The sequence below is a fragment of the Pseudophryne corroboree genome, chromosome 3, assembly GCF_028390025.1.
Source record: "Pseudophryne corroboree isolate aPseCor3 chromosome 3, aPseCor3.hap2, whole genome shotgun sequence".
Classification (NCBI taxonomy): domain Eukaryota; kingdom Metazoa; phylum Chordata; class Amphibia; order Anura; family Myobatrachidae; genus Pseudophryne; species Pseudophryne corroboree.
Genome location: NC_086446.1, coordinates 63,725,390 through 63,797,478, shown reverse-complemented (window position 1 = coordinate 63,797,478; position 72,089 = coordinate 63,725,390). Strand labels below are relative to the sequence as shown.

The following is a 72,089-nucleotide window of genomic DNA, read 5'->3' as shown; positions in this document are numbered from 1 at the left end:
ACAAACAAACCCAGCCCCTCCCCTCATCAAGGAGGTCAGTCAGAGAAAAGCCAGAGTGGGTGGGGCTTACCTTAGGCGGGAAGCCCTGACAGAAACAGCTGTGAGGAGAATAGTGAGGCACTGACAGGGGCTGCTGTGTGGTAAACGCAGCGCCATCTCTCACTAGTGAAAGGACAGATTTGGAGGATGAGACATTATCTGAGGAGGCTGTAGTGACATCTGGTTGACAGGGAAGCAGTGAGGTGCATCCAGCTGAGGAGAAGGTCCCGATCCACACCCTTTATCTGCCTGATTGTAGCAGCTGTTCAGTCCTAAAGTCATTACCAGAGCCAGTATACAGTGACTGAGTTTGTGAGGCCGAGTATGGAGGAGAGACTGTGAGTGTGGCTGCCCGCAGAGAGATATTCCTGAGGTGACAAGAGGATCTTAAAGGTCACCCTCACAACACAGCACACTGGCTAGGGTTTTATCAGCAGTCTCTTCTACCAACAAGACTGTTAGCCATCCCTCTGTCTATGTAGACTGTTCATTCACATATAGAGCTTTTCCCAGTGAATGGATCCTAAGTTAAATTGAACCCCCCTCATTAACTGAGATACTAAAAGGCTTCCTCTAGCACAAAGAGCCATACACAGCTTATATGCATGCTGCATAGTGTATTCTGTGAAGAAGTATAGCATATAAGGGATGATATAATGTACTGCTGATTCTACAATTCGTCCTGACTGAGGCAAACTCTTCAGCTGTGTAAAACTAGTAATTATACAAGACTGCTACCTGCCAGGGAAAGTCTCCCTTTTCTGCAGCCCTAAACCATTTGGTTAATACTATTGGATATTATTTCTATATGAAAACCCTGGCATAGCCTTAGTACCCCTGACAGTTCTTGATCAGAGAGCACTGGGACAGGAGGAAACTCATATACATATTCTTACAGCCATCAGCTTTATATCACTTGAATCTGCCCGTTAAGTGTTAGAGACTGAGAACTACAGGAGTTATACAGGTTATTGTCACTAAAAGCACTGGATGGCCTATTCCTTCTCCACAAGGCAATAAAATACCTCACCAGCTGTTTAAGTTATCTAACCAGCAACCAGCATTAAGAAATGTATTGTACTAATTTCAGATGATAACTTTCTATGAGCCGAGATAAACTTCTAGCATCTATAAAATACAGCTAATTAGCAGGATTCTAGACATATAACCATCGTTTGCCTTGAATTTAACTGATAACCATCATCCATTGAATTAACTCCTTCAGGACATCCTCAGCCCGGGCTTGAGTTAACATTTAAAGTGCACTCTTACAAAAATAAAAGGGGTAATTTGAGATCTCAAATATGTTGAAATATAATTACTCTGTTGTTAAATTATATTCTCAGAAAACTAATATTGGGTGTGTGTGAGTGTGAGAGTGGAGAGTTGGGGGAGGTGATATAGGTATAGAGAAGCTACAAAATGGAAGCCATGTAGCTAGATAGCCCTGCAAGTGACCGTAAGAGAAATACCTTCAAGAAAGGAACAAGGTGGTTACTAGATGGTTCAGTGTCAGAAAGGGGACAAAGATCGGGAAGGTTTGTCTGCAGCAGAATAATTACTACAAGTAACACTTGTGTGTATAAAAGTCAGTTCTTTGACAAATGCTGTTATTGTCCATTTACTGTTTTTTTCTGCTTAACCTTGATTTCATTTAAAGGAGTCAAGAACTAACAAGGGTTCCTGAGATAATAAAACTTAATTTTTTTCTTCAATATGTGATTAATTCTTTTACAATAGTAATTGATGTTACATGAGTCTTGCTAGACCGATTGTTATTGCATATTATCTGACTTCAGGGGATTTTTCCCAAGCCTACTCCTGGGGAACATAACCTTTGAGGCTTGGGTGGAGGCACTAGCATAATAGCACAATACAGTTATTCAAAATCTAGCGTGGATTAACCCCGTTACACTTGCATGGTTTTCCACTGCTTTCCTCCCACAAAGATCAAAAGCAGACTGGTAGATTAAGCGGTTTCTGACAAGAATGAAACCTGGGGTGCGATACGGAATTAGACTAAAAGCTTCATGGGAGCACGAAAGGATGTGAGTTATTACTCAGGACAGCAATTGTGCACAACCAAGATGGCTGTCTCACCTTATACAAATATGTAAAATGCTTTAAATCCTTCTGGGAGAAAGGGGCTAAACACAAATGTTATTGGTTTTCTAATATGCAAAACATTAATGCAACCATTTCCAGTCTGCCAATTAGAGGAAATTCAAATGGGTATTTCTGACGTCTTACACAGGTTCTTACCTGTGCTGAGCTCTCTGATGTCTAGCTAGGCGTGTATTCGTGGCATAACGGCCCTCATTCCGAGTTGTTCGCTCGGTAAATTTCATCGCATCGCAGCGATTTTCCGCTTAGTGCGCATGCACAATGTCCGCACTGCGACTGCGCCAAGTAAATTTGCTATGAAGGTAGTATTTTTACTCACGGCTTTTTCTTCGCTCCGGCGATCGTAGTGTGATTGACAGGAAATGGGTGTTTCTGGGCGGAAACAGGCCGTTTTATGGGCGTGTGGGAAAAAACGCTACCGTTTCCGGAAAAAACACGGGAGTGGCTGGAGAAACGGGGGAGTGTCTGGGTGAACGCTGGGTGTGTTTGTGACGTCAAACCAGGAACAACAAGCACTGAACTGATCGCAGATGCCGAGTAAGTCTGAAGCTACTCTGAAACTGCTAAGAAGTTTGTAATCGCAATATTGCGAATCTTTCGTTCGCAATTTTAAGAAACTAAGATTCACTCCCAGTAGGCGGCGGCTTAGCGTGAGCAACTCTGCTAAAATCGCCTTGCGAGCGAACAACTCGGAATGACCTCCAACATTTCTCACACTCAGAACAAGAAAATGGCCTCTCATCTGTGTGAGTTCTCTGATGTGTAACCAGACCTGATTTCCATGTAAAACATTTCCCACACTCAGAGCACGGAAATGGTTTCTCACCTGTGTGAGTTCTGATGTCTATTAAGAAGTGATTTTCGTGTAAACAATTCCCCACACTCATAACATGGAAATATATTCTCACTTGTGTGACTTTCACTCATGTGCAACAAGATCTGATTTCTGTGTAAAAAAATCTCCACGCTCGTAACACAGAGATGGTTTCTCAGCTGTGTGATATCCCCGATGTCTAACAAGAAGTGTTTTCCGTGGAAACCATTCCCCACACTCATAACACGAAAATGGATTCACCCCTGTGTGACTTCTCTTATGTTTAACTTGATGTGATTTCTGTGTAAAACATTTCCCACGCTCAGAATGTGGAAATGGTTTCTCACCTGTGTGATATCCCTGATGTATAACAAGAAGTGATTTCCATGTAAACAATTCCTTACACTCAGAACACTTTAATAGTTTCTTTCCTGTGTGACTTCGATCATATTTGTTTATTCTATCACTGTTACGATCTGTACTATGTGCAGCGATATTTGAGTTACTAGGAGAACATTCCTCAGGAATATAGGGATCAGAAGATATATCTGCACTGTGAAATGCTGGATGTATATTTAGGTTTCTGTCTGGAGAGCCTCGTGTGATGTTCTCATCTTTGAATTTAAATTCTGGAAATGAAACGACATGTCCCTCCGAGGTATTCCTTGTATTGTTTCCACCTGGTAGAAATAAAGAAGATAACTAAGTATCCCCATAGCAAAGGCATAATTCATCTTTATATAATCTCACTCCTATTCCCATAGGTTTGTACTTAGTACACCATAAATACTTTGAGTGTGCCACATAATACTGGGGAAGACCATATATAATGACTGTTATACATGTCCCGCACATGCTCTGCTATCACATGGAGGAAAATGAATGCCTTAGTTTTATGTTCCAATCCCCCATGCAGGAGTGTATAATAGGGGCTGATGGCTCCTGATGTACGATATACACCAGAGAGTGTGGTGGGGAGACTGGTCAGATCTCTGGGCTGGTAACACACACAGTGACATGATGTGAGGGGGAGAGCAGGAGTATAATAGGGGCTGATGAATTCTGATGTACGAGATACACCAGAGAGTGTGGAGAGGAGACTGGTCAGATCTCTGGGCTGGTAACACACAGTGACATGATGTGAGGGGGAGAGCAGGAGTATAATAGGGGCTGATGGCTCCTGATGTATGAGATACACCAGAGAGTGTGGGGAGGAGACTGGTCAGAACTCTGGGCTGGTAACACAGTGACATGATGTGAGGGGTAGAGCCGGAGTATAATAGGGGCTGATGGCTCTTAACTCCCTCATTAGTTTAGACTGACAGAGAAAACAGGATTTTGGTACTTACCGGTAAATCTATTTCTCTGATTCCACAGGGGACAGTGGAGGCTAATGACCGTGGGGTATAGATGGGTGAATAAGTGGAGCCGGCCCTTTAAATTTATACGTGTGACTAGCTCCTACGCCTCTATGCCCCCCTCCAGACCAGTTAAGAGAAACTGAGCCAGAGGAGAGACAGAGAGAACACAACTCTAGGGGAGGTTAAACATAATATGAAACAGAATCTGATAATTCATAGAACAATATGCATAAACAGATGCAGTCACAACATAACACCACACATGCAATGACAGGAAAAGCAGCGCAGGACAGGCATCCAGTGTCCTCTGTGGAATCAGAGAAATGGATTTACCGGTAAGAACCAAAATCCAATTTTCTCCTTCATCCACTAGGGGACACTGGAGGCCAATGACATTGGGGACACCCCAGAGCACTCTACACAGGTAGGTGAGCGCTGTGAAACCTGCAACATAGAGCTGCAAAGATCTCAAACCAGTAGAATCTGACCAAAGTCGTTTGGCCAGACCAGGTAGCCGCACGACACAGGTTGCATAGTTGAAACCCCTCAGGCAGCTGCTCCTGAAGGTCCCAAACCTGTGGAGTGTGCAGAATTAGATGAAGGTGGAGTTTGAGAGGAAGCCAAATAGGCCTGCTGAATAGGCAGGCAAATACAGCGAGATGTCAGCGTTGACGCAGGCCAACACGGCGTATCAACAACATAGAGGACAAAGTGTCTCTGATTTCCTCAGCTGAGCCGTCTGGTCTACAGAGATGTGCAGGGCCTGTAGCACCTCCAAGGATTGTGAGGATGTAGAATCCTCCAAAAGATCAGGTAACACTATGGTCTGGTTAATTGGAAAGAAAACACCTGAGGCAGAAATTCCTGCATTGTGCAGAGTTTCACGCTAACCCTCTGGAAGATTAGATAAGCAGAGCGACGCAAGAGAGCTCTCAGTTCCAAGACCCGTCTGGCTGAAGCCAAAGCGAGAAGAATCACAGTCTTCCAGGAGAGAAATTTGAAGTCAGCCGTCTTCAACAGCTCGAAGAAGGAGGACTGGAGGAAAAACAACCAGGTTTAGGTCCCAAGGTGCAGTGGGAGGAACAAAGGGAGGCTGAAGACAAATCACCGCCTTGAGAAAAAAATTCTGCAGTTCCTGTATTAAGACCAGAATGCTCTGGAAAAAACATTAAGAAAGCAGATATCTGCACTTACAACCAGAGGTGAAGAAACGATGAACGGTTTGGAAAAGGAAACCTATTATGTACTCCTGGGAGACCAGGCTTCCCCAGGTGAGAGGGTAGCCAGTCATGCTGCTGGTCTGCTGGTAGTCTTAAGATCCTGGTTCAAGAGACTGCTGCAGTTCAACCTCTACCTCAGGTACATGAAAGGACCACAAAGATGGGTCAGAATATGTTCTGTGTGGAGTCACCTGAAAATGAGTTTCTACTGATTCTGCATCTGTCTGCCAATGGCGAAGCCATAGGGCTCTATGGGCTGAGATTGCCAATGTAGAACAGGAGAGAGCACATCTCTAAAAGCATCCTCTAAACCATGCATGTCCAAACTGCGGCCCTCCAGCTGTTGTGAAACTACATATCCCAGCATGCCCTGACACAGTTTTGTTGTCAGAGAATGCAAAAGCTGTGTCAGGGCATGCTGGGATGTGTAGTTTCTCAACAGCTGGAGGGCCGCAGTTTGGACATGCCTGCTCTAAACCAAGAGCAGATTAACAAATAAGTACTGCAAGTGACAAGATCAGCTCCTGGGAGACCAGCTTGCAACCCTGTTGACAGCCCCTTGGCCCAGGCATCAATAGCCATGTAAATCCAGGAACCAACAAGAGCAGGGCGAAAGATTACCCCTCCCACAGTGAAATTAGACTCAAGCGAAGTCTCCAACTTACAATTTGATGGTTCCTTTAGGGAAGTAGCACCAAACTGGTAGTACAGTTGTCTTTGACAGACGTGACACGTAAAGTTCCCCTGTTGGAGGAGTCTCCTACTGTACTCTGCTTTCTGTTGGAGAAAAAAAAAAAAGAAAGAGGCAAGCAGAGGCCATGAAACTTTTTATATTTCCAAGGTAATGTTATCTGGTCATCTAATTCCTGTTGGGAAATGACCAAAGATCCTTGTTTCTTCCCAAAAAGGGAAGGTTGCGAAGGTCCGTGGTTGGTGACCTCAGGTGCCTGAACCACTGCCAGGATCATTGGCTCTATGTCCTTGTAATTGACCTCCGAGTGCTTCTAGGGAGTGACTTTCGTCTGAGATTTCCTGTCTCAAGTGTGGAAGACTGTTCCTCCATCAAAGAGTCATCTGATAAGACAACAGACGGTAAAAGGGCCTCTCCTGTAGGACCCAATATCTTGGTTATACCCGCCACTGACAGAGCCTGCGCCCAAGCCGGTCCTGATGTAGGCATCTACGCTGCCCTCTGTGATCTGGAGGCCTCTCTATCCTTCAAGAGGATAAAGCTGACACGATTTCTGTGGCATGAACACTGCTGGAGCTTGTGAAACTGAATACCAGCCTTACTTGAGTAACAGAACAGAGATACCTCCTGGGTACCTAAGTCTGCACTGAGCTAAGCTTCGCACCTTCAATGTCCAAGTTGGCACATTTAACAAATGTTTTACATATCAGCGCTGTCGCTGTGTAGGAATCTGTATATGCGCCCAGCAGTGCCATGGTGTAGAGCGTGCAACGGGCTGTTTACTGACCCTTAGACTCTCCGCTAGTCAGGGAGCCTGGGTATACTCACGGCTGCCGTGCTGGTCGGTGGCCTGGGGGTGATCCGAATGCAAGCGGCCATATTGGGACTGACACAGAGACTGATGTCTCTGCAGCCGGGAACCTGGGCACCAACCTCAAGAGGTGGGAACGGGTTCCCCTGACAGCTCCCACATCGCAGGCAGACAGGAGCAGTGCTGTCTGCCCATCCCCTGCTTGAGATTGCAGCTTTGATAAAAAAAAAATCTAGAGAAAGCCAAGAGAGTAATCAGCTCCCTCTGGCACATTTTATAACTGGAGTACTGACTCTACTTATGCCCCCGTCTACACCCCACTGTCATTAGCCTCCAGTGTCCCCCTGTGGATGAAGGAGGAAAGATTGTTGTAATAATAAGATTTTAAACCTACCGGTAAATCTTTTTCTCGTAGACCGTAGAGGATGCTGGGGACTCCGTAAGGATCATGGGGATAGACGGGCTCCGCAGGAGACATGGGCACTTTAAGAAAGACTTTAGGTATCGGTGTGCACTGGCTCCTCTCTCTATGCCCCTCCTCCAGACCTCAGTTAGAGAAACTGTGCCCAGAGGAGACGGACAGTACGAGGAAAGGATTTTTGTTAATCCAAGGGCAAGATTCATACCAGCCACACCAATCACACCGTATAACTTGTGATATACTAACCAGTTTACAGTATGAAAACAACATAGCATCAGTCCAAGACCGATGAAAACTATAACATAACCCTTATGTAAGCAAAACTATATACAAGTCTTGCAGAAGTAGTCCGCACTTGGGACAGGCGCCCAGCATCCTCTACGGACTACGAGAAAAAGATTTACCGGCAGGTTTAAAATCTTATTTTCTCTGACGTCCTAAGTGGATGCTGGGTACTCCGTAAGGACCATGGGGAATAGCGGCTCCGCAGGAGTCTGGGCACATCTAAAAGAAAGCTTTAGGACTATCTGGTGTGCACTGGCTCCTCCCCCTATGACCCTCCTCCAAGCCTCAGTTAGATCTCTGTGCCCGAACGAGAAGGGTGCACACTAGGGGTTCTCCTGAGCTTCTTAGTGAAAGTTTTAGTTTAGGTTTATTATTTTCAGTGAGACCTGCTGGCAACCGGCTCACTGCATCGAGGGACTAAGGGGAGAAGAAGCGAACTCACCTGCGTGCAGAGTGGATTGGGCTTCTTGGCTACTGGACATTAGCTCCAGAGGGACGATCACAGGCCCAGCCTGGATGGGTCCCGGAGCCGCGCCGCCGGCCCCCTTACAGAGCCAGAAGAGCGAAGAGGTCCGGAAAAATCGGCGGCAGAAGACGTTCCTGTCTTCAATAAGGTAGTGCACAGCACTGCAGCTGTGCGCCATTGCTCTCAGCACACTTCACACTCCGGTCACTGAGGGTGCAGGGCGCTGGGGGGGGGGCGCCCTGAGACGCAATAAAAATACCTTACATGGCAAAAAATACATCACATATAGCTCCTGGGCTATATGGATGCATTTATCCCCTGCCAGAATATACAGAAAAACGGGAGATAAGGGCGCCGGAAAGGGGGCGGAGCCTATCTCCTCAGCACACTGGCGCCATTTTCCCTCACAGCTCAGTTGGAGGGAAGCTCCCTGGCTCTTCCCTGCAGTCACTACACTACAGAAAAAAGAGAGGGGGGCACTAATTAGGCGCAGTATTAAAACATACAGCAGCTATAATGGGAAAAACACTTATATAAGGTTATCCCTGTATATATATATAGCGCTCTGGTGTGTGCTGGCAAACTCTCCCTCTGTCTCCCCAAAGGGCTAGTGGGGTCCTGTCCTCTATCAGAGCATTCCCTGTGTGTGTGCTGTGTGTCGGTACGTTTGTGTCGACATGTATGAGGAGAAAAATGATGTGGAGACGGAGCAGAGTGTCTGTAATGGTGATGTCACCCCCTAGGGGGTCGACACCTGAGTGGATGTACTGTTGAAAATTACGTGACAGTGTCAGCTCTGTATAAACAGTGGTTGACATGAGACAGCCGGCTACTCAGCTTGTGCCTGTCCAGACATCTCATAGGCCGTCAGGGGCTCTAAAGCGCCCGTTACCTCAGATGGCAGATACAGACGCCGACACGGATACTGACTCCTGTGTCGACGGTGAAGAGACAACCGTGATTTCCAGAAGGGCCACACGTTACATGATTGAGGCAATGGAAAATGTTTTACACATTTCTGATAATACGAGTACCACCAAAAAGGGGTATTATGTTCGGTGAGGGAAAAACTACCTGTAGTTTTCCTGAATCTGAGAAACAAAATGAGGTGTGTGATGATGCGTGGGTTTCCCCCCGATAACAATTGATAATTTCTAAAAAGTTATTGGCAGTATACCCTTTCCCGACAGAGGTTAGGATGCGTTGGGAACACCCCCTAGGGGGGATAAGGCGCTCACACGCTTGTAAGAACAAGGGCTCTACCCTCTCCTGAGATGGCCGCCCTTAAGGATCCTGCTGATAGAAAGCAGGAGGGTATCCTAAAATGTATTTACACACATACTGGTGTTATACTGCGACCAGCAATCGCCTCAGCCTGGATGTGCAGTGCTGGGTTGGCGTGGTCGGATTCCCTGACAGGAAATATTGATATCCTAGATAAGGACAGTATATTATGGCCTATAGAGCATTTAAAAGATGCTTTTCTATATATGCATGATGCACAGCGGAATATTTGCCAACTGGCATCAAGTATAAGTGTGTTGTCCAATTCTACCATTAAAGTGGTCAGGTGATGCGGATTCCAAAAGGCATTTGGAAGTATTGCTTTTGAAAGGGGACTTTTGGGGTCGGTCTTTCAAACCTGGTGGCCACGGTAACAGCTGGGAAATCCACGTTTGTACCTCAGGTCGCCTCTCAAAATAAGACGCCGTATTATCAGGCGCAGTCCTTTGTTGGCAAGCGGACAAAAGGTTCCTCTTTTCTGCTCGTGACAGAGGGAGAGGAAAAAGGCTGCAGAGATCAGCCAGTTCCCAGGAACAGAAACCTTTTCCCGCCTCTGCCAAGCCCTCAGTAGGACGCTAGGGCTTTACAAGCTCAGGCACGGTGGGGGCCCGTTCTCAATGAATTTCAGTGCGCAGTGGGCTCACTCGCAAGTAGACCCCTGGATCCTTCAGGTAATATCTCAGGGGTACAAATTGGAATTCGAGACGTCTCCCCCTCGCCGTTTCCAAAAGTCGGCTTTACCGACGTCTCCCTCTGACAGGGAGGCAGTTTTGGAAGCCATTCACAAGCTGTATTCCCAGCAGGTGATAATCAAGGTACCCCTCCTGCAACAGGGAACGGGGTATTATTCCACACTATTGTGGTACCGAAGCCAGACGGCTCGGTGAGACCGATTCTAAATCTAAAATCTAAAATCTTTGAACACTTACATACAGAGGTTCAAATTCAAGATTGAGTCACTCAGAGCAGTGATTGCGAACTTGGAAGAAGGGGACTACATGATGTCTCGGGACATCAAGGATGCTTACCTTCATGTCAAAATTTACCCTTCTCACCAAGGGTACCTCAGGTTATAGTACAGAACTGTCACTATCAGTTCAGACGCTGCCGTAGGGATGATCCACGGCACCCCGGGTCTTTACCAAGGTAATGGCCGAAATAATGATATTCTTTCGAAGGAAAGGAATTTTAGTTATCCCTTACTTGGACGATTCCCTGATAAGGGTAAGATCCAGGGAACAGTTGGAGGTCGGTGTAGCACTATCTCAGGTAGTGTTGCGGCAGCACGATTGGATTCTCAATATTCCAAAATCGCAGCTGGTTCCGACGACTTGTCTTCTGTTCCTAGGGATGATCCTGGACACAGTCCAGAAAAAAGGTGTTTCTCCCGGAAGAGAAAGCCAGGGAGTTATCCGAGCTAGTCAGGAACCTCCTAAAACCGAGCCAAGTCTCAGTGCATCAATGCACAAGGGTTCTGGGTAAAAATGGTAGCTTCCTACAGAAGCAGTCCCATTCGGTAGATTCCACGCAAGAACTTTCCAGTGGGACCTACTGGACAAATGGTCCGGGTCGCATCTTCGGATGCATCAGCGGATAACCCTGTCACCAAGGACAAGGGTATCCATCCTGTGGTGGTTGCAGAGTGCTCATCTTCTAGAGGGCCGCAGATTCGGCATTCAGGACTGGGTCCTGGTGACCACGGATGCCAGCCTGCGAGGCTGGGAAGCAGTCACACAGGGAAGGAATATCCAGGGCTTATGGTCAAGCCTGGAGACATCACTTCACATAAATATCCTGAAGCTAAGGGTCATTTACAATGCTCTAAGCTTAGCAAGACATCTGCTTCAAGGTCAGCCGGTGTTGATCCAGTCGGACAACATCACGGCAGTCACCCACGTAAACAGACAGGGTGGCACAAGAAGCAGGAGGGCAATGGCAGAAGCTGCAAGGATTCTTCGCTGGGCGGAAAATCATGTGATAGCACTGTCAGCAGTATTCATTCCGGGAGTGGACAACTGGGAAGCAGATTTCCTCAGCACGACCTCCACCCGGGAGAGTGGGGACTTCACACGGAAGTCTTCCACATGATTGTGAACCATTGGGAAAAACCAAAAGGTGGACATGATGGCGTCCCGCCTCAACAAAAAACTGGACAGGTATTGCGCCAGGTCAAGGGACCCTCAGGCAATAGCTGTGGACGCTCTGGTAACACCGTGGGTGTACCAGTCAGTGTATGTGTTCCCTCCTCTTCCTCTCATACCCAAGGTACTGAGAATTATAAGACGGAGAGGAGTAAGAACTATACTCGTGGCTCCGGATTGGCCAAGGAGGACTTGGTACCCGGAACTTCAAGAGATGCTCACAGAGGACCCATGGCCTCTGCCGCTAAGAAAGGACTTGCTTCAGCAAGGACCCTGTCTGTTCCGAGACTTACCGCGGCTGCGTTTGACGGCATGGCGGTTGAACGCCGGATCCTAAGGGAAAAGGCATTCCGGAAGAAGTCATACCTACCCTGGTCAAAGCCAGGAAGGAGGTGACCGCACAACATTATCACCGCATTTGGCGAAAATATGTTGCGTGGTGTGAGGCCAGGAAGGCCCCCACGGAGGAATTTCAACTCGGTCGATTCCTGCATTTCCTGCAAACAGGAGTGTTTATGGGCCTCAAATTGGGGCCCATTAAGGTTCAAATTTCGTCCCTGTCGATTTTCTTCCAGAAAGAATTGGCTTCAGTTCCTGAAGTCCAGACATTCGTCAAGGGAGTACTGCATATACAACCCCTTTTTTGTGCCTCCAGTGGCACCGTGGGATCTCAACGTAGTTCTGGGATTCCTCAAATCACATTGGTTTGAACCGCTCAAATCTGTGGATTTAAAATATCTCACATGGAAAGTGACCATGCTGTTGGCCCTGGCCTCGGCCAGGCGAGTGTCAGAATTGGCGGCTTTGTCTCACAAAAGCCCATATCTGATTTTCCATTCGGACAGGGCAGAACGGCGGACTCGTCCCCAGTTTCTCCCTAAGGTGGTGTCAGCGTTTCACCTGAACCAACCTATTGTGGTGCCTGCGGCTACTAGGGACTTGGAGGACTCCAAGTTGCTAGACGTTGTCAGGGCCCTGAAAATATATGTTTCCAGGACGGCTGGAGTCAGGAAAACTGACTCGCTGTTTATCCTGTATGCACCCAACAAGCTGGGTGCTCCTGCTTCTAAGCAGACTATTGCTCGTTGGATTTGTAGTACAATTCAGCTTGCACATTCGGTGGCAGGACTGCCACAGCAAAAAATCTGTAAATGCCCATTCCACAAGGAAGGTGGGCTCATCTTGGGCGGCTGGCCGAGGGGTCTCGGCTTTACAACTTTGCCGAGCTGCTACTTGGTCAGGGGCAAACACGTTTGCAAAATTCTACAAATTTGATACCCTGGCTGAGGAGGACCTGGAGTTCTCTCATTTGGTGCTGCAGAGTCATCCGCACTCTCCCGCCCGTTTGGGAGCTTTGGTATAATCCCCATGGTCCTTACGGAGTACCCAGCATCCACTTAGGACGTCAGAGAAAATAAGAATTTACTTACCGATAATTCTATTTCTCGTAGTCCGTAGTGGATGCTGGGCGCCCATCCCAAGTGCGGATTGTCTGCAATACTGGTACATAGTTATTGTTACCAAAAAATTCGGGTTATTGCTGTAGTGAGCCATCTTCTCTAGAGGCTCCTCTGTTATCATGCTGTTAACTGGGTTCAGATCACAAGTTGTACAGTGTGATTGGTGTGGCTGGTATGAGTCTTACCCGGGATTCAAAATCCTTCCTTATTGTGTACGCTCGTCCGGGCACAGTATCCTAACTGAGGCTTGGAGGAGGGTCATAGGGGGAGGAGCCAGTGCACACCAGATAGTCCTAAAGCTTTCTTTTAGATGTGCCCAGACTCCTGCGGAGCCGCTATTCGCCATGGTCCTTACGGAGTACCCAGCATCCACTACGGACTACGAGAAATAGAATTATCGGTAAGTAAATTCTTATTTTCTCTTACGTCCTAGAGGATGCTGGGGACTCCGTAAGGACCATGGGGATTATACCAAAACTCCCAAACGGGCGGGAGAGTGCGGATGACTCTGCAGCACCGATTGAGCAAACAGGAGGTCCTCCTCAGCCAGGGTATCAAACTTATAGAATTTTGCAAAGGTGTTTGAACCCGACCAAGATGCAGCTCGGCACAGCTGTAGTGCCGAGACCCCTCGGGCAGCCGCCCAAGAAGAGCCCACCTTCCTAGTGAAATGGGCCTTGACCGATTTTGGTAACTGCAATCCAACCGAAGAATGAGCCTGCTGAATCGTGTTACAGATCCAGCGAGCAATAGTCTTCTTTGAAGCAGGGGCGCCAACCTTGTTGGCCGCATATAGGAAAAACCGTGCTTCTGTTTATCTGACTCTAGCCGTTCTGGCAACGTAAATTTGCAAAGCCCTGACTACATCAAGGGACTCGGAATCCTCCAAGTCGTGCGTAGCCACAGGCACCACAATAGCTTGGTTCATATGAAAAGATGACACCACCTTAGGCAAGAATTGAGGGCGGGTCCGCAATTCCGCTCTATCCATATGGAAAACTAGATAGGGGCTTTTATGAGACAAAGCCGCCAATTCCGACACTCGCCTAGCCGAAGCCAAGGCTAACAACATGACCATTTTCCAAGTGAAATATTTTAGTTCACTGTTTTTTTTTTAAATTCAATATTTTTTATTGAGTTTTTCAATTTTGCTTTAACATTTCACACAAACAACACACATACATTATCCACATCCAACATGTGTGGAGATAGCAGTACATGTATGCAGTCCATGATACATTTAGTAAACATTATTACTCATAGAACATATAGTCACAAAGCAACGGTGTCTTAGCTCAACGCATCCAAAACATAACAGTTCCCCTAAACTCATAAGCACAGCAGAACTGGTACATTATGTTACATATATCATAGCAAGGCAAGACAAGACCGGCCGTGGGGGTGCCCCCCTCGCACAACATCCTATACCGATACACGAGGAAGAGTACGGATTTAGCTATATCTCTCTTTATAATATTTAGAATCCATCCATCTACCCCATATTGTGGACCATTTCCTCTCCACCTTCCTAGCCAGAAATACAAATTTTTCATGTGCAATTGTTTCGTTGACCTGGGATATCCACGCCCTAGATGTCGGGGCCTCACTGGCCAGCCATAGCCGGGCAATACAGACCCTAGCTAGAGCGCATAAGCTAATAACATATCGCCTACTAGGTGGGTCCAAGGCTTCCTCGTCCACAATCAGCAGTGTACAAAGCGCAGGAGTACATACGAAGGAGTGAATACCTGTGTCACCCAGGATCCGTATAACCGCCGTCCAAAACACAGACACGCCAGGACCAGGGGCGGATTGGGAACAAAAAGCGGCCCTGGAAAAATTTGTACTAGTGGCCCCACATGGACAGCACTAGAGGTGTAACGTCTAGCCATGGGCCATAGCAGCAGCACCCTTCCCCCAAGACTTTCCAGATAGTGGGCACGTCCAGCATCAAAGGGGAAGTTCAAAAGAAATAAAATTAAATATTATGAGCATATTATATGATACACCTTCAGAATTTAGGAAACTATATCATTCTTTAGAAAGATAAATTTTCTTGCTTATTACACCAACCGTATCCCAATCACTATTCACTCAATCTTATATGTCAGCCAAGCAGGCAGACAGAGCATACACTAGATCATCTGCAATCACAGGCTAAGTGGCAGTAATTTTCATATATGCAAATTATTTTGCATCTTATTCATTATGTCTATAAAAAGGACCACATGTCCTCAAACAAAACAGGCCCCACGGCTGCGTCGGCCCACCGGGAATCTTCCCTGTAAACCCTATGGCCAATCCGCCTCTGGCCAGGACACAACCACAGTAAATGCCAGAAATCTGCATCCACGACTCCACATCTAGGGCATTGCGAATTGTGAGCCCCCCCGATATGTGCTAATCTCACCGGGGTCATATACACCCTGTGTAGAATGTATAGTTGTATTTGCTGGTATCTGACAGAGGAAGTGGAGATCCGATGGGCTCCCATAACAGAGTTCCATGCATCATCCGATAGCGTACCCACATCTGATTCCCATCTACCCCGAAGAGCCGTAAGAGGGTCACCGTGGTGCATTTGTAGGATACGACCATATATCCTAGAGACTAGGTGTCCCGAGTCTAGCGTTTGCAACATTGTTTTAACCGGGGAGTCAGCTAAGACTGGAGGGCCATTTGGGAACTGGGCTGCCAGTGCATGTCTCAACCATAGGAATTGAAAAAAGAACCTAGAGGGAATGTTGTGTGCGTGTTGAAGTTGTTGGAAAGAGTTAAGAATCCCATCACTATATACATGGCCCAAAGATGATACTCCCCATCTTCCCCAAACTTCTCGGACCTGAAGATGACACAGTTCCGGTAAGCCATATATGTTATCCAGAGGGGTGTCAGGGTCAACGCCATGGCCGCGCATCACCGAGTGCACCATTTTCCACACCAGGAGGGCTTGCTTAATAAGCGGTATTGTGGACATTTGAACGCTGCCACAGAGAAGTAGCTGTAATGGGGAGCCCCTTGAATAGTCGTGATGCAGCATCAGTGAATGCAGAGCCAGGGGATCGAGATCATTAACCCACTCCCAGACATTTATCAGTCGCGTAGTAGTAGAAACGGAAATTGGGGAGGGCCAGACCCCCAATTCACGTGTTCTGGTCATGGTATCTAGTTTTAAGCGTGCTCGTTTACTGGCCCACACCAAGGAGGAAAGCAACCCGTCTATTTGTTTAAAAATCTTCTGTGGAATATAGACAGGTGATTGCTGTAGGACATAGAGAAGCTTGGGGTGGAAGACCATTTTAACCATATTAACCCTCCCCGTGACTGTCAAGGGCAACTTACGCCTGCACCCGGCCGCGGAGATACTCTATTTGAGGAGTAATGTTAAGAGAAGAGAATTTTTGAGGGTTATTAGACACCCAAATACCCAAATATTTGAATGATTCCATCCACTTCAATGGAAGAACCACCAACGGGGAGGCAGGGACTTCGCCCTTAAGTGGGATAATAGAGGATTTCTCCCAGTTTATCAGTAAACCAGAGCATCGCCCGAACCTATCAATAATTTCCAAGATCCTAGGCACAAACATCAGGATGTCATCAGCATATAGGGCCACTCTGTCTTCCCGTGCACCCACTTTAAGTCCATAAATACCCGCATCTGTTCTCAGAAGACATGCAAGGGGTTCAATGGCCATAGCAAATAGGGTAGGGGACAAGGGGCAACCCTGTCTCGTGCCTCTAGATAAGGGAAAGGAGTGAGATACGAAACCATTAACCGCCACCCTTGCCGGGGGAGAGGAGTACATCAGTCGAACATATTTAATAAAGTTCGGGCCGATACCAAATCTACGCATAACTTTCCATAAATATTCCCACTCCACAGAGTCGAAAGCCTTAGCGGCATCTAGCGAAACGATAATGGAGGAGGAAGGGTCCGCCCGGGGGATTTGTAGGAGGGTAAACAGACGCCTGAGATTAATAGAGGTCGATTTATTAGGCATAAATCCCGTCTGGTCTGGGTGTATAATGTGGGAAATAACTGTATTTAATCTGCCAGCCAATATCTTAGCCAAAATTTTAATGTCAGTGGGTAGGAGGGATATAGGACGATAGGACTCCACTTTCTTAGGATCCTTGTCAGGTTTAGGGAGAACCACAATCACTGCCTCCGCCATAGACGGGGGAAGAGAATCCTGTGTAAAAATCTGGCCATATAACTCAAGTAGGCGGGGGACAAAAAAATCCAAGTTGTGCTTATAGACCTCAGAGGGTATTCCATCTAAGCCCGGTGCCTTACCGCCAGGGGAGGCCTCAATCGCTGCTCTAACTTCATCGGGGGAAATAGGTGCCTCCAACAGGTCACAAGCCTCCCCAGACAAGGTGGGGAAGCAGACACCGTCCAAATAATCATTTAATTGTGATGAGGTACAGTCCAATTTAGATTCATATAAGCGACTATAGAAGGATACAAATTCAGCCGTCATCTGTGGAGTCTGGGTCAGGTGAGCACCTTCAGCGCTCACAATCTCTACCACTACACTAGTAGGTCTGTCTCCCCGAGCCAGAGAGGCCAGGTATGTCCCCGGCCTGTCCCCCGTAGCGTAAAAGGTATGGGATGAGAAAAGGAGTCTATGCTGAGTCTTTTCCATTAGGTAATCTCTCCATTCCCTCTGAGCCGACAACCAGGCAGACCTGGAACTGATCAGAGAATCCTGCAAGTATTGTAGTTCTGCAGCGACACTCCGGGCCACCAACTTAGGCTCCCTCCTCCTATAGAAGGATTTTAACTCAGACACCCGTTTAATCAAACTCCCCCGTAAAAAGGCCTTAAATGTGTCCCATAAGTTAGAGATAGATTGGTCGGTACTATTCAGCTCAAAGAACTCCCGCCATGCGGCTACCATTTCAGTTCCATCTCCCATGTGAACGAGCCAGAATGGGTTAAATTTCCACACAGCTTGGCCTCTATCGCAATTACAGTCTAAGTTGAAGGTCAAGGGGGAGTGGTCTGATATACCTCTAGTTTCATATCTAATATTACCGACGCGGGGAGCCATGTCACTCGAGAGGAGGGCCAGGTCAATCCTAGAGAACGAAGAATGGGAGTGTGAGAAACACGAGTATTGTTTAAGGGAAGGGTGTCTCAGTCTCCACGGATCGACCAGGCCCAACCCCGACACCACATTTGCAAACCCAGATCTCCCAGGACCAGCAGCAGACGGAGACATGGAGAGCCTATCCATTACCACGTCTAGCACATTATTGAAGTCCCCCAAGCATATAACAGACACCCCCAGGGATAAGGCCATGAACCCAGCAACCTTTTTAAGTACATCGGGAGAGTATGGAGGGGACACATACACTGCTAGCAGGAGGACAGGAACATAAAATAACCTACATTTCAAAAACACATATCTCCCCCACGGATCCGTTTGTATAGATTCCATTACAAAAGGGACGGTCCGCTTAATAAGGATTGAAACCCCACGTGAGGCGGACGTGTGCATAGAGTGGTATGCCCAACCCACCCAGGGCCTCTTCAATGATAGAATCCTACTCCCCACCAAGTGTGTTTCCATAAGACAGACAATATCAGCGGCATAGTGTTTGAGCTGTCGGAGTACAAGAGACCTCTTAACTTTATCATTGAGCCCTCTCACATTCCACGACACCACCTTAATCCCCGTCATAGTACAGCAAAGATATAATCAGTGTATCGCCCCGCGGCCGGTCAGCCCCGCCAAATACAGATTCAGTAACCAGACACCATTGCTTATATTGCACAGTAGTAAACCATGTACTTTCACTACACACATTACCGCTCAAAAAGTAAATATGACCCAACACCCTCCCGTTCCCCCCTCCCTGTATACCACCCCCAACATGCAGCATACCTGGATCCCCAAACTGAGTGTACATACCTAAAAATTAAAATGAACCAAACTTTAATGCACCATCGGCCAGTGCAAACACTCCTTAATAGGGGCCAAGAATGTAATGACTCTCGGGAATAGAGAACAACAAGAGAACAGCAAAATTAGGAGGTTGCTTCCAGCCATTAGACTCTCCCCCCTCAAAAACAAAAAACAAACGAGGGGGGATCATAAAGATCCGCCCCCTAGGTCCCTCTAATACCCAAAATAACAGCATACTCGGATATCAGAAAACCACCTATGTCAGGACAAGCATTCAGCAATCCCCCCCCTCCCCCCCTCGACCTCCCGCACAGAAACCGATAAATTAGCAGGAAAAAAAAGGAGAGCAAAAAAAAACCCCAAGGTATAATCATACACAAGAACATATCAAGTATATCGTAGTTGACTTAAAGGGTATACATATGTCCTGTCTGAACTGCGGTAACAATGTAGCGGGGGCTAAAAGAAGCATTGACAGCACTCAAACAGGCCCGCATCCTATCTCTTCGTAATATCTAACACATATATCTAAGACAGACAGAATAATTAGCCATAAAGGGAGAACAGAAGAAAATCAGCTTCCAATATCAACCGGATAGTCACTAATCCGCAAGGGCACGTCTCGACGGGACTCGTCTGTCCAACCACACCATGGCCTCACGAGGGGTCGTGAAAAACTTTGTTTCCCCATCCGCCACTACCCGCAGTCTGGATGGGAATAGCATGGCATACGGCAGGTCAAGTTCACGAAGTCTCCTCTTGACAGGTATGAACTGAGCCCTATCTTTTTGTACATCCACCGCAAAGTCCGGGAATACCGATATTGGCGATCCATTCCATTTCAGAGGGCCCTTAGTACGAGCCAGCCTCAGGATTGTGTCCTGATCACGGTAATGGAGGAACTTAGCAATAAAGGTACGGGGTGGAGCCCCCGGCGGCAGTGGGCGCATTGGAACTCTATGGGCCCGTTCAACAGTGAAATATGGTGAGAATTCCTCAGATCCGAAAAGAATCGCGGAGCCATTTTACAAGAAATTCCTCGGGAGCGGAGCCCTCTTCTTTTTCAGGCAGCCAATTAAGCAGACGTTATTGCGCCGCAGACGCCCCTCCACATCCGTGAGCTTTTTGCGCACATCATTCATCTGGGACTCCAAAGCATCAGTGCGACGACCCAGCGGGCCAACGGTATCTTCAATATTGGAAATACGGGTCTCCGCTTCTCCCACTCTCTCTCTCACCCGCTGGAGGTCCTGATGGATAATGGAGAGGTCGGACTGCACCTGCTCGATTTTGTCAGCCAGACGCACTTCACTGGCATTTACCGCGTCTAGTACTCTCTGCAGTGCAGCATCCGGAGGGTCAGAGGAGACGGAGCTATAAGCAGGAGATGGGGGCGATGTCTCGGATCTTGTGGTCTCCCCTCTCCGCTGTTGGGGGCCTTGGTCGCGAACAAACTTATCCATCGCTCCCGCCGCCGCGCCGGTCTGGCGACCTTTCACCATTTTAGACAGCACGGTGATGGTTCTCCCGATCTGCCGGACGTATCAAAGCAAATATAGGCAAAGAGAAAAAAAGGGGGGTGCCCACCCCAGCCGGCAAATGGGCGTCAGGCAAACTATAGATATGTAGAAATAGACAGCAGGGCCACAGTCTCCGGATATAGTGCAGCGTGACCAACCATTTCAGCAAGAGTGTAGGGATTATCACTCCCAACCAGAGTTGCAGGACTTCCCCAGCACCTTAATCCCAGTGTAGCAGATGGAGTCCATAAAATGGCCGCCAAAGCATTTACCCCGCAGTGATTCAGGATACTCCACTCTTTCCTATATTTCCCCCACAGGTGCAGGGGTGTCCCACATCCAGACACTGACCTCTCAAATGTGTCTGGCAAGGATGATGCAGGCGGCGGCAGACAGCGGAGCCAACCTTCCGGTTTCGCGGGGAGTGCGTTCCCGCAGCAGAAGAGACGGGTCAGGGAGTTTCACCCGCGGCTCCCCCCGGACCTCACAGGGGATCAGCAGGGCGGCAGCTGAGCGCACGGCTCCCTCACCTCCCCGGCACCTCGGATGGCCGCAGCGAGCAGCAGACGGGGCAGTCACAGAGCCGAACTTCCGGTCCCCACACGAGGCAGCGGCTCCCGGCACGGATCAGGGCCCGCCGAAGTACGGAGCTCCTGGGCCTCCAGAGACAACAGAAGCGGATGTAATTTCACTCCAGGGGGGAGCAGGGAACCTTCATGGATCTGTGGCTGCAAATTGGGACCCAGAGGGGGATTCAGGATATGTTTGCAGGATAGAGTGGCAGGAGAGCTGCACAGTGTGAGTGCTACTCCATGCCCGTCCTGGCCACGCCCTAGTTTCACTGTTTTAAGTGGTTCAAACCAGTGCGACTTAAGGAAACTCAACACCACGTTAAGGTCCCAAGGCGCCACCGGAGGTACAAAAGGAGGCTGAATATGCAGCACTCCCTTTACAAAAGTCTGTACTTCTGGGAGAGAAGCCAATTCCTTTTGAAAGAAAATGGATAAGGCCGAAATCGGAACCTTAATGGAGCCTAATTTTAGGCCCAAATTCACTCCAGTTTGTAGGAAGTGAAGGAAACGGCCCAGATGGAATTCTTCCGGAGGAGCATTCCTGGCCTCACACCAAGCAACATATTTTCGCCATATACGGTGATAATGTTTAGCTGTCACGTCCTTCCTAGCCTTTATCAGAGTAGGAATGACCTCATCCGGAATGCCCTTTTCCGCTAGGATACGGCGTTCAACCGCCATGCTGTCAAACGCAGCCGCGGTAAGTCTTGGGACAGACAGGGCCCCTGTTGCAACAGGTCCTGTCGTAGAGGAAGAGGCCATGGATCTTCGGTGAGCATTTCCAGTAGATCCGGATACCAGGTCCTTCGTGGCCAATCTGGAACAATGAGAGTTGTCTGTACTCCTCTTTTCCTTATTATTCTCAACACCTTTGGGATAAGAGGAAGAGGAGGAAACACATAGACCGACTGGAACACCCACGGTGTCACTAAGGCGTCTACAGCTACCGCCTGAGGGTCTTTTGATCTGGCGCAATACCTCTGCAGCTTTTTGTTGAGGCGGGATGCCATCATGTCTATCTGGGGCAGTCCCCACTGACTTGCAATCTGTGCGAAGACCTCCTGATGAAGTCCCCACTCTCCTGGATGCAGGTCGTGTCTGCTGAGAAAGTCTGCTTCCCAGTTGTCCACTGCCGGAATGAACACTGCTGACAGTGCGCTTACAAGATTTTCCGCCCAGCGAAGAATCCTGGCGGCTTCCGCCATTGCCACTCTTCTCCTTGTGCCGCCTTGGCGGTTTACATGAGCCACTGCGGTGATGTTGTCTGACTGGATCAGAACTGGTCAGTCGCGCAGTAAGGTCTCCGCTTGACGTAGGGCGTTGTATATGGCCCTCAGTTCCAGGATGTTGATGTGAAGACAAGTCTCTTGACTTGACCAAAGACCTTGGAAGTTTATTCCCTGCGTGACTGCTCCCCAACCTCGGAGGCTCACGTCCGTGGTCACCAGGATCCAGTCCTGAATGCCGAACCTGCGGCCTTCTAGAAGGTGAGCACTCTGCAGCCACCACAGGAGAGGTACCCTGGGTCTGGGGGACAGGGTGATCAACCGATACATTTGTAGATGTGACCCGGACCACTTGTCCAATAGGTCCCATTGGAAAGTCCTTGCATGGAACCTGCAGAAGGGAATGGCTTCGTATGATGCCACCATCTTTCCCAGGACTCGAGTGCAGTGATGCACTGACACCTGTTTTGGCATCAATAAGTTCCTGACTAGAGTCATGAGTTCCTGAGCTTTTTCTATCGGAAGATAAACCCTTTTCTGGTCTGTATCCAGAATCATGCCCAAAAAAGTCAGACGAGTCGTAGGAACCAACTGCGATTTCGGGATATTAAAAATCCAGCCGTGTTGCTGTAACACCTTCAGTGAAAGTGACACGCTGTTCAGTAACTGCTCTCTTGATCTCGCTTTTATGAGGAGATCGTCCAAGTACGGGATAATTGTGACACCTTGCTTGCGCAGGAGCACCATCATTTCCGCCATTACCTTGGTGAAAATCCTCGGGGCCGTGGAAAGCCCAAACGGCAACTTCTGAAATTGGTAATGTCAATCCTGTACCACAAATCTCAGGTACGCCTGATGAGGTGGATAAATGGGAACATGAAGGTATGCATCCTTTATGTCCAGAGATACCATAAAATCCCCCCCTTCCAGGCTGGCGATGACCGCTCTGAGCGATTTCATCTTGAACTTGAACCTCTTCAAGTATAGGTTCAGGGATTTAAAATTTAAAATGGGTCTGTCCGAACCGTCCGGTTTCGGGACCACAAATAGTGTTGAGTAATATCCCTTCCCTTGCTGAAGCAGGGGAACCTTGACCACCACCCGTTGAAGATACAATTTGTGAATTGCATTTAACACTATCTCCCTTTCCGGGCGAGAAGCTGGTAGGCTGATTGGAAAAACCGGCGAGGATGCACCTCTTCGAATTCCAGCTTGTAACCCTGGGAAACAATTTCTATTGCCCAGGGATCCACCTGAGTGTGAACCCAGATGTGGCTGAAAACTCAAAGACGTGCCCCCACTGGGGCGGTCTCCTGTAGCGGAGCCCCAGCGTCATGCGGTGGATTTTGTAGAGGCCGGGGAGGACTACTGTTCCTGGGAACTAGCTGTGTTGTACAGCTTTTTTCTAGTGATGAGCGGGTTCGGTTCCTCGGAATCCGAACCCGCCCGAACTTCAGCTTTTTTCTCACGGGTCCGAGCGACTCGGATCCTCCCGCCTTGCTCGGTTAACCCGAGCGCGCCCGAACGTCATCATCCCGCTGTCGGATTCTCGCGAGACTCGGATTCTATATAAGGAGCCGCGCGTCGCCGCCATTTTCACATGTGCATTGAGATTGATAGGGAGAGGACGTGGCTGGCGTCCTCTCCGTTTATAGAGAACAGACTAGAGTAGAGAGAGACACAGTATTTAGTAATTTTGGGGAGCATTAGGAGTACTACTACTTGCTGAAGTGATAGTGTGACTGTATATCTGACTTGTGGGGGAGACAGTGGGGAGCAGTTAGAGTCTGAGAGCAGGAGTACATATTTTAACGTACAGTGCACACTTTTGCTGCCAGAGTGCCACACTGCCATTGTGACCACACTGACCACCAGTATATTGTGATTGTCTGCTTAGGAGTACTACTTGCAAGTTGCTGATAGTGTGACCAGTGACCTGACCACCAGTTTAATTAATCACCACCAGTTTAATATATATAATTGTATATATATATAATTGTATACCACCTACCCGTGTGTTTTTATTTTTCCTTTCTTCTTGATACATACTATAGTAGCTTACTGTAGCAGTCTGCGGTGCTGAGCTGACAGTGTCCAGCAGGTCCGTCATCAGTCATTACATAATAAATATATATACCTGTCCGGCTGCAGTACTAGTGATATTATATATATATATATATATATTAATTTCATCTCATTATCATCCAGTCTATATTAGCAGCAGACACAGTACGGTAGTCCACGGCTGTAGCTACCTCTGTGTCGGCAGTCGCTCGTCCATCCATAATTGTATACCACCTACCCGTGGTTTTTTTTTTTTTCTTCTTGATACATACTACTATAGTAGCTTACTGTAGCAGTCTGCGGTGCTGAGCTGATAGTGTCCAGCAGGTCTGTCATCAGTCATTACATAATAAATATATATACCTGTCCGGCTGCAGTACTAGTGATATTATATATATATATATATATATATATATATATTAATTTCATCTCATTATCATCCAGTCTATATTAGCAGCAGACACAGTACGGTAGTCCACGGCTGTAGCTACCTCTGTGTCGGCAGTCGCTCGTCCATCCATAAGTATACTAGTATCCATCCATCTCCATTGTTTACCTGAGGTGCCTTTTAGTTGTGCCTATTAAAATATGGAGAACAAAAATGTTGAGGTTCCAAAAATAGGGAAAGATCAAGATCCACTTCCACCTCGTGCTGAAGCTGCTGCCACTAGTCATGGCCGAGACGATGAAATGCCATCAACGTCGTCTGCCAAGGCCGATGCCCAATGTCTTAGTACAGAGCATGTAAAATCCAAAACACCAAATATCAGTAAAAAAAGGACTCCAAAATCTAAAATAAAATTGTCGGAGGAGAAGCGTAAACTTGCCAATATGCCATTTACCACACGGAGTGGCAAGGAACGGCTGAGGCCCTGGCCTATGTTCATGGCTAGTGGTTCAGCTTCACATGAGGATGGAAGCGCTCAGCCTCTCGCTAGAAAAATGAAACGACTCAAGCTGGCAAAAGCACAGCAAAGAACTGTGCGTTCTTCGAAATCCCAAATCCACAAGGAGAGTCCAATTGTGTCGGTTGCGATGCCTGACCTTCCCAACACTGGACGTGAAGAGCATGCGCCTTCCACCATTTGCACGCCCCCTGCAAGTGCTGGAAGGAGCACCCGCAGTCCAGTTCCTGATAGTCAGATTGAAGATGTCAGTGTTGAAGTACACCAGGATGAGGAGGATATGGGTGTTGCTGGCGCTGGGGAGGAAATTGACCAGGAGGATTCTGATGGTGAGGTGGTTTGTTTAAGTCAGGCACCCGGGGAGACACCTGTTGTCCGTGGGAGGAATATGGCCATTGACATGCCTGGTGAAAATACCAAAAAAATCAGCTCTTCGGTGTGGAAGTATTTCAACAGAAATGCGGACAACAGGTGTCAAGCCGTGTGTTGCCTTTGTCAAGCTGTAATAAATAGGGGTAAGGATGTTAACCACCTCGGAACATCCTCCCTTATACGTCACCTGCAGCGCATTCATCATAAGTCAGTGACAAGTTCAAAAACTTTGGGCGACAGCGGAAGCAGTCCACTGACCAGTAAATCCCTTCCTCTTGTAACCAAGCTCACGCAAACCACCCCACCAACTCCCTCAGTGTCAATTTCCTCCTTCCCCAGGAATGCCAATAGTCCTGCAGGCCATGTCACTGGCAATTCTGATGAGTCCTCTCCTGCCTGGGATTCCTCCGATGCATCCTTGTGTGTAACGCCTACTGCTGCTGGCGCTGCTGTTGTTGCTGCTGGGAGTCGATGGTCATCCCAGAGGGGAAGTCGTAAGCCCACTTTTACTACTTCCACCAAGCAATTGACTGTCCAACAGTCCTTTGCGAGGAAGATGAAATATCACAGCAGTCATCCTGTTGCAAAGCGGATAACTGAGGCCTTGACAACTATGTTGGTGTTAGACGTGCGTCCGGTATCCCCGTTAGTTCACAGGGAACTAGACAATTTCTTGAGGTAGTGTGCCCCCGTTACCAAATACCATCTAGGTTCCACTTCTCTAGGCAGGCGATACCGAGAATGTACACGGACGTCAGAAAAAGACTCACCAGTGTCCTAAAAAATGCTGTTGTACCCAATGTCCACTTAACCACGGACATGTGGACAAGTGGAGCAGGGCAGGGTCAGGACTATATGACTGTGACAGCCCACTGGGTAGATGTATGGACTCCCGCCGCAAGAACAGCAGCGGCGGCACCAGTAGCAGCATCTCGCAAACGCCAACTCTTTCCTAGGCAGGCTACGCTTTGTATCACCGGTTTCCAGAATACGCACACAGCTGAAAACCTCTTACGGCAACTGAGGAAGATCATCGCGGAATGGCTTACCCCAATTGGACTCTCCTGTGGATTTGTGGCATCGGACAACGCCAGCAATATTGTGTGTGCATTAAATCTGGGCAAATTCCAGCACGTCCCATGTTTTGCACATACCTTGAATTTGGTGGTGCAGAATTTTTAAAAAAACGACAGGGGCGTGCAAGAGATGCTGTCGGTGGCCAGAAGAATTGCGGGACACTTTCGGCGTACAGGCACCACGTACAGAAGACTGGAGCAACACCAAAAACGCCTGAACCTGCCCTGCCATCATCTGAAGCAAGAAGTGGTAACGAGGTGGAATTCAACCCTATATATGCTTCAGAGGTTGGAGGAGCAGCAAAAGGCCATTCAAGCCTATACAATTCAGCACGATATAGGAGGTGGAATGCACCTGTCTCAAGCGCAGTGGAGAATGATTTCAACGTTGTGCAAAGTTCTGCTGCCCTTTGAACTTGCCACACGTGAAGTCAGTTCAGACACTGCCAGCCTGAGTCAGGTCATTCCCCTCATCAGGCTTTTGCAGAAGAAGCTGGAGACATTGAAGGAGGAGCTAACACGGAGCGATTCCGCTAGGCATGTGGGACTTGTGGATGGAGCCCTTAATTCGCTTAACAAGGATTCACGGGTGGTCAATCTGTTGAAATCAGAGCACTACATTTTGGCCACCGTGCTCGATCCTAGATTTAAAACCTACCTTGGATCTCCCTTTCCGGCACACACAAGTCTGCTGGGGTTCAAAGACCTGCTGGTGAGAAAATTGTCAAGTCAAGCGGAACGCGACCTGTCAACATCTCCTCCTTCACATTCTCCCGCAACTGGGGGTGCGAGGAAAAGGCTCAGAATTCCGAGCCCACCCGCTGGCGGTGATGCAGGGCAGTCTGGAGCGACTGCTGATGCTGACATCTGGTCCGGACTGAAGGACCTGACAACGATTACGGACATGTCGTCTACTGTCACTGCATATGATTCTCTCCCCATTGAAAGAATGGTGGAGGATTATATGAGTGACCGCATCCAAGTAGGCACGTCAGACAGTCCGTACTTATACTGGCAGGAAAAAGAGGCAATTTGGAGGCCCTTGCACAAACTGGCTTTATTCTACCTAAGTTGCCCTCCCACAAGTGTGTACTCTGAAAGAGTGTTTAGTGCCGCCCCTCCCTTGTCAGCAATCGGCGTACAAGGTTACATCCAGAAAATGTGGAGAAGATGATGTTCATTAAAATGAATTATAATCAATTCCTCCGTGGAGACATTGACCAGCAGCAATTGCCTCCACAAAGTACACAGGGAGCTGAGATGGTGGATTCCAGTGGGGACGAATTGATAATCTGTGAGGAGGGGGATGTACACGGTGATATATCGGAGGATGATGATGAGGTGGACATCTTGCCTCTGTAGAATCAGTTTGTGCAAGGAGAGATTAATTGCTTCTTTTTTGGTGGGGGTCCAAACCAACCCGTCATTTCAGTCACAGTCGTGTGGCAGACCCTGTCACTGAAATGATGGGTTGGTTAAAGTGTGCATGTCCTGTTTATACAACATAAGGGTGGGTGGGAGGGCCCAAGGACAATTCCATCTTGCACCTCTTTTTTCTTTAATTTTTCTTTGCGTCATGTGCTGTTTGGGGAGTGTTTTTTGAAGGGCCATCCTGCGTGACACTGCAGTGCCACTCCTAGATGGGCCAGGTGTTTGTGTCGGCCACTAGGGTCGCTTAGCTTACTCACACAGCTACCTCATTGCACCTCTTTTTTTCTTTGCGTCATGTGCTGTTTGCGGAGTGTTTTTTGAAGGGCCATCCTGCGTGACACTGCAGTGCCACTCCTAGATGGGCCAGGTGTTTGTGTCGGCCACTAGGGTCGCTTAGCTTACTCACACAGCTACCTCATTGCACCTCTTTTTTTCTTTGCGTCATGTGCTGTTTGGGGAGTCTTTTTTGAAGGGCCAGCCTGCGTGACACTGCAGTGCCACTCCTAGATGGGCCAGGTGTTTGTGTCGGCCACTAGGGTCGCTTAGCTTACTCACACAGCTACCTCATTGCGCCTCTTTTTTTCTTTGCGTCATGTGCTGTTTGGGGAGTCTTTTTTGAAGGGCCAGCCTGCGTGACACTGCAGTGCCACTCCTAGATGGGCCAGGTGTTTGTGTCGGCCACTAGGGTCGCTTAGCTTACTCACACAGCTACCTCATTGCGCCTCTTTTTTTCTTTGCGTCATGTGCTGTTTGGGGAGTCTTTTTTGAAGGGCCAGCCTGCGTGACACTGCAGTGCCACTCCTAGATGGGCCAGGTGTTTGTGTCGGCCACTAGGGTCGCTTAGCTTACTCACACAGCTACCTCATTGCGCCTCTTTTTTTCTTTGCGTCATGTGCTGTTTGGGGAGTGTTTTTTGAAGGGCCATCCTGCGTGACACTGCAGTGCCACTCCTAGATGGGCCAGGTGTTTGTGTCGGCCACTAGGGTCGCTGAGCTTAGTCATCCAGCGACCTCGGTGCAAATTTTAGGACTAAAAATAATATTGTGAGGTGTAAGGTGTTCAGAATAGACTGAAAATGATTGTTAATTATGGTTATTGAGGTTAATAATACTATGGGATCAAAATGACCCCCAAATTCAATGTTTTAAGCTGTTTTTTTAGGTTTTTTTTAAAAAAACACCCGAATCCAAAACACACCCGAATCCGACAAAAAAAAAAATCGGTGAGGTTTTGCCAAAACGCGTTCGAACCCAAAACACGGCCGCGGAACCGAACCCAAAACCAAAACACAAAACCCGAAAAATTTACGGCGCTCATCACTACTTTTTCCTCTGCCCTAAGCCGCTCATAACTTTATTGTGATTACATAAACCTTTTATTAAGCTAGCTTATCACTAAATAAAACCACACCACACACTGAAATAAAGACACGGACACAGTAGCTGGAGTTAAAGGTCAGACGATGTTTATTAATCGCTGACCAACTCTTTAAACTAATAATTGAGGCCGAATTAGAATTGAATTGAATATATATTTAACTTTAGTTTGGAGGATGGCAAACAGAAAACCGCTGCCAAACACCAGCACCCGTCACCTAGATGAAAACCACCAAACCAAGGAGGGGAGTACACATACCCCGCCTCCTTCCCGCATAACCCGCATTGTGCTGGCCTTACCCCTCTTTCTCTGGCAAACGTTCGGTTCCCGCAGGGGAACGTCTAAATGTCCAACCGCAAGAAAAGGACACACCTGCCGTCCTTCTAAAGAGGGAGCCCCACAATGACCACTTATGCCTGTGTGACAGCTGGTTGGCAGCGATTTCCCGCCACCAAGGTTTACCAAACCGCCACCGCCATCCGCAACCAAAACATTAACCAAATAAGAAACTAACTGGCTCTAACGAAAAAGACCGAAAATATCCTCCAGAAAAAACTGCACTCCTTCCGGAGAAAGGTGAACCCCATCGTCTCTATAGAACTGCCTGTTCCGCAGCACCAGCAGAGGATGCTTAATTGCCACTCCGCCTATGGCCTTGACAAAAAGAGACACCGTCGAGTTCACCTTTTTGCGTGCTTTCTCCAGCGCCGAGAAACGCACCGCACCACGCCAATGGAAACGGGGCACCATTTCCGACCAGACAATGCATACCCCAGGCCAGTGACAACGTATCGCCACTACATCCGCCTTTATAGACAAAATCAAGTCTATGCCTTTAACTCGGCCCAGATCATTACCACCCAAATGAATGATAATACAACTGGGGCGACCCCAGCGGCGCTCCCGAGAAAAAAGGACGCGCAACAGATCACCCCATAACATGCCCCTAACACCTAACCATCTAAATTGCCTGGACCCAAAAATCTCAGTCGCCCTAGACGCCATGGGGTGTTTCTCCGCCCAAAAAACATATGAATGGCCAACCATCCATATGTGGTCTCCAAAATTGATGACAGCTGTAAAAGAAAATATCCTAATGTCAGATTACGCACATAATCTGTAATTTAAACACAACGTAACCAATTAAACCCAAGTGAAGGAGAAAACTCAAAAAACCTCCCGTGGACCTTGATAGAACAGCCAATTGAAATTAGGCCCCCTCGGAGGAAAAAATTTAAAAATTCGCTTCACACCCTCGATTCCTGAACGGTAAGCGTTCAAAAACCGACGAGTAAACACGTTTTTGGGTTAGCGCAACAGGCGCACTTATAACTTATCTATACGGACATAGGACTTATAGGAGGCCGACTTCCAGCGACCCAACTCCCGAATAGCCGCCGGTGATGAACCAGCGGCCGCCGCATGGGTAGCCGCCCCAATCCGAAAGGAATGAGTACCGAAGTCCGCCTCCTGCAAGCCCAACGCCGTCAAACATTTCTTGAACACCGATGAGAACTGAAACTTTGTCAGAGGGTCCGACTGCGCGTGCACCAACAACTGGTTGCCCCCCGGAGGTCTTAACCGCACGTACTCTTGTGTCAACCGCAGCGGGCAAACGCCCGTACCTTCCTGAGCCTCCAAGGACAACCAGCGACCCCGACCTGTTTGATCTGTCTTGGACCGCACAATCCTACAGAGCAACAGGCCCTCCTGCAAGCGCACATTCTCGTAGAGCAGACCCGATTCCCGGGACGCCTTGCTGCTCGCCACTAACTCGCTCACCCGAAAAGCCCCAAAAAAGGCCAGGGCATAAGCGCTACTAAACAATGCCACCTCAAATTCCGAGGACGCAATCTGAGGTAGCACCCGCAGCAATTCTGCTAGCAGCTGCAACGTTATAGGCCTACGCGAATCCGCAGGCGCCGGGTGCAACCTAGCCCAGCCTTTCAGCGCTCTGGAAAGGACAAACGACCCCGTGGGGTCCGCCGTCCCGTGGAGTCGCGAGTGAAAGGCGATGCCCGCAAGGGCAGTAGCCATGGCCGCTTTTGACCTACCGTTTTGGTAATGCTCCCAAACAAAGGTCAACAGGGCGTCGGCCGAGGACTCACCTGCTACCCCGTACCTACTCTGAAAGGCTGACCAATCCCGCCATGCAGCATCATACGCTCGTAGCGTGGAGGGAGCCAGTGCACACCTGGCTAATGCCGTTAAACCGCTTCGACCATCTGCCAGACAGAAGGTGGGCACTGTAACCCCTCTGCCTCCGCTCCCGGAACCAACGTCCTGAATTTGTCAAACTGGAACCGGGACAATGCATCCGCAATTCCATTGTCAACTCCAGGAACGTGGCGAGCCCTAAAATTAATATTGCGCTGCAAACAAACCAACACTAAATGCCTTAGCAGTCTCAGTGCCTGCGGTGAGGAGGAACGCTGATTATTAATCGCATGCACTACCCCCAAGTTGTCGCAAAGAAACAAAATGTCCCTATTTGCGAACCGTCCGGCCCATAACTCAAGCGCCACTAAGATCGGGAACAATTCCAGCAAAAGCAGGTTCTTGGTAAACCCACGCGTTACTCAAGATGCCGGCCAGGCCGCAGCGCACCATGCGCCAGCGAAAAACGCGCCAAACCCTAGACTGCCGGAAGCATCCGTGAACAATTGCAGCTGCTTACTGGAACAACAAGGAGCGGGCCACAAAACTTCCCTGTTGAAGGACACCAGGAACGAGACCCAAATCCGCAAATCATCCTTGATCTCGCGGGAAAGGTACACGGAGTGATTCTGCCGAACCGTCCCCGCGGTGGCCCGCTCAAGTTTGCGACAGAAAATCCTGCCCATGGGGATAATCCGACATGCAAAATTGAGGGAACCAAGCAAGGACTGCACCTGCTTAAGCCGAACCCTGCGTTTTCCTAAACAGTCTGTAATCAAACCCAATAGTTTCCGCACCTTATCCTCGGGCAAGCGACAGCACCCCCCTACTGTGTCAATTTCGATGCCTAAATAGCTAAGACAAGTGCAAGGACCCTCGCACTTATCCTGCGCCACCGGTACCCCTAAAGCGCAGAATAACGACCTGGCCACCGAGAGAATGTCCCCACAGACCGAACTGTCCCCGGGCCCTACAAAAAGAAAGTCATCCAGGTAGTGAGCCACCCCCAGTTGCCCGGAGGCGGTCTGGACGCACCAGTGTAAAAATGTGCTAAAGCACTCAAAGTAGGCGCAGGAGACAGAGCAACCCATGGGGAGACACCGATCGACGTAGAATTCGCCCCCTATCTTGAAGCCCAGAAACCGCAGGGAATCTGGGTGTAGCGGGAGTAGCCGAAAGGCCGACTCCACGTCCAATTTTGCCAATAGACTCCCCGGACCGCAATCCCGCACTAAGCGCAGCGCGTCGTCGAACGACTGATATCGAACTCTGCACTGGGCTTCCGGGATAGCGTCGTTGACCGACAACCCCGGCGGGTGCGACAAGTGCTGTATCAATCGAAACTTACCTATGGCCTTCTTGGGCACTACCCCTACTGGGGAAATGCACAAGGAGGGCAACGGGGAAAGGGCGTAGGGCCCAGCCATGCGCCCCAGCCCAATTTCCCCGTCAACCTTCCGCTGGACTTCCTGCGGGAATTCCCGAGCCGATCTCAAATTCTGGCGTGCAACCACATACACCGAATCCGGAATTGGCAAACGAAAACCGTGCTGAAAGCCCTCCAAGAGAAACGATGCCGCCGCCTCATCGGGGTACAAGGTAAGCCAGCGCTGCAACTCGGGAACTATAATCGGGGAGAAGGCCTTACTTGCCAACTCCACCGGCCTCGGTGGAAGCGGCAGGCTTACTGCCTGTCGCCGCGGTGCATTCCTTGGCCGGGTGACTTGCTCCGCACAACCTACATGAGTGGCGAAAACGACAACTCGTTCCTTTGACGCATTTGCCGTCGTTGTAGGCAAAGCACTTGCCTTTCCCCGCCAATCGGGAAGCCGCCGCCCCGGCCGCCCCGGGCTTCTTGGCCGTGACGTCCGGGGTGGGTTTGACCTGCTGCGTGACCTCCAACCACACCTCAACATCCTTGAAACCCACGGGCAGGATGGGGTTGCCATCCTGATTGCGACGAAACTTCTCGTCGTAATCCCGCCACGCGGAACCCTTGGATTTCAAGTACATATCGTGTACTAAAAACAAATATTTCACCAAGTTGGCATACTCCGAGGGACGCGATTCCGTGTAGCAAGCCATGAACACCAAAAAACCACGCAGCCACTGGTGAAAATTGCGAAACGCATTTTCCCCCATACCACCCGGCTTCTTGGCTGCGTCAAAACCTTGCCGCATTTCCTCCGTAAGGGTGAATATGTCTACATACTTCCCCTTACGGATTTTTTCCCGCATGCGCTTGCGAACCCCCCTCGTAACTGCCGTGTTGGCGCAATGTACCATCTCGCCGTAACGGGGTGGGTCAGAGGGGACCACCTGCGCAGGAGCGGCCACCTTATGCGCCTCCTTAGCCATTCGCCGCGCGATGAGCCTAGCTAATTTACGCGGGCGCCGCGGAGAGCCGGATGATACGCTGCTAGAAGACGAGGAACTACAAGTTGAAACGTGTAAAGGAATGTTTAGCTCACCGGAGTTCGAAGGACCCGGAACCGCGTCGTCCGCTGCACCCGCCTCCGCTGATGGCCGTACCTCCACGTTCGCCGTCGCGCTCGTCCGCGCCCTTCGCCTCGTGTCGGGCATAGCCCCTGAATTAGACGGGACCTGTGAGGGAGAAAAAGAGGGGACAACAGGCACAGGGGGAACCAGAACATCATTGACAATTGGCCGCAATTGCGGAGGGCCCGCCCCTCCGCTCCGCGGCGGATGGCCGCCCGGCAGCTGCAGGGAGGGGGCCCCCGCCGAGGTGTACCCGATCGACTGCGTAAAGGCCGACCCGCTCACTGCACCAAAACTCGCGGGGTAAGACGGCCGCCACGCCGTATGCGGCGGGCAGACGCCTGCCCCCGCCCATCCGTATGACGCCGGAAGGAACTGAGGGGGCGCCGGGAGAGGGGGCCAACTCTGTGCCACCTGATACCCACCGCCCGGTGCCTGTCCTGACTGCAGGCCCGCAAGGGCCGGCGAGGGCACCGCGACTCGAGGGCCACCGACCGACCACGTGGACTGCACGCCGGCGCCCGCGCCGGACCCGTGCGGGGAAAATTGTGTGCCGGACACCGTCATGAAGCCCATGGAAGGCATGTTGGCGGCTAAGGGGAATGCTGGAGCCGGAGGCCACGCAAAACCCCCGGGGAAGGACTGGCTCCCCGCGAAGCCTTGCTGCGCTGTTACCGCAAGCGCCCCGCCGGGCGTAATATAAGCCGCCGAGACGGACGCCTGCGTGGACCCGAAATGAAAAGGACCGGGAGGGGCGTGGGGAGGAGTTTGAAAACCTGCAAGCGGGGGCATAGCTAATGGCGGCTGGGCGGCTGACGGCCAGAGGGCGCTAGAGCAGGCCCCCGGGCCGGGGGGAAACCCTGCCACGTGGCCGCCGCCGGGGCGGGTGTGGCGGCAGCCGCTGCCACGTCCCCCGCCCCAGCCACACTCGGCCGCACATTACTCAAAACATCCTGGGGTGTGCTGGTCCCCTCGCTGGAAGGGGGTAGGCTGGGGCCCTGTGTTGTACCAGGAACAGCGGGAGCCGCTACCCGCTGTCCTGGGCTCATATTTCCCCGCTGAAGATCGACCCCCCCCTCGCCCCCCGCGGCTCTGCCGCGGCCGTCCGGCACCGCCTGTGCCCCCAGGACGCCGCCGAGAGCCGTCCGCGGGGATGGAGGAGGAGGGCCGGAGGCACTGAACGGATGAGGGTGAGGATCCGGGTGAACCGCTGGGGGCGCCGGGGCGCGCGGCCCGGCCGGGCCGCGCGCACCTGCGCCATGCGACGAACGGCCGCTGGCCGCCGGGGGAGGAGGACTACAAGCGCCCGAAGAAGGAGGGAGAGGAGAGGCCCGTCCCGCTGCTAGCGCCGGCGCGCGCGGCTCGGCCGAGCCGCGCGCCCCGGCACCACGTGACGAGCGGCCGCTGGCCGCCCGTCTCCGTGCGGCAGGGGAGCGGGCTGTAACTGCCCGTCCCCGCCGCCTGTCTGCAACGGGGGAAAGACCTCTCTGAGGCGCAGTGCTCGGGGAGCGGGAGCGGAAGGCGCTCCCCGCATCCACGAGGCGCCTGGGGGGGGGAGCTGAACGTCTAGGACGAGGCATGTCAGAGGAGGGAGACGTCGGCAAAGCAGGCAATGACCGTACAGAGAGGGGGTACAGCACTATATAATGCCCTAGAGAAGGCAAATGAACTTCAAAACCAATTTACAGACAGTTGAAATAAGCAATAATACTTATCCTTCCTGGGCATAAACTGAAAGGCAAGAGGAAGTCTAGCAAAATGGCCACCCCCTATATACTAACCTAAGACCCTCCTTTTCATCCTGATGCACAACCCTCTAATCCAATAGGAAAAAACCAACCGGGAAAACTGATCTGCCTAGCAACTGCTTAGTCATTTAACAACCAATCACAAAAAGTTGATCGCTTATATGGCCTCAGGCTTATGCAGCCTTCAGCTTATCTTAACACTGGCAAGAAAGGACGCACCTCGTACTTTCTTGTTTCTTTGTGATCGAAAGGACTGCATTTGATAATGTGGCGCTTTCTTAGGCTGTGAGGGAATTTAAGGTAGAAAATTTGATTTACCAGCTGTAGCTGTGGAGACCAGGTCCGAGAGACCTTCCCCAAACAATTCCTCACCCTTGTAAGGTAAAACCTCCCTATGCCTCTTTGAGTCGGCATCACCTGTCCATTGCCGGGTCTATAGGACTCGTCTAGCAGAAATGGACATCGCGTTGATTCTGGAACCCGGTAGACTAATGTCTCTTTGAGCATCTCTCATATATAAGACCGCATCTTTTATATGCCCTAGGGTCAATAAAATGGTATCCTTATCTAGGGTCTCAATATCCGCTGATAAGGTATCTGTCCATGCTGCTACCACGCTACAAACCCAGGCCGACGCAATCGCCGGTCTGAGTAAGGTACCAGAATGTGTGTAAATGGACTTCAAGATAACCTCCTGCTTGCGGTCAGCAGGGTCCCTGAGGGTAGCCGTATCTTGGGATGGCAGCTCTACCTTTTTGGATAAGTGTGTTAATGCCTTGTCCACCCTAGGGGAGGATTCCCACCGTATCCTGTCCGTTGGCGGGAAAGGATACGCCATAAGAATCCTTTTGGGAATCTGCAGTTTCTCTGACGTCCTAGTGGATGCTGGGAACTCCGTAAGGACCATGGGGAATAGCGGTTCCGCAGGAGACTGGGCACAACTAAAGAAAGCTTTAGGACTACCTGGTGTGCACTGGCTCCTCCCCCTATGACCCTCCTCAAAGCCTCAGTTATATTTTTGTGCCCGGCCGAGATGGGTGCAATCTTGGGGGCTCTCCTGAGCTTCTTAGAAAAAAGTTAGTTTTAGGTTTTTTTATTTTCAGTGAGACCTGCTGGCAACATGCTCACTGCATCGAGGGACTAAGGGGAGAAGAAGCGAACCTGCCTGCTTGCAGCCAGCTTGGGCTTCTTAGGCTACTGGACACCATTAGCTCCAGAGGGATCGAACACAGGCCCAGCCTCGGAGTCCGGTCCCAGAGCCGCGCCGCCGGCCCCCTTACAGAGCCAGAAGCAAGAAGAGGTCCGGAAAATCGGCGGCAGAAGACATCAGTCTTCATCAAGGTAGCGCACAGCTCCTCATGCACACCTCACACTGCGGTCACTGATGGGTGCAGGGCGCTGGGGGGGGGGGGGGGGGGGGCGCCCTGAGCAGCAATATTAACACCTTGGCTGGCAAAAGTACATCACATATAACCTCCAGGGCTATATGGATGTACATTAACCCCTGCCAGAATCCATAACAATGCGGGAGAAAAGTCAGCGAAAAAGGGGCGGAGCTATCTCCCTCAGCACACTGGCGCCATTTTTCCCTCACAGCTCCGTTGGAGGGAAGGTCCCTGGCTCTCCCCTGCAGTAACTACACTACAGAAAGGGTTAAAAAAGAGAGGGGGGGCACAAATTAGGCGCAGTATACAATATATGCAGCTATAAGGGAAAACACTTTTTTATAGGTGCTATCCCTGTGATATATAGCGCCCTGGTGTGTGCTGGCATACTCTCCCTCTGTCTCCCCAAAGGGCTTTGTGGGGTCCTGTCCTCTATCAGAGCATTCCCTGTGTGTGGGCTGTGTGTCGGTACGGCTGTGTCGACATGTATGTGGAGGATAATGAGGTGGAGGCGGAGCGAATGCCTGTAAATATGTTGTCACCCCCTGCGGGGTCGACACCGGTGTGGTTGAATTTATGGAAGGATTACGTGAAAGTGTCAACTCCTTACATAAAAGGTCGACGACACAGAACAGCCGGCTACTCAGCTTGTGCCTGTTCCAGCGTCTCAAATGTCATGGGGGGCTCTAAAAACGCCCGCTACCTCAGATAGCAGACACAGATGTCGACACGGATGCCGACTCCAGTGTCGACGACGATGAGACTAGTGTACCCTCCAAATAGATCCACCCGTTACATGATTGAGGCAATGAAAAATGTATTACACATTTATGATTATACCCCAGATACCACATAAAAAGGGTATTGTGTTTGGTGAGAGAAAACTATTAGTAGTTTTTCCTGCATCTGAGAAATTAAATGAGGTGTGTGAGGAAGTGTGGTCTTCTCCCGATAAGAAATTGATAATTTCAAAACGGTTATTGGCAGCGTACCCTTTCCCGCCAGAGGATAGGTCACGCGGTGAAACACCCCATAGGGTAGATACAGCGTTTACACGCTTATCAGAAAAGGTGGCACTACCGTCTCCAGATACGGCCGTCCTGAAGGAACCTGCTGATAGAAAGCAGGAGGTTACCCTATAAGATATAGTCACACACTAGGGCATTATATTGCGACCAGCCGTTGCTTCGGCATGGATGTGCAGTGCTCCCGCTGCATGGTCAGATTCCCTGTCGGAAAATAACTATGGATAGGGACAATATTTTACTGACAATAGAGCATATAAAAGACGTGGTCTTATACATGCGTGATGCACAGAGGGATAATTGCCGACTGGCATCAAAAATAAGCGCTAGATCCATTGCCGCCAGACGGGGGTTATGGACTCGGCAATGGTCAGGCGATGCCGACTCGAATCGGCACATGGAAGTTTGCCCTATAAGGAGGTAAAACTGTTTGGGGATGGTCTGTCAGACCTCGTTTCCACAGCTACTGCTGGGAAATCGACTTTTTTGCCACAGGTTACCCCACAACAATAGAAAGCACCGTATCATCAAGTACAGTCCTTTCGGCCCCAGAAAAGCAAGAGGGCTAGAGGCTCATCCTTTCTGCCGAGAGGCAAAGGTAGAGGAAAAAGCAACAGCTTGTTCCCAAGAGCAGAAGTCCTCCCCTGCGTCCGGTAAGCCCACAGCATGACGCTGGGGCTGCTTAGGCGGACCCGGGTACGGTGGGGGCCCGTCTCAGAAATTTCAGCGCCCAGTGGGCTCTCTCACATGGATCCCTGGGTCCTTCAGGTAGTTTCTCAGGGGTACAGGCTGGAGTTCGAGATGTTCGCCCCCCCGCCGTTTCATAAAATCTGCCTTACCGGCACCTCCCTCTGCCAGGGAGGCGGTGTTGGTGACTATTCAACACTATAATCACAACAAGTGATTGTCAAGGTGCCCCTCCTTCAGCAAGGAAGGGGTTATTATACCACAATGGTCGTGGTACCGAAACAGAACGGTTCGGTGAGACCCATCTTAAAATTAAAAGGCTTAAATTTTTTATATCAGAAGATTCATGTTCAAGATGGAATCGCTCAGGGCGGTTATTACGAGCCTGGATGAGGGGGGATTACAGGGTCTCCCTGGACATCAAGGATGCGTACCTGCATGTCCCCATTTACCCTCCTCACCAGGAGTACCTCAGATGTGTGGTACAGGACTGTCACTATCAGTTCCAGATGCTGCCGTTGGAGTTGCCCACGGCTCCGAAGGTCTTTACCAAGGTAATGATCGAAATGATACTCCTTCGCAATAAGGACGTTTTTATTATCCCGTATTTGGACGATCTCCTGATAAAGGCGAGGTCCAAAGAACATTTGGTAATAGGGGTAGCACTCTCTCGGGAAGTGCTACAACAGCACGGCTGGATTCTCAATTTTCCAAAGTCACAGCTGGTCCAGACGACACGTCTTCTGTTCCTGGGAATGATTCTGGACACAGACCAGAAAAGAGTGTTTCTTCCAGTGGAAAAAGCCGAGGAGTTGTCATCTCTAGTCAGAGACATCCTGAAACCAGGACAAGTGTCGGCACATCAATGCACACGAGTCCTGGTAAAAATGGTAGCTTCGTACGAAGCATAATTCCGTTCGGAAGGTTCCACGCAAGGACGTTCCAGTGGGGCCTGTGGGACAAATGGTCCGGGTCCCATCTACAGATACAACAGCGGATAACCCTGTCAGCAAGAAACAGGGTGTCGCTGCTGTGGTGGCTGCAGAGGGCTCATCTACTAGAGGGCCGCAGATTCGGAATACAGGACGGGGTCCTGGTGACCACGGATGACAGCCTTCGGGGCTGGGGTGCAGTCACACAGGGAAGAAATTTCCAAGGAAATTTCGCCTCACATTAATATCCGGGAGCTAAGGGCTTTTTACAATGCCCTAAGTCAAGCAAGGCCCCTGCTTCAGAACCAGCCGGTACTGAACCAATCAGACAACATCACGGCGGTCGCCCATGTAAACAAACAGGGCGGCACAAGAAGCAGGATGGCGATGGCAGAAGCCACAGGGATTCTCCGATGGGCGACCTACACCCGGGAGAATGGGGACTTCATCCAGAAGTTTTCCAAATGCGGAAAAACCGTTGGGTATGACCACGGGTGGACATGATGGCGTCCCGCCTCAACAAAAAGTTGAAAAGATATTGTGCCAGGTCAAGGGACCCTCAGGCGATCGCTGGGGACGCTCTAGTGACACCGTGGGTGTACCAGTCGGTTTATGTGTTTCCTCCTCTGCCTCTCATTCCCAAGGTACTGAGAATCATATGAAAGCGAGGAGTGGAAACTATACTCGTGGTTCCGGATTGGCCACGAAGAGCTGGGTACCCGGAACTTTAAGAGATGCTTGCAGAGGACCCTTGGCCTCTGCCGCTCGGACAAGACCTGCTGCAGCAGGGATCCTGTCTGTTCCAAGACTTGCCGCGGCTACGTTGGACGGCATGGCGGTTGAACACCGGATCCTAATGGGCATTCCGGAGGAAGTCATCCCTACCCTGCTCAAAGCCAGGAAGGATGTCACCGCAAAACGTTATCACCGCATTGGGCGAAAATATGTTGCATGGTGTGAGGCCAAGAAGGCCCCGACGAAGGAATGTCAGCTGGGTCGATTCCTACAATTCCTGCAAGCAGGAGTGACGTTGGGCCTCAAATTGGGGTCCATCAAGGTCCAGATTTCGGCTCTGTCGATTTTCTTCCAGAAAGAACGGGCTTCACGGCCTGTAGTTCAGACTTTTTGTCAAAGGAGTTCTGCATATTCAGCCTCCTTTTGTGCTCAGTGGCACCTTGGGATCTCAATGTGGTTTTGGAATTCCTGAAATCACATTGGTTCGAACCACTTAAGACTGTGGATTTAAAATATCTCACGTGGAAAGTGGTCATGCTGTTGGCCCTGGCTTCGGCCAGGTGAGTTTCAGAATTGGCGGCTTTGTCTTGTAAAAGCCCTTATCTGATTTTCCATATGGATAGGGCAGAATTGAGGACTCGTCCTCAGTTTCTCCCGAAGGTGGTCTCAGTTTTTCACTTGAACCAACCTATTGTGGTGCCTGCGGCTACTAGGGACTTGGAGGATTCCAAGTTTCTGGACGTAGTCAGGGCCCCGAAAATTTATGTTTCCAGGACGGCTGGAGTCAGGAAAACTGACTCGCTGTTTGTTCTATATGCACCCAACAAGCTGGGTGCACCTGCTTCTAAGCAGTCTATCGCGCGCTGGATTTGTAGCACTATTCAGCTGGCGCATTCTGCGGTGGGACTACCACAGCCTAAAAATGTAAAAGCCCATTCCACAAGGAAGGTGGGCTCATCTTGGGCGGCTGCCCGAGGGGTCTCGACTTTACAACTTTGCCGAGCTGCTACTTGGTCAGGGGCAAACTCGTTTGCAAAATTCTATAAATTTGATACCCTGGCTGAGGAGGACCTGGAGTTCTCTCATTCGGTGCTGCAGAGTCATCCGCACTCTCCTGCCCGTTTGGGAGCTTTGGTATAATCCCCATGGTCCTTACGGAGTTCCCAGCATCCACTAGGACGTCAGAGAAAATAAGAATTTACTTACCGATAATTCTATTTCTCGTAGTCCGTAGTGTATGCTGGGCGCCCATCCCAAGTGCGGATTGTCTGCAATACTTGTACATAGTTATTGTTAACTAAAACGGGTTATTGTTGTGAGCCATCTTTTCAGGGGCTCCTCTATTATCATGCTGTTAACTGGTTTTCATATCACAAGTTGTACGGTGTGATTGGTGTGGCTGGTATGAGTCTTACCCGGGATTCAAAATCCTTCCTTATTGTGTACGCTCGTCCGGGCACAGTATCCTAACTGAGGCTTGGAGGAGGGTCATAGGGGGAGGAGCCAGTGCACACCAGGTAGTCCTAAAGCTTTCTTTAGTTGTGCCCAGTCTCCTGCGGAGCCGCTATTCGCCATGGTCCTTACGGAGTTCCCAGCATCCACTACGGACTACGAGAAATAGAATTATTGGTAAGTAAATTCTTATTTTTTTGTCTGGAGATTCCCAAGCTTTTTCACATAAATCGTTCAACTCATGTGAGGGGGGAAAGGTTACCTCAGGTTTCTTTCCCTTATAAATGTGTACCCTCGTGTCAGGGACAGGTGGTTCCTCTGCGATATGTAAAACATCTTTTATTGCAATGATCATATATCGAATACATTTTGCCACCTTTGGCTGTAATTTTGCATCATCGTAGTCGACACTGGAGTCAGAATCCATGTCGGTATCTATATCTACAATTTGGGATAGTGGGCGCTTTTGAGACCCCGAAGGTCCCTGCGACATAGGGACAGACATGGGTTGACTCCCTGGCTGTTCCTTAGCTTCAGCTTTGCCTAATCTTTTGTGCAATAAATTTACATTAGCACTGAAAACCTTCCACATATCCATCCAGTCAGGTGTCGGCGTTGTCGACGGAGACACCACACTCATTCTCTTCTCCTCCTCCCCCCTGAAAGCCTTCTACCTCAGACATGTCGACACACGCGTACCGACACACCACACACTCAGGAAATCCTCTTATCTGAAGACAGTTCCCCCACAAGGCCCTTTGGAGAGACAGAGAGAGAGTATGCCAGCACACACCCAGCGCTATATGACCCAGGAAAAAACACTATAAATATATGTTTACCCAGTAGCGCTGTTTGTACATATATAAATGCGCCAAATTATGTGCCCCCCCCCTTCTTCAAAACCCTCTTTCACCGTGGTTAAGCAGGGGAGAGTCCGGGGAGCTTCCTCTCAGCGCTGTGCTGTGGAGAAAATGGCGCTGGTGAGTGCTGAGGGAGAAGCCCCGCCCCCTCTGCGGCGGGCTTCTGTCCCGCTCAAATAAACTGAAAACTGGCGGGGGCTCATTATATATACACAGTGCCCAACTGTATATATACCTATTTTTGCCAGAAAGAGGTTTATATGCTGCCCAGGGTGCCCGCCCTGCACCCTTACAGTGACTGCCGTGTGTGAGGTGTATGGGAGCAATGGCGCACAGCTTCATCGCTGTGCATTACCTCAGTGAAGATCATGAAGTACTCTGCCGCCTTTGAAGGCTTCTATGTTCCGGCTCTGTGAGGAGGACGGCGGCGCGGCTCTGGGACGGATGGCGAGGGTGAGACTTGCGTACCGATCCCTCTGGAGCTAATGGTGTCCAGTAGCCTAAGAAGCAGAGCCTTGAAACTCACAGAAGTAGGTCTGCTTCTCTCCCCTCAATCCCTCGATGCAGGGAGTCTGTTGCCAGCAGGCTCCCTGAAAATAAAAAACCTAACAAAATACTTTCTGACAGGAAACTCAGGAGAGCTCCCTGTAATGCACCCAGTCTCCTCTGGGCACAGTAGCAAACTGAGGTCTGGAGGAGGGACACAGAGGGAGGAGCCAGTGCACACCCATACCTAAAGTCTTTCTTAAAGTGCCCATGTCTCCTGCGGAGCCCGTCTATCCTCATGGTCCTTACGGAGTCCCCAGCATCCTCTAGGACGCAAGACAAAATTTAGTAGGGAGAATGTGTGATTCGTTTCTGTAATAATTGCTTATTATTCACCTGTGCTGATATCTGAAGGCTTTTCCTCTTCCTGTTTAGCATCCCTCACATACATCTCTTCTTCCTTTGTATCTCCTGCCCTCATATTAGTCACATACGTCTCTTCTCTCTCTAGATCTTCTGCCTTCATTTCGCTTACATACGTCTCTTCTTCTCCCTTTATATCTTCAGCCTTCATATCACTCACATACGTCTCTTCTTCTCCCTGTGTATCTTCTGCCTTCATATCAGTAACATGTGTCTCTTCTTTTCCCGCTATATCTTCTGCCTTCAGATCACTCACATGCGTCTCTTCTTCTCCCTCTGTATCTTCTGCCTCATTATCAGTCACATATGTCGCTTCTTCTCCCTCTGTATCATCTGCATTCATATCAGTCATATACGTCTGCTCTTCTCCCTTCATATTAGACGTATACAGCTCTTCTCCCTCTATATCTTCTGCCTCATTATCAATCACATACGTCGCTTCTTCTCCCTCTGTGTCTTCTGCCATAAAATCAGTCAGTTCTTCCTCCTAATAAACCATCATAACAAAATGATATAGCTGTTCTACAGATCATACAGTGAGTGACTTTGGTATATTAGTGATACCCTAAATCCCACCTACCTGATCCTCCTGTGGGATCCTGTGATTCTCCTCTGTACAATCCTGGGAATACAGAGGATGGTGACATCTCTCTGGGGTATCTCTGTTACTGGGACCATCTGTAGGAGACACACAGTGACTGAGTACAGTGTATATATGTGATTATCAGATGATGTGTGTATATAGGGGCCCCCAACATGACAGTCTCCTCTTACCCAGCGATGTGAGGGGCCGGTGATTCTCCATCATCACGTCCTTGTACAGACCCCTGTGTTCCTCTATATACTCCCCCTCCTGCATGGAGAGATAGACAGTGACATCCTGACACCTTATAGGAACCTGACACACACAATGATATAGTCATCACCCAGACACATCCCCTGGTGTTACTGTATAATGTCCCATTCCCAGCAGTCACCTCTCCAGTCATCACCCAGACACATCTCCTGGTGTTACTGTATAATGTCCCATTCCCAGCAGTCACCTCTCCAGTCAGCAGCTGAATGATCTTGTTGGTGAGTTACAGGGTCTTCTGGTCACGGTCTATCTCATATAGCAATGAGTGAGGTGGAGATACTGTGATGGGGATCTGGGTCCTGCTCAGTCCTTCTGACACATGCAGATGGTTGCCGAGTGGTCCATACTCACCGGATGTCTTCTTTACTACTGTGTATTCTTTTGTATTGAAGCAGACACTAAATATCACTGTTTACATTTACTGATCCCCTCCCCTCTCCAGTCATGACTATTATTTCTATAGATATGTGATGTCACTGTGACACTCACAGATCCCCTCACCTCCCCAGTCATGTCCCTGTATTATTACTATAGATATAAGTGATGTCACGGTGACGATCCCAAATCCCCTCACCTCCTCAGTCATGTCCCTGTATTATTACTATAGATATAAGTGATGTCACTGTGACACTCACAGATCCCCTCCCCAATCACCAGGGCGAGATTATCCGCTATCTCTTGTGACTTGCTGCCCGTGTCCTTCCTCAGTGAAAATACGGAAAGTGTGACGTGTAATAAAGACTCTGGATTCTCACAGCTGGAGTGTCTAGGACTAAATACAATACATATCACAGAGAACACAGAAAGGTGTAACACTGAGCAACCAGTAAGTCTCCACGCCATATTGCATAATGTTACACCAATGTTCCTCTCCTGGCCGGTTTCTTATGCCTATCGCACACATATTTGGTGCAATTCACTAAATTTGTTGAGGATTTTTTGATGTTTGTTTTAATATCATTCCACAAAATGAGAGATTTCCTGTGCCCAGATGTACATAAATGATGGGATTCCTGTGTGACAATTCAGTGTGTTGATTGATGACAGCAGACACACTCACTCCCAATCACACTGTACACCTTCTCCTGAGGAGGCAATTATGAGACCCATAGAGGCAGAATATAACCTGTGGCGCGCGCAGCGAGACCGCAATGGGCTTTCTAGTGCTCACCCCACTGCCAATATACTGACGCTCGCCCCTCTGCAGGGACCCCGGCCGCCGGTAACACATAGATTTTCCCCTTCCCTCTAATGGGCACACTTCCTCGTCTTCATGCTTACCTTTTCTGCACTGGGATAGAACCCACCAGACATACACAAGTACACGCAGCCCCACGTATGTGTCTGCTGGGTGTACTACACTTTCACCCACCCACACTGTGATGTGCCTACCGGTCACATGCCCCATTCCCATGTGGCCATCAGTGATACCCCCCTTGCCCAGTAGGTGACAGACCAGAGACACACACCTCCCCACAGGTCCCACGCAAATCGCTCGTGTAGGCATTGGTCACAAACTTCTCGCCCATGTAGCCACCCCTCACACACCCCTCAGCCACCCGTCACCCACCCTTCAGCCACCCATCACCCACCTGTCACCCACCCTTCAGCCACCCATCACCCACCCGTCACCCACTCTTCACACACCCCTCACCCAGCTGTCACCCACTCTTCACACACCCCTCAGCCACTGGTGACACAATCCTCTCCCATGCAGCCATATGTCGCACACACATCATTTGTGAAGCCACTGGTCGCTTCCCCAACGTAGCTACCATTCACACACCCCTCCTCCGGTGAGAGACAGACAGGTCACATGATCCAGCAGGTGGGGGTGGCAGTAACATTACCTGGGGCATGAGAGCGGCAAGGGGATCACATCCGGGAGATAGAAAGAGAGAGAGAGGACTGCAGACCAGTAGTGACGTCAGGGTGGGCGGAGCCCACAGGCCGCGGCGCCCGTCATGCGTTACTACCTGTCTGTCGCTAATTCTGTGGTGAGACCAAGCAAACATGGCGGCGCCCGCAGCAAGTCTGGAAGATGGCGCCTGCAATCTCCTGAGTCTGACTACAAATGTTTCTCTCCAGCTGATGTAATGACTGTGTGACGTGTGCTGTGCAATGACGCTGGGACTGCCCTGTGGGTGTCCAGTCGGGAGGGATCACAAAATCAACTGCGACGTTGCCTTCCTGTTTACAGTAAAAGCTCCCTCCTGGCGGAATTGTCATAGACAATTACAGAGAATTCAAATGATAATCAATAAAAATAGCAGAATTCTGCAGCCGAAAAATATTATTCCATAATCTAATCCTACAGTAGACTGTCCTGAAGGAACAACCACTGACTTGCTATCAACACATCTTGCGATTGTGCATTGTAATAAGGTTACCTCATTTACTACAGGGACACAGGTACAAGAATCAGACCTGGCTCCGCTTCCATTGCAAGACGAGCTTCCAAAGAAGATTGTTTTTTCTCATACGGTGACTGACGCAGTGCAGCCTGAGACTACATCTCCAAAGGAGGTGTCCAATTTGAGTGCTTCGCAGAAGTGTAAACGTCCTTTCTCTAAATCTTCAAAGAGACGTAAGGCTCCTTTGTCTACAGCTGATGGTTGGGATACTTTATTCCAAGTGGATACTCCCACTCCTTGTGGGAGGAATCCTCCGGCTAGTTCTAACATTGGGGTCTCTGTAACGAAGCCGTCCAGATCCAGTAGCTGCGGTTCTGACGAACCTCATGGCCCTCATAGGCCTGCAAAGACTTCTGAGTCTCGTTCTAAGAAGAAGGTTCCTTCTTCTTCAAAGTCAAGACCCAGGGCCTCGAAGGCCTTACTGCTTCTAGGTTTGATGGTATGGAGGTCGAGCGAAAGCTTTTGGCCCGGAAAGGTAATCCGAACTAGGTAATTCCTACCCTTATTCAGGCTAGAAAAGCGGTGACGTCAAAACATTACCATAGAATTTGGCGAAAGTATGTCTCTTGGTGTGAGTCCAACAAGTTCCCTACGGAAGAATTCCGTTTGGGTAGATTACTCCTTTTCCTACAGTAAGGAGTGGATGAAGGCCTAAAGTTAGGCTCTATCAAGGTCCAAATTTCGGCCTTGTCCATATTTTTCCAGAAACAATTGGCTACCCTTCCAGAGGTACTTTTATAAAAGGGGTTCTGCACATCCAACCTCCCTTTGTGCCTCTTACGGAGCCATGGGACCTTAATGTGGTGTTGCAGTTCTTGCAATCGGAGTGGTTTGAACCTTTTATGGAAGGCAGAATTAACATTTCTTACATGGAAGGTAGTCACCTTGTTGGCTTTAGCATCCGCAAGGCGGGTGTCTGAATTAGGGGCCTTGTCTCACAAGAGCCCTTACCTGATTTTTCATGAGGATCGGGCTGAGTTGAGAACGCGTCAGCAGTTGTATCATCTTTTCATATCAATCAACCAATTGTAGTACCCATAGCCACTGATGCTTCTAATACGGGGGAAGTCCTTGGACGTTGTAAGGGCTTTAAAGATATATGTCAAGAGGACTGCTCCTCTTTGAAATTCAGAAGCTTTGTTCGGGCTTTATGATCCCAATAAAATTGGGTGTCCTGCTTCTAAGCAGACTATTAGTCGCTGGATCTGTTGTACTGTCCAGCATGCTTATTCTTCGGCGGGACTGCCGAAACCAACTTTACTCTACTCATAAAGTGGGTTCTTCCTGGGCGGCTGCCCGGGGTGTCTCGGCACTTCAACTTTGCAGAGCAGCTACGTGGTCAGGATCAAACACATTTGCAAAGTTCTACAAGTTTGATACTTTGGCCTCTGATGACCTCCTGTTTGGTCAATCAGTTTTGCAGGGAGATTCAGCACTTTCCCTCCCCTAGTGGGAGCTATGGTATTGGCCCCATGGTCTATGATGATCTCCAACATCCTCTAGGACGTAAGAGAAAATAGGATTTTAATATACCTACTGGTAAATCCTTTTCTCGTAGTCCGTAGAGGATGTTGGGTGCCCGCTCAGTGCTTCTGTTCCCTGTGCAGTTATTATTTGCTAAGTAATGGCAGCTGTTGCTGCCACTCTTTGGTTCATGTATATTGACATGTTTTCGTTGAGTTACATGTGGTTGCATGTTAAAAGTTCAGTGTGAGTTGGTGTGAATCTCGCCACACAACATTGTAGTATCCTCTCTCGGGGTTGTCCGTCTCCTCGGACACAGTTCCTAAGCTGAGGTCTGGAGGAGGGTCATAGAGGGAGGAGCCAACCACCACTATTCAAATTTATAGTGCCCAAGGCTCCACAGGACCTGTCTATACCCCATGGTCTATGATGCTCCCCAACATCCTCTACGGACTACGAGAAAAGGATTTACCGGTAGGTATATTAAAATCCTATTTTCAAGTCGGGTTTACCAACTCTGTTGGAGGACAGCACAGTGCTTCAAGACGCTGTCCAAAAGCTGGTGGAGGCACAGGTCATTGTGCCGGTACCACCTGACATGCTGACGAAGGGTTACCAATTCGAACCTTTTCGTAGTATCGAAACCAGATGGTTCAGTCAGTCCCATTCTGAACCTAAAATCGTTGAACCCTTTTCTAAAGGAGTTCAAGATGGAGTCTCTTAGGGCGGTGATATCGGGTCTGGAAGAGGGGGAATTCCTGGTATCACACATTCCGATTTGGCTGCCGCATCAGGCTTATCTCCACTTTGCATTGCTGGACTGTCATTTTTAGTTCTAGGCCCTACCATTCGGCCTCTCCACAGCACCGAGGGTGTTTACAAAGGTGACGGTAGAAATGATGATGTTACTCCGCAAGCAGGGTGTGAACATAATTCCTTATCTGGACGATCTCCTGATAAAGGCATGGTCCAAGGAGAAGCTGCTGCAATCCATTGTTCTCACAACGCGACTGCTCCAGACTCACGGGTGGATTCTGAATTTTCCAAAGTCACATTTGGAACCAACCCAGAGATTGTCATTTCTGGGAATGATCCTGGATACGGAAGCGCAGCGGGTGTTTCTTCCACGGGACAAAGCGTTGGTGATTCAATCCATGCTCCGGGATGTCTTGAAGCCATCCCGGGTGTCGGTTCATCAATGCATTCCCCTATTGGGAAAGATGGTGACCTCCTACGAGGCTCTCCAGTATGGGAGATTCCATGCTTGGCCCTTCCAGCTGGATCTCCTGGACAAGTGGTCGGGATCTCACCTCCACATGCATCAGAGAATTCGTCTTTCGCCAAGGGCAAGGATTTCTCTCCTCTGGTGGCTCCAATTGCCTCACCTCCTAGAAGGCCGTAGGTTCGGGATTCAGGACTGGGTCCGGCTAACAACCGATGCGAGCCTCTGGGACTGGGGAGCAGTCACTCAAGGAGTAACCTTCCATGGACGGTGGTCAAGCCTGGAAGCCGGCCTGCCCATCAACATCCTGGAACTAAGAGCCATCCACAACGGTCTTCTTCAGGCGGCCCCTCTTCTGAGAAATCGGGCCATCCAAGTGCAGTCAGACAACGTAAGAACAGTGGCTTACATAAACGGAACGAAGAGCAGAGCGGCAATGTCAGTGGTGACAAGAATACTGCTCTGGACAGAAAAACACGCGTTGGCACTGTCAGCCATCTTCATTCCGGGAGTAGATAAATGGGAAGCAGACTTCCTCAGCAGACATGATCTCCATCCAGGAGAGTGGGGACTCCATCCAGAGGTTTTTAAGGAAATAACAGATCTTTGGGGATTGCCCCAAATTGATATGATGGCCTCTCATCTCAACAAGAAGCTTCGGCGTTATTGTTCCAGGTTGAGGGACCCACAGGCAGTGGCAGTGCGATACCCTGGTGTCTCCGTGGGTGTTCCAGTCAGTGTACGTGTTTCCACCACTCCCACTCATCCCAAGAATCCTAAAGCTCATAAGGAGAACAAGGGTTCAAGCGATCCTCATTGCGCCAGATTGGCCAAGAAGGGCTTGGTACGCGGACCTACTGAATCTACTGCAAGAAGAACCAAGGCCTCTTCCTCTTCGTGAGGACCTGCTGCAGCAGGGGCCATTCGCCTATCAATACTTATCGCGGCTACGTTTGACGACATGGAAGTTGAGCCCCTGATTCTTGCTCGGAAAGGTATTCCGAAGAAAGTTATTCCTACCCGCACTGATCACACATCGTTAGTTTGCGTGCCCACGCTGGCAGCAAGCCGCCACCCTCTAACAGATGCCGAAGCTCAAGGTGCAGTGCGTGTTACACCGGGGGTCCCGGTTAGTGGGTCCCCGGTGCAGTTTGGCGGCATGTCACGGGCCACGAGCTGCGGTGCCTGCCGTGGACAGAACTGGCTCTTCTCCGCAGTGCTCACTGTCAGACAAGGCTCTTTGTACAGTCATGTTTTTACTTTATATAACCGATAAAATACAGTCTCACTTTCTGCGCTCCAAATGTCCCTTTGTTTTAAACGATCCTCACAGCGATGTCATGGTATGCATGAAAGAAAGAGAGACAAAATACATTAGTGTAATCCTGTTTAGGCACTACAGTTCTTTCCACTGTGTAAATGGGAAACTAGGTGATGAGGATGGTCCCAGAAAAGAGATATGACGTCCACCTTCTTATAGGGTCACCCAAAAAGTGATGCCGTGAAGATACGGTAACGAATCCTTACGTGTATGCTTACTTGAAAAAGTGAAATAGAAAGCACGTAAAGGTTTCTTTTCCGTAGGTAATGTCTCTTTCGCCCGTATACTGAGTATGGATATCACTCATATGGTGGGTATGAAATTAAAAAAGTGAAGCCAATTAGGGCAAAGGAAACCCTTTTTATTAAAATTCACAAATGAAACACAAATAGACAACCGGCCATACCAATTTGGGGAACAGAGATGGAATTCAGCTGACATGAAATGATCCGGATATCACAACAATTTGTCATATGCTCCCCTCAATGGATGAACCGGTTAAGACATCAATATTACACTGTATCAACGCGTTTCGATGCTCGGCGGCGTCTTTATCAAGATTAAACAGTGTATGTGACTATAAATGATATACATAATATCAATAGGTTATAAAAACATAATTTCCAATTTTAAAAAGCATCCAACATTATGCAACATACCACTGATATGTGGACTCTCCTGTGTGGTCAGCTGGATAATGAAATCTCCAGTCTGACCTTCCTTAAATAGTATGAGCTCTAATCAATTGGTGATTGATTAATTAACCAATAGGTTTAATTCCCCTATGATAGACATTCAAACTGACCAATCATATAAAACTTCTGTGCTGAAATCATTTACATATTTGGCGCCAAAAGGTTGGTGTAAAAATGTTTATCTTATCTCCATGGTTACGGATTCGGACAATTTCCGGTACACGCAACCCTATGGTCCAATGTATAACTCCCCAGCGTGCCACCGCCCCCAGTCTACCAGGCTACATATATACTCACGGAGCGACCTCCGCTCACGTTACGATGACACCGCGGGCGTTTCCCGAAGCACACAGCCCACCACGTCTAAGCAAAGATGAGTATGACGGGCTTGTTACCACCCGTGGTTTCCTTGGTTACGCGGCCTCTTTCGGAACAACTTCCGCTCACGTCACCATAAGGTCACGTGTGCCGCTTCCTAACTTATGCCGCCCACCGCGTCCAATCACCATAGTTACGCTGGTAATCTGGGCTGTGTGTACCACACGTAATATGACCCGGCTCACGGTATGTCATGATTAAAATCCATGACTCCGTGGCACCTAAACCTATGGACCATTAGAGTGTATTTTAAAACCAGTTCCGGTGAAGTTGCCTATAAATCTTGTAGGGGGATTTAGACCCTTACTTTGCCCTTTTCCAAGATGGCTGAGACTCATAGGAAACTATAATATCAGGTGCAGTGAGATTACCCACTGCCCATACAGTATATAAAACTGACAGGATATGAACTATTTGGGTATCTAAATGAACAAAACACATGAATAACATTATAGCCTACCATTCTATTGGCTTGAAAAAAAGTTATAAAATTACATGTTGACTAGACATAAAGTCATTTGTTAACTGAAAATGGAGTCATCTATATTCCATTTGCCCCCCTGTATAAATGGCAAAGTTTAAAATGGGTGATCCCTAAAATCCATACAGATGAAATCCTGACAAAAATGGGCCTACCACGATTTACAGAAACGACCTGATTTCAAAATCGTGGTTTAGACCATGGGGTTTAAGGCTATTAAATTCATATATATTCCTCATTTCAGCTTTTGCTAACCTATGATCTCTATCCCTTGTTCTCCAATTATTTTGTATCCATTTGATTGATCAAAAGCTCTTTAGACCCTTAACCGATTTTTCATGTTTTTCTTTAAAGTGTAAAGAAAAGGGATGATTGACATTACCATTAATGATGTTGCGGACATGTTCTGCCCATCGAATTTTGACTTGTCGTTTAGTTTTACCTATATACAATAAATTGCATTTACATATTATGCCATAAATGACATAATCCGTGTGACAAGTGATAAACTCGTCTATCTTGATGGTCTTTTTCTCCCAGCCAAAATTGGTAACTTTAGACTCATTACTGGGACAAGCTTTACAAAGTTTACAATCTCCACACCGATAAAACCCCTTATTTCTGGGAAGAAACCTCTTTCCATCCATCGGTAATGCGCTAGATATTAGGCTGTTTTTGATATTTGGTGCCCTCCTATATGTAAATTTGGGTTTTTTGGGTAACACTTTGCTCAACATATCATCTTTCAATAGAATGTTCCAGTTCTTTCTAACTATTCCTTCTATCCTTTTATGTTGTTTGTTGAACTGTGTATGGAAAGAGACCTTGAAGTTTGTGATGTTATTCTTTTTGGATTCTTTAGGTTTTTGTAATGTGAGTATCAATACTACCAACTTCTTCTGATGCTTTGGATAATTTAGAGATATTATACCCTTTGTCTGCAAAATTGGTTACCATAACAGATGCTTGTTCTTTATATAAAGTTTTTACTTTGTATAACAGCCAGTATAATTAACTCAAATCACAGGGACCACGCGCCATTGCAAGAGATGGGGCTTCCCAGAGTGGGATTAGAGGCGGGAAGGCGCCATTTTCTGCTGCTGCAGATCAAGGCTGCATGTACGCTGCTCCTCCGGGGACCCACGCGGTTACAGACTTCTGACCTGGTACCAGAGGGTCATAGCAGGGGGAAGCTCTCTAGCGACAGCGCCGCTGCACTTATATCAGATATACGCTTACATTCCAACATTGGGCTGCTGTGTTTGTGTGCTGGTCTCCGTTCCTCAGTGTCACTCCAGGGGCTCTTTAGGGTCTGTGTGGGGGTGTTTTCCAGGGAGCTGCGCTGTATTACAGTTGTGTCAATATGTCTGTGGACACGGTTATGTGTACTGCTTGTAACTCTACCCCTTCATCAGCGGGTACCTCATGTGTGAATAATGCTCCTTATCTCCACAGGGGCACAGTTCACAAACACCTGACTGGTTAGACAATTTTAAATGCATGATTCAGAATGTCAATACAGAATTAGCTGCAGCTAAAAAGGAGAGACAGGTGTTGAAGCAGTTTATTGTTTGTATGGCTAAAGCAGCAGATACCAGAAAGGCTTCTCAGCCCCCTCTGTTGGTTTCACATAATCGCTCACTGCCACAGGTGCTCCAGTCTGATTCTGGTCAGCCTGATGTGGATGATGATGACATGGATTAAGACATTTCTCTGTCCCCAGGGGTGGAGGCCCTCATTTTTGCTGTTAGAGAGGTTCTTCACATTCCGGATCAGGAGTCAGAACCAGATGAGGAGTTGTACTTTAATGTTCGAGCAAAGACCTCAGAAACTTTTAGAAACTTTTACCATGTCTAAAGAGTTAAACTCCCTAGCCAGGGAAGCATGGTTAAACCTGGACAAGAAATGTTAAGTTCCTCAGAGGTTTTTAACTACCTTTCCCCTCCCTGCTGAGGACAGGAAGGTCCGGGAAATTCCCTCCCCCCATTGGTCGATACATCTGTGTCCAGACTGTCTAAGAATTTTGTACTGCCTGTGCCAGGGACTATATCCCTAAAAGAACCAGCTGACCATAAAATTGAGACCACTCTCAAGGCAATTTATATGGCAGCGGGTGTAGCACAGCGCCTCACAATAGTTTGTGGGTGGATTTCCAGGGCAATGGTAAAGTGGTCTGATTCTGTTATTGATCATTTAGACCAGGCATTCCCAACCACGGTCCTCAAGGCACACTAACAGTGCAGGTTTTAGTGATATCCAGGATTCAGCGCAGGTGACTTAATTAGTAGCTCAGTTATTTTGATTTAACCATCTGTGCTGCAGCCTGGTTATCACTAAAACCTGCACGGTTGGTGTGCCTTGAGGACCGTGGTTGGGAATGCCTGGTTAAGACTCTCTGCCCCCGGGATGAGGCACCAGTTTCAGGCTTCTGCCTATTATTTGTTAGACTGGGCACTAGACATAGGGGCCACAAGGGACCCCCTGGCACCAGTTTCAGTCTTCGGCCTGTTGTTTGTTAGACTGGGCTTTAGACGCAGGGGTAACAGGTGACCCCTTGACACCAGTTTCAGGCTCTGGCCTGTTGTTTGTTAGACTGGGCACTAGATATAGGGTCCGCAGGTGACCCACTGGCACCAGTTTCGTACTCAGGCATGTTGTTAGTTAGACTGGGCACTATACGTAGAGGTCGAAAGGGACCCCCTGGCACTAGTTTCAGGCTCCGGCCTTTTGTTTGTTAGATTGGGCACTAGAGATCAGGGTCGCATGTGACCCCCTGGCACCAATTTCCTGCTCAGGCCTGTTGTTTGTTAGACTGGGTACTAGATGTAGGGGCATAAGGTGACCCCCTGGCACCAGTTCCAAACCCCGGCGTGCTGTTTCTTAGACTGGGCACTGGACGTAGGGGTCGCAAGGGACCTCCTGGCACCAGTTTCAGGCTCCGGCTTGTTGTTTGTTGGACTGAGCTCTAGACGCAGGGGTCGCAGGTGATCCCCTGGCACCAGTTTTGGGCCCGACCTGTTGTTTCTTAGACTGGGCACTAGACACAAGGGCCACAAAGGACCCCCTGGCACCAGTTTCAAGCTCCGGCCTGTTGTTTGTTAGACTGGGCTTTAGACACAGGGGTAACAGGTGACCCCTTTGAACCAGTTTCAGGCTCCGGCCTGTTGTTTGTTAAACTGGGCACTAGTTGTAGGGGCCTCAAAGGATCAAATGGCATCAGTTCCAAACCCCGGCCTGCTGTTTCTTAGACTGGGCAGTGTATGTAGGGGTCGCAAGCAGTGATGAGCGGGTTCGGTTCCACGGAATCCGAACCCGCCCGAACTTCACCTTTTTTTTTTTACACGGGTCCGAGCGACTCGGATCCTCCCGCCTTGCTCGGTTAACCCGAGCGCGCCCGAACGTCATCATCCCGCTGTCGGATTCTCGCGAGACTCGGATTCTATATAAGGAGCCGCGCGTCGCCGCCATTTTCACACTTGCATTGAGATTGATAGGGAGAGGACGTGGCTGGCGTCCTCTCCGAGTCCGTTGTATTAGACTCGCAAGGGACCTCCTGGCACCAGTTTCAGGCTTCAGCCTGTTGTTTGTTAGACTGGGCTCTAGAAGCAGTGGTCGCAGGTGACCCCCTGGCACCAGTTTTGGGCCCGATCTGTTGTTTCTTATACTGGGCACTAGACACAGGGGTCACAGGTGAACCCCTTGCACCAGTTTCAGGCTCCGGCCTATTATTTGTTAGACTGGGCACTAGACGTAGGGGCCACAAGGGACCCCCTGGCACCAGTTTCGGTCTCCAGACTTTTGTTTTTTAGACTGGGCACTAGACATAGGGGTCGCAGGTGACCCCCTGGCACCAGTTTCGTACTCAGGCATGTTGATAGTTAGACTGGGCACTATACGTAGAGGTCGAAAGGGACCCTCTGGCACCAGTTTCAGGCTCCGGCCTTTTGTTTGTTAGATTGGGCACTAGAGATCAGGTTCGCATGTGACCCCCTGGCACCAGTTTCCTGCTCAGGCCTGTTGTTTGTTAGACTGGCACTAGATGTAGGGGCCTAAGGTGACCCCCTGGCACCAGTTCCAAACCCCGGCCTGCTGTTTCTTAGACTGGGCACTGGACGTAAGGGTCGCAAGGGACCGCCTGGCACCAGTTTTAGGCTTTGGCCTGTTGTTTATTAGACTGGGCACTAGACGCAGAGGTCACAGGTGACCCCCTGGCACCAGTTTTGGGCCCAACCTGTTGTTTCTTAGACTGGGCTCTCGACACAGGGGTCACAGGTGAAACATTTGCACCAGTTTCACGCTCCGGCCTATTATTAGTTAGACTGGGCACTAGACGTAGGGGGCACAAGGGAACCCCTGGCACCAGTTTCAGGCTCCGGCCTATTCTTTGTTAGACTGGGCACTAGATGTAGGGGTTTCGGTCTCCAACCTTTTGTTTTATAGACTGGGCACTAGACCTCGGGGTCGCAGGTGACCCCCTGGCACCAGTTTCGTACTCAGGCATGTGATTAGTTAGACTGGGCACTAGATGTAGGGGCCACAAGGGACCCCCTGGCACCAGTTTCGGTCTCCAACCTTTTGTTTTATAGACTGGGCACTAGACATCAGGGTCGCAGGTGACCCACTTGAAACAATTTCCTGCTAAGGCCTATTGTTTGTTAGACTGGGCACTAGATGTAGGGTCCGCAGGTGACCCCCTGGCACCAGTTCCGAGCTCCGGCCTGGTGTTTTTTAGACTGGGCACTGGACGTAGGTGTCGCACTGGACCTCCTGGCACCAGTTTCAGGCTCTGGACTGTTGTTTGTTAGACTGGGCACTAGATGTAGGGGCCACAAGGGACCCCCTGGCACCAGTTTCGGTCTCCAACCTTTTGTTTTATAGACTGGGCACTAGACATCAGGGTCGCAGGTGACCCACTTGAAACAATTTCCTGCTAAGGCCTATTGTTTGATAGACTGGGCACTAGATGTAGGGTCCGCAGGTGACCCCCTGGCACCAGTTCCGAGCTCCGGCCTGGTGTTTTTTAGACTGGGCACTGGACGTAGGTGTCGCACTGGACCTCCTGGCACCAGTTTCAGGCTCCGGATTGTTGTTTGTTAGACTAGGCACTAGACACAGGGGTCACATGTGACCCCCTTGCACCAGTTTCAGGCTCCGGCCTATTATTTGTTAGAGTGGGCACTAGACGTAGGGGCCAAAAGGGACTCCCTGGCACCAGTTTCGGTCTCCAGCCTATTGTTTTTTAGACTGGGCACTAGACATAGGGGTCGCAGGTGACCCCCTGGCACCAATTTCCTGCTCAGGCCTGTTGTTTGTTAGACTGGGCACTATGTGTAGGGGCCTACGGTGACCCCCTGCCAATAGATACAAACACCGGCCCGGTGTTTCTTATACTGGGCACTTGATGTAGGGGTCGCAAGGGACCTCCTGGCACCAGTTTCAGGCTCTGGCCTGTTGTTTGTTAGACTGGGCACTAGATACAGGGTCCGCAGGTGACCCACTGGCACCAGTTTCGTACTCAGGCATGTTGTTAGTTAGACTGGGCACTATACGTAGAGGTCGAAAGGGACCCCCTGGCACTAGTTTCAGGCTCCGGCCTTTTGTTTGTTAGATTGGGCACTAGAGATCAGGGTCGCATGTGACCCCCTGGCACCAATTTCCTGCTCAGGCCTGTTGTTTGTTAGACTGGGTACTAGATGTAGGGGCCACAAGGGACCCCCTGGCACCAGTTTCGGGCTCTGGCCTGTTGTTTCTTAGACTGGGCACTAGACACAGGGGTCGCAGGTGACCCCCTGGCACCAGTTTCAGGCTTCTGCCTATTATTTGCTAGACTGGGCACTAGACGTAGGGGCCACAAGGGACCCCCTTGCACCAGTTTCAGGCTCCAGCCTATTATTTGTTAGACTGGGCACTAGACTTAGGGGCCACAAGGGACCCCCTGGCACCAGTTTCAGGCTCCAGCCTATTATTTGTTAGACTGGGCACTAGACTTAGGGGCCACAAGGGACCCCCTGGCACCAGTTTCGGGCTCTGGCCTGTTGTTTCTTAGACTGGGCACTAGACACAGGGGTCGCAGGTGACCCCCTGGCACCAGTTTCAGGCTTCTGCCTATTATTTGCTAGACTGGGCACTAGACGAAGGGGCCACAAGGGACCCCCTGGCACCAGTTTCAGTCTTCGCCCTGTTGTTTGTTAGACTGGGCTTAAGACGCAGGGGTAACAGGTGACCCCTTGGCACCAGTTTCAGGCTCCGGCCTGTTGTTTCTTAGACTGGGCACTAGATATAGGGGCCGCAGGTGACCCCCTGGCACCAGTTTCGTACTCAGGCATGTTGTTAGTTAGACTGAGCACTATACGTAGAGGTCGAAAGGGACCCCCTGGCACCAGTTTCAGGCTCCGGCCTTTTGTTTGTTAGATTGGGCACTAGAGATCAGGGTCGCATGTGACCCCCTGGCACCAACTTCCTGCTCAGGCCTGTTGTTTGTTAGACTGGGCACTAGATGTAGGGGCCTAAGGTGACCCCCTGGCACCAGTTCCAAACCCCGGCCTGCTGTTCCTTAGACTGGGCACTGGATGTAGGGGTCGCAAGGGACCTCCTGGCACCAGTTTCAGGCTCCGGCCTGTTGTTTGTTAGACTGCGCTCTAGACGCAGGGGTCGCAGGTGACCCCCTGTCACCAGTTTTGGGCCCGACCTGTTGTTTCTTAGACTGGGCTCTAGACGCAGGGGTCACAGGTGACCCCCTGGCACCAGTTTCAGGCTCCGGCCTATTATTTGTTAGACTGGGCACTAGACGTAGGTGCCACAAAGGACCCCCTGGCACCAGTTTCAGGTTCCGGCCTATTATTTGTTAGACTGGGCACTAGACGTAGGTGCCACAAAGGACCCCCTGGCACCAGTTTCAGGCTCCGGCCTTTTGTTTGTTAGATTGGGCACTAGAGATCAGGTTTGCATGTGACCCCCTGGCACCAATTTCCTGCTCAGGCCTGTTGTTTGTTAGACTGGGCACTAGATGTGGAGGCCTAAGGTGACCCCCTGGCACCAGTTCCAAACCCCGGCCTGCTGTTTCTTAGACTGGGCACTGGACGTAGGGGTCGCAAGGGACCTCCTGGCACCAGTTTCAGGCTCCAGCCTGTTGTTTGTTAGACTGGGCTCTAGAAGCAGGGGTCGCAGGTGCCCCCCTGGCACCAGTTTTGGGCCCGACCTGTTGTTTCTTATACTGGGCACTAGACACAGGGGTCACAGGTGACCCCCTTGCACCAGTTTTAGGCTCCGGCCTATTATTTGTTAGACTGGGCACTAGACGTAGGGGCCACAAAGGACCCCTGGCACCAGTTTCAGGCTCCGTCCTGTTGTTTGTTAGACTAGGCACTAGACACAGGGGTCACAGGTGACCCCCTGGCACCAGTTTCAGGCTCCGGCCTATTATTTGTTAGACTGGGCACTATACGTAGGGGCCACAAGGGACCCCCTGGCACCAGTTTTGGTCTCCAGACTTTTGTTTTTTAGACTGGGTACTAGACATAGGGGTCGCAGGTGACCCCCTGGCACCAGTTTTGTACTCAGGCATGTTGTTAGTTAGACTGGGCACTATACGTAGAGGTCGAAAGGGACCCCCTGGCACCAGTTTCAGGCTCCGGCCTTTTGTTTGTTAGATTGGGCACTAGAGATCAGGGTCGCATGTGACCCCCTGGCACCAATTTCCTGCTCAGGCCTGTTGTTTGTTAGACTGGGTACTAGATGTAGGGGCCTACGGTGACCCCCTGGCACCAGTTCCATACCCCGGCCTGCTGTTTTAGACTGGGCAATGGACGTAGGGGTCGCAAGGGACCTCCTGGCACCAGTTTCAGGCTTCTGCCTATTATTTGCTAGACTGGGCACTAGACGTAGGGGCCACAAGGGACCCCCTGGCACCAGTTTCAGGCTCCGGCCTGTTGTTTGTTAGACTGGGTTCTAGACGCAGGTTTCACAGGTGACCCCCTGGCACCAGTTTCAGGCTCCGGCCTATTATTTGTTAGACTGGGCACTAGACGTAGGTGCCACAAAGGACCCCCTGGCACCAGTTTCAGGCTCTGGCCTGTTGTTTGTTAGACTGGGCTCTAGATGCAGGGGTCGCAGGTGACCCCCTTGCACCAGTTTCAGGCTCCGGCCTATTATTTGTTAGACTGGTCACTAGTTGTAGGGGCCACAAGGGACCACCTGGCACCAGTTTCGGTCTCCAGCCTTTTGTTTTTTAGACTGGGCACTAGACATAGGGGTCGCAGTTGACCCCCTGGCACCAGTTTCAGGCTTCTGCCTATTATTTGTTAGACTGGGCACTAGTTGTAGGGGCCACAAACGACCAAATGGCATCAGTTCCAAACCCCGTCCTGCTGTTTCTTAGACTGGGCAGTGGACGTAGGGGTCGCAAGGGACCTCCTGGCACCAGTTTCAGGCTCCAGCCTGTTGTTTGTTAGACTGGGCTCTAGAAGCAGGGGTCGCAGGTGCCCCCCTGGCACCAGTTTTGGGCCCGACCTGTTGTTTCTTATACTGGGCACTAGACACAGGGGTCACAGGTGACCCCCTGGCACCAGTTTTAGGCTCCGGCCTATTATTTGTTAGACTGGGCACTAGACGTAGGGGCCACAAAGGACCCCTGGCACCAGTTTCAGGCTCCGTCCTGTTGTTTGTTAGACTAGGCACTAGACACAGGGGTCACAGGTGACCCCCTGGCACCAGTTTCAGGCTCCGGCCTATTATTTGTTAGACTGGGCACTAGACGTAGGGGCCAGAAGGGACCCCCTGGCACCAGTTTCGGTCTCCAGACTTTTGTTTTTTAGACTGGGCACTAGACATAGGGGTCACAGGTGACCCCCTGGCACCAGTTTCAAGATTCTGCCTATTATTTGTTAGACTGGGCACTAGTTGTAGGGGCCACAAAGGACCAAATGGCATCAGTTCCAAACCCCGTCCTGTTGTTTGTTAGACCGGGCTCTAGACGCAGGGGTCGCAGGTGACCCCCTGGCACCAGTTTTGGGCCCGACCTGTTGTTTCTTAGACTGGGCACTAGACACAGGGGTCACAGGTGACCCCCTTGCACCAGTTTCAGGCTCCGGCCTATTATTTGTTAGACTGGGCACTAGATGTAGGGGCCACAAGGGACCCCCTGGCACCAGTTTCGGGCTCTGGCCTGTTGTTTCTTAGACTGGGCACTAGGCACAGGGGTCGCAGGTTACCCCCTGGCACCAGTTTCAGGCTTCTGCCTATTATTTGTTAGACTGGGCACTAGACGTAGGGGCCACAAGGGACCCCCTGGCACCAGTTTCAGTCTTCGGCCTGTTGTTTGTTAGACTGGCCTTTAGACGCAGGGGTAACAGGTGACCCCTTAGCACCAGTTTCAGGCTCCGGCCTACTATTTGTTAGACTGGGCACTAGACTTAGGGGCCACAAGGGACCCCCTGGCACCAGTTTCGGTCTCCAGACTTTTGTTTTTTAGACTGGGCACTAGACATAGGGGTCGCAGGTGACCCCCTGGCACCAGTTTCAGGCTTCTGCCTATTATTTGTTAGACTGGGCACTAGTTGTAGGGGCCACAAAGGACCAAATGGCATCAGTTCCAAACCCCGTCCTGGTGTTTCTTAGACTGGGCACTTGACGTAGGGGTCGCAAGGGACCTCCTGGCACCAGTTTCAGGCTCCGGCCTGTTGTTTGTTAGACTGGGCTCTAGATGCAGGGGTCGCAGGTGACCCCCTTGCACCAATTTCAGGCTCCGGCCTATTATTTGTTAGACTGGGCACTAGATGTAGGGGCCACAAGGGACCCCCTGGCACCAGTTTCAGGCTCTGGCCTGTTGTTTCTTAGACTGGGCACTGGACACAGGGGTCGCAGGTGACCGGTGGTCATAATAATGCGACTCGACCACGTATATCTAGTGTATACGACGACTACAAATCAAAGAAGACCTACAGGGTGTAACCACTATGTCCAACGGAGAACTGTGGATGATCGTGGACAGTGTCATCTCGCAGATTGTGGTACAGTAGCCAATGGTCACTCGTGTCCGTTTGCAGACCCACGGCACAATGCTCCGGTACATTGCCTGGCCTCGTAAACACCACCACTGCGCACAAGAGGACTGGAAACGTGTAGCCTGGTCTGACGAGTTGAGGTTTCAAACATTTAACGCAGATGGATGAGAAAACCCCACAAGGCAATGATGGCTTCATCCCAACAAAGGAAACTCGAGGGAGACAATGGCTGTTACGTTGTGGAGTCTTTTATTATTTATTACCAGTTCGTTATAAAGCATACACATATTCCACAGAACATTACAAAGGACACTTGTCCATTCACATCAGTCCCTGCTCCTGTGGAGATTACAATCTATATAGCTAACCTCATACATCTTCATCTGTATATGTACAAACACATATATGTAACAGTTCGATTTTCATTGGGAGATATCTAACCTACCAGTATATTTTGGAATATGGGATGAAACCAGAGTACCTGGACAAAAACCATGCAGGCACAAGGATGAATATACAAAATCCACAGTTAGGCCCATGGAGGGAATCTAACCTAAGACCTCAGTCATGTGAGGGAGCAGTGCTAAATATTTTAACAACTGTGCTGTCCATTAGGACCCACATAGATCTGCAGACATCACTGCCCGAAGGACACTACTGTATGTAACCATCATTGTGGATCAGTTACACCCATACATGGCATGCAGTCACTCAGATGGGAGTGGGCACAACAATGTGCCACCGCACAGATCCCTAGCCAACATATTATGGCTGGTGGAGCGTTCCTGAGTCAGCCGCTCTCATTCCCCAGATATATACCCAATATAACACACGTGGGATACAGTACAATATGCCATCAATGGCATGGAATGATCACTGGTGAATATTAGGGAATTGTGGAGCATCCCTCAGGAGGCATGGTGTACAGAACACAGTACTACAGAGAGCTTGTGGTGTCCATGCTCCGTTGTGCTGCTGCTGTAATCTGAGTGGAAGGACCTACACGTTACTAGATGGTGTCTGTATGTATGGTGGCACAGTGGTCAGTGTTGCAGACTCGCTGTGCTGGGATGCCAGATATGATTCACAAGGCGCTAATTGTGTGCATCTGCATGTTCTCTTCATGCTTGTGTAACACCTTATATGAGTTTATCAATGTTTGGTTTACAGTCAGAAAAATCTATACATTACATATGTAAACATGTGAAAGGAGGTATATACAAAGTTGGGGGATACAGATGAAAATATGTGATCCGTTTAACATTATTATAGTATTTTCCTATGAAATAAAGGTCACTATGTGACTGGTGCCTGACTTAATAACTTTAAGGCCCCCCTTATGAGCTGCAACTATGAAAAAGCTGTTGGAGATTGAGAGCGGGGCAGCAAACATCCTGGGTAGAAAAACAAACAAACCCAGCCCCTCCCCTCATCAAGGAGGTCAGTCAGAGAAAAGCCAGAGTGGGTGGGGCTTACCTTAGGCGGGAAGCCCTGACAGAAACAGCTGTGAGGAGAATAGTGAGGCACTGACAGGGGCTGCTGTGTGGTAAACGCAGCGCCATCTCTCACTAGTGAAATGACAGATTTGGAGGGTGAGACATTATCTGAGGAGGCTGTAGTGACATCTGGTTGACAGGGAAGCAGTGAGGTGCATCCAGCTGAGGAGAAGGTCCCGATCCACACCCTTTATCTGCCTGACTGTAGCAGCTGTTCAGTCCTAAAATCATTACCAGAGCCAGTATACAGTGACTGAGTTTGTGAGGCCGAGTCTGGAGGAGAGACTGTGAGTGTGGCTGCCCGCAGAGAGATATTCCTGAGGTGACAAGAGGATCTTAAAGGTCACCCTCACAACACAGCACACTGGCTAGGGTTTTATCAGCAGTCTCTTCTACCAACAAGACTGTTAGCCATCCCTCTGTCTATGTAGACTGTTCATTCACATATAGAGCTTTTCCCAGTGAATGGATCCTAAGTTAAATTGAACCCCCCTCATTAACTGAGATACTAAAAGGCTTCCTCTAGCACAAAGAGCCATACACAGCTTATATGCATGCTGCATAGTGTATTCTGTGAAGAAGTATAGCATATAAGGGATGATATAATGTACTGCTGATTCTACAATTCGTCCTGACTGAGGCAAACTCTTCAGCTGTGTAAAACTAGTAATTATACAAGACTGCTACCTGCCAGGGAAAGTCTCCCTTTTCTGCAGCCCTAAACCATTTGGTTAATACTATTGGATATTATTTCTATATGAAAACCCTGGCATAGCCTTAGTGCCCCTGACAGTTCTTGATCAGAGAGCACTGGGACAGGAGGAAACTCATATACATATTCTTACAGCCATCAGCTTTATATCACTTGAATCTGCCCGTTAAGTGTTAGAGACTGAGAACTACAGGAGTTATACATGTTATTGTCACTAAAAGTACTGGATGGCCTATTCCTTCTCCACAAGGCAATAAAATACCTCACCAGCTGTTTAAGTTATCTAACCAGCAACCAGCATTAAGAAATGTATTGTACTAATTTCAGATGATAACTTTCTATGAGCCGAGATAAACTTCTAGCATCTATAAAATACAGCTAATTAGCAGGATTCTAGACATATAACCATCGTTTGCCTTGAATTTAACTGATAACCATCATCCATTGAATTAACTCCTTCAGGACATCCTCAGCCCGGGCTTGAGTTAACATTTAAAGTGCACTCTTACAAAAATAAAAGGGGTAATTTGAGATCTCAAATATGTTGAAATATAATTACTCTGTTGTTAAATTATATTCTCAGAAAACTAATATTGGGTGTATGTGAGTGTGAGAGTGGAGAGTTGGGGGAGGTGATATAGGTATAGAGAATCTACAAAATGGAAGCCATGTAGCTAGATAGCCCTGCAAGTGACCGTAAGAGAAATACCTTCAAGAAAGGAACAAGGTGGTTACTAGATGGTTCAGTGTCAGAAAGGGGACAAAGATCGGGAAGGTTTGTCTGCAACAGAATAATTACTACATTGTGTATAAAAGTCAGTTCTTTGACAAATGCTGTTATTGTCCATTTACTGTTTTTTTTTTTTTGTTTAACCTCTGATTTCATTTAAAAGGAGTCAAGAACTAACAAGGGTTCCTGAGATAATAAAACTTAATTTTTTCTTCAATATGTGATTAATTCTTTTACTATAGTAATTGATGTTACATGAGTCTTGCTAGACCGATTGTTATTGCATATTATCTGACCTCAGTGGATTTTTTCCCAAGCCTACTCCTGGGGAACAAAACCTTTGAGGCTTGGGTGGAGGCACTAGCATAATAGCACAATACAGTTATTCAAAATCTAGCGTGGATTACCCCCGTTACACTTGTATGGTTTTCCACTGCTTTCCTCCCACAAAGATCAAAAGCAGACTGGTAGATTAAGCGGGTTCTGACAAGAATGAAACCTGGGGTGCGATACGGAATTAGACTAAAAGCTTTATTGGAGCACGAAAGGATGTGAGTTATTACTCAGGACAGCAATTGTGCACAACCAAGATGGCTGTCTCACCTTATACAAATATGTAAAATGCTTTAAATCCTTCTGGGAGAAAGGGGCTAAACACAAATGTTATTGGTTTTCAAATATGCAAAACATTTATGCAATCATTTCCAGTCTGCCAATTAGAGGAAATTCAAATGGGTATTTCTGACGTCTTACACAGGTTCTTACCTGTGCTGAGCTCTCTGATGTCTAGCTAGGCGTGTATTCGTGGTATAACATTTCTCACACTCAGAACAAGAAAATGGCCTCTCATCTGTGTGAGTTCTCTGATGTGTAACCAGACCTGATTTCCATGTAAAACATTTCCCACACTCAGAGCACGGAAATGGTTTCTCACCTGTGTGAGTTCTGATGTCTATTAAGAAGTGATTTTCGTGTAAACAATTCCCCACACTCATAACATGGAAATATATTCTCACTTGTGTGACTTTCACTCATGTGCAACAAGATCTGATTTCTGTGTAAAAAAATCTCCACGCTCGTAACACAGAGATGGTTTCTCAGCTGTGTGATATCCCCGATGTCTAACAAGAAGTGTTTTCCGTGGAAACCATTCCCCACACTCATAACACGAAAATGGATTCACCCCTGTGTGACTTCTCTCATGTTTAACTTGATGTGATTTCTGTGTAAAACATTTCCCACGCTCAGAATGTGGAAATGGTTTCTCACCTGTGTGATATCCCTGATGTATAACAAGAAGTGATTTCCGTGTAAACAATTCCCCACACTCAGAACACTTTAATAGTTTCTTTCCTGTGTGACTTCGATCATATTTGTTTATTCTATCACTGTTACGATCTGTACTATGTGCAGCGATATTTGAGTTACTAGGAGAACATTCCTCAGGAATATAGGGATCAGAAGATATATCTGCACTGTGAAATGCTGGATGTATATTTAGGTTTCTGTCTGGAGAGCCTCGTGTGATGTTCTGATCTTTGAATTTAAAATCTGGAAATGAAACGACATGTCCCTCCGAGGTATTCCTTGTATTGTTTCCACCTGGTAGAAATAAAGAAGATAACTAAGTATCCCCATAGCAAAGGCATAATTCATCTTTATTTCTCTGACGTCCTTGTGGATGCTGGGACTCCGTCAGGACCATGGGGAATAGCGGCTCCGCAGGAGACTGGGCACAAAAGTAAAAGCTTTAGGACTACCTGGTGTGCACTGGCTCCTCCCCCTATGACCCTCCTCCAAGCCTCAGTTAGATTTTTGTGCCCGAACGAGAAGGGTGCATACTAGGTGGCTCTCCTGAGCTGCTTAGAGTAAAAGTTTAAGTTAGGTTTTTTATTTTCAGTGAGTCCTGCTGGCAACAGGCTCACTGCACCGAGGGACTAAGGGGAGAAGAAGCGAACTCACCTGCGTGCAGAGTGGATTGGGCTTCTTAGGCTACTGGACATTAGCTCCAGAGGGACCAATCACAGGACCAGCCATGGATGGGTCCCAGAGCCGCGCCGCCGGCCCCCTTACAGAGCCAGAAGAGGTCCGGGAAATCGGCGGCAGAAGACGTCCTGTCTTCAATAAGGTAGCGCACAGCACCGCAGCTGTGCGCCATTGCTCTCAGCACACTTCACACTCCGGTCACTGAGGGTGCAGGGCGCTGGGGGGGGGCGCCCTGAGACGCAATAAAAACACCTTAGATGGCGAAAAATACATCACATTTAGCTCCTGGGCTATATGGATGCATTTAACCCCTGCCAGTTTTCCTTAAAAAAGCGGGAGAAAGGCCGCCGAGAAGGGGGCGGAGCCAATCTCCTCAGCACACAAGCGCCATTTTCCCTCACAGCTCCGCTGGAAGGACGTCTCCCTGACTCTCCCCTGCAGTCCTGCACTACAGAAACAGGGTAAAACAAGAGAGGGGGGGCACTAAATTGGCAGTTTAATCTATACAGCAGCTATATAAGGGAAAAACACTTATATAAGGTTATCCCTGTATATATATAGCGCTCTGGTGTGTGCTGGCAAACTCTCCCTCTGTCTCCCCAAAGGGCTAGTGGGGTCCTGTCCTCTATCAGAGCATTCCCTGTGTGTGTGCTGTGTGTCGGTACGTTTGTGTCGACATGTATGAGGAGGAAAATGGTATGGAGGCGGAGCAATTGCCTGTAATAGTGATGTCACCCCCTAGGGAGTCGACACCTGACTGGATGGTCTTATGGAAGGAATTACGTGATAGCGTCAGCACTTTACAAAAGACTGTTGACGACATGAGACAGCCGGCAAATCAGTTAGTTAAAGAAAAATGTGTACCAGCGCTGGCTGTACAAATTAATAATAAATTTTTTAAAAATACAATGACAATAAATTAAAATAGTAATAATAATAATAATAATAAGGATGGTGTGTTCTTATGTAAAAAAGTAACAATTTATTTATATATCATATATGACATTACTAAAAAGAAGGAATTCCTTTTGCCAACACGATGGCAGTAAAATTAAGATATATCTTTATCTGGTAAAACTTTCATGGGTTTCACAATCTCCTATATTAGAATTTGTCCATTCCTAGGCTAGGACAGCCTCCCTTTATGCAGTTCACTGTGGATAGATAGTTACCGGGTCCCCACGTTGGTAGGCATCAGCTTTGGAGCAAGTCCATTTGTAGCTGTAGGGGTGCTGGTTAGACCGGTTTAAATGATTTGATCCAGTGATGGGAGCGAAGTCCAAAAGATATACCGAAGGATGACCAGGCTTTGGCGAGCCAATGGAGAGTGAAGTCCAGATTGTATAAATGAGCTCAACGCGTTTCACTGGTACAGTCCAGCTTCCTCAGGAGCATATGATCCATAGGTATGGGATCTCATATTTATACCCTGCTTAATGAACTCAATAAGCGCCATCTGTTTAGGTAATTATTAATACATAAGAACAACAACCATCCAAAGCAATATAAAAATTCACACCCATAAGCATAATCTTAATATTAAACTCAAAATTATCTTTAATCATAAAAACGAGTATTGTAACTTCATTTAAAAGGAAAAGAATATAAGATAGTGCCGGTCACGTGACATGTCTCATCACGTGATCGGCCTGAGAGCAGTCCCATTGGTCCAAAATGGAGTGACAGCGGTCACATGGTCTCTCCCATGTGACCGTATACAAAGATCCCCTTCTTGCGAGGTACTTCCCTATCTCTAAATGAGACTCGGAACTCCGCCGTCTCATTGGTGGTTCTATAACACCTGATGTTGTGCCCACGTGACGCGCGTCATTGCCCGTCCTTACGTGAGCGCAGTAAGCATGCCGTGGATTCCCCTTCATACTAGAGACCCGGAAGTTTATAGGGTTTCCTCATTAAGGAGTTTAGGCCGCCCCAGGCTTCCCCTGTGTTCCACTAAGGATTTCCCAGGTAGTCATGGCAACCCGTTCAGCGTAACTGATCCATCCAGCTTAGATCGAATTGCTATGTCTCATTGGTGAAAGCTTCTTTTAGTGGTAAAGACAATGATACATAGAAAAAACATAGAAGATTTATAAAAGACTACTATCCTTCCCTTATAGCACATATGTACATATTCTTTATAATATCATAGATGTCATATTAAGGACTCACAAGGAATTACAGATTTTTGAATATTGTTGAAATTGAAAGAACAGACAAGATATTTATATACATTAAGATGTTAAATTTTTGATACACATATAATTCACTATGGTTAACACCCTAAACATTAAATCATGTTAATTAATGAATTGTAATCATTCGTAGACCTAAATAACAGAATTCAGTTCTATAGCCTCGTTTAGTCCATCTGGATGTAGCGAATTGTATTTGAGCATCCAGAAGACTTCCCTACGGCATAGTTGATTAAACCTATCACCTCCTCTATCTGTTGGTATGATGTGTTCAAGGCTAATGATGGAAAGACAAGCAGGATTGCTTTCATGTTTATCTGAGTAGTGTCGTGAGACACTGTGGGTCTCTATTTTGCGTAGTATGTTTCGGCGATGTTCCATAAAACGTGTGTGTAATGCTCTCGTGGTTCTGCCTACATAATTAAGGCCACAGCTACATGTTAGCACATAAATCACGAATTTTGAGTCACAATTCATGAAAGATTTGAGGCTATATTTCTCAGAAGAACCAGGTATAGAAATGTGTGTGGTTTTACGTTCCATGTGATGACACATGGTACATCTATTCTTTCCACACCTATGAAATCCTACTGGTTTGGTGGTTAACCATTCTGCACCACCGCCTCTTTCTTTCGTTACTGCTGATCTAAAATGACTGGGAGCTAGAATGGTTTTGAGGGCCCTATTTTTCTTATATATAATTTGTGGCTTATTAGGTAACAAACTCCCTAAAACATTATCCTGTTTAAGTATCCTGTAGTTCTTATTAACAATGGTCTTGATCTCATTAGCACATCTATTGTATTTACATATAAAGGCGACTTCTCTGTCCTTAGAATCTTTTTCGGCATTTTTGTTCTTTGACGGGATAAGTAGGTCTTGTCTATCCATAGCTAAGACTTCCTTTAGGGCCTTATCTAGAATATGTTGTGGATATTCCCTGTTTATGAAAGAGTCTATAAGTTGATTGGCCTGTATTTTGAAGATGTCTATGTTGGAACAATTGCGTCTAAGTCGCATTAATTGCCCCTTGGGAATATTATTCTTCCAGGGGGCATGATGAGCACTTCTATAATGCAAATAGGAGTTAGTATTAACCGGTTTGATAAAATTGGATGTAATGATTCTATTGTCTTTTATCTCGAGGGTCACATCCAGGAAGTTGACACGGTCCCTATCATAAGTGAAAGTGAAATTAAGATTGTGCAAATTAGACTGTAGGTGCGAAACAAATATATTAGCTGAGAGAAAATCCCCATCCCAAATAATAAAAAGATCATCTATGTACCGTCCATAGAAAACCAGGTTCGCCTCCCAGTCCGCGCCCCACACGCGGGCGTCATCAAAGTCCCCCATGTAGAGATTGGCGTAGCTGGGGGCGAATCTGGTTCCCATGGCGGTACCTGTGAGTTGTAAATAATATTTGTGATTAAAAATAAAATAATTGTGTGTAAGAATGAAAGAAATACATTGGATAAGAAAAGATTGATGCTGTTCGTCAAGAACCTGTGTCTTACGTAACAAATCTGTAATAACTTTGAGACCAGTATTATGTGGTATGTTCGTATAAAGAGCCTGAACATCCAGTGTGAGGAAGGCATATGTCTCCTTCCACTGAATGTGTTGAATTTTGTTTAAGAAGTCTTTAGTATCTTTTAAATGTGATTTCAAACGTGGTACATGTGGTTGAAGAAATGCATCAATATAAAATGAAAGATTAGATGTGAGTGAATTGATACCAGAAATAATTGGGCGTCCCGGTGGTGCAGTGAGGGACTTGTGAATCTTTGGAAGAAAATAAAATGTGGGGAATTGTGGTAATAGGAACCGTGATTCGTCCCTGGATATGACCCCCTTGTCCAACCCTGACTCCAATAATGTTTTCAATTCTTGAATGAAGTTAGGGGTGGGATCACGAATGAGTACTTTGTAGAATTCAGTATTATCTAGTTGGTTTAAGGCCTCATTAAGGTAATATGACCTATTCATTACTACCAAGCCTCCGCCCTTGTCGGCTTCTTTAATAATTATGGATGTATCCTGTGTTAATTCTTTAATGGCTTTCCTCTCTTGTCGGGTAAGGTTAGAAGAATATTTGGAGTTATTATTATTCTGTCCTACCAGTTGTTTGAAGTCCTCCAGGGTTACCTTATAAAAAGATTCTATGCAGC

The 72,089-nt window shown here is 48.7% G+C and overlaps 1 long non-coding RNA gene across 1 annotated transcript; it reads right to left on the bottom strand.

The window, feature by feature from the left end:
* Window positions 1-44,395: 44,395 nt before the first annotated feature.
* On the bottom strand, window positions 44,396-66,636 carry LOC135057484 (uncharacterized). Its single transcript, XR_010244152.1, has 4 exons — window positions 66,503-66,636; window positions 44,742-44,820; window positions 44,548-44,645; window positions 44,396-44,454 (listed from the first exon to the last, which is right to left on the bottom strand). It is a non-coding gene; the product is annotated as an uncharacterized LOC135057484 (long non-coding RNA).
* Window positions 66,637-72,089: the final 5,453 nt, after the last annotated feature.